General features: G+C 36.6%; 2 protein-coding genes across 7 annotated transcripts; one reads left to right on the top strand and one right to left on the bottom strand.

Annotated features, from left to right (window-relative positions):
* Positions 1 to 25,902: 25,902 nt before the first annotated feature.
* EFHC2_1 (EF-hand domain-containing member C2) lies at positions 25,903 to 48,803 on the top strand (the record flags this gene model as incomplete). 3 transcript variants are annotated; one of them, XM_012940467.3, is made up of 12 exons in its annotated part: positions 25,903 to 25,972; positions 26,089 to 26,225; positions 26,257 to 26,445; positions 28,461 to 28,611; positions 29,420 to 29,643; positions 30,534 to 30,693; positions 31,371 to 31,567; positions 33,995 to 34,133; positions 36,259 to 36,570; positions 40,025 to 40,442; positions 42,640 to 42,852; positions 48,511 to 48,772. In XM_012940467.3, the coding sequence occupies exons 2-12, from the start codon at positions 26,184 to 26,186 to the stop codon at positions 48,770 to 48,772; spliced, it is 2,307 nt and encodes a 768-aa protein (XP_012795921.2). In that variant the 5' UTR covers positions 25,903 to 25,972; positions 26,089 to 26,183. The 3 variants fall into 3 exon arrangements, with proteins under 3 accessions (XP_012795921.2, XP_051072994.1, XP_051072993.1); XM_051217415.1 differs by lacking the exon at positions 48,511 to 48,772 and adding an exon at positions 42,898 to 48,387; XM_051217416.1 differs by having other exon boundaries at positions 26,089 to 26,445; positions 48,511 to 48,803.
* Positions 48,804 to 52,949: 4,146 nt separating this feature from the next.
* MS3_00010026 (uncharacterized protein) lies at positions 52,950 to 70,400 on the bottom strand. 4 transcript variants are annotated; one of them, XM_051218358.1, is made up of 8 exons: positions 70,333 to 70,400; positions 69,026 to 69,223; positions 66,515 to 66,594; positions 64,772 to 64,821; positions 62,164 to 62,200; positions 56,648 to 56,691; positions 55,353 to 55,389; positions 52,950 to 53,687 (listed from the first exon to the last, which is right to left on the bottom strand). In XM_051218358.1, exons 2-8 carry the CDS (start codon positions 69,127 to 69,129, stop codon positions 53,521 to 53,523), a joined length of 519 nt encoding a protein of 172 aa, XP_051072989.1. In that variant the 5' UTR covers positions 69,130 to 69,223; positions 70,333 to 70,400; the 3' UTR covers positions 52,950 to 53,520. The 4 variants fall into 4 exon arrangements, with proteins under 4 accessions (XP_051072989.1, XP_051072990.1, XP_051072992.1 ...); XM_051218357.1 differs by having other exon boundaries at positions 52,950 to 53,342; XM_051218359.1 differs by having other exon boundaries at positions 69,026 to 69,130; positions 70,333 to 70,390.
* Between the last annotated feature and the right edge of the window lie 1,689 nt (positions 70,401 to 72,089).

Here is a 72,089-nt window from a genome sequence, read left to right as displayed (position 1 = left end):
CAGTATTGTGATATACAATTGGCTATCTTCCTTTTATTATCGAAGCCATTAGAGCCCCTTTCGTTTTTTTGTATTATTTTTTTTCAGGTATTATAGGGTCTTGAGTAGGCTTCGTATATTAGCGAATTGTCTAGTTTGCTTGTAAGAAGGATTTCTGGGTAGGAAGTGAAACCAATTCAACGTTCGTAACACGATTTAAAGAGGTATTTTGCATGATAAATCAGCATTAATATCTTAAGTTCGTGACATCCCACTAAACCATAAGGAGCCGTAATTAAACAAGATGTTCTGCCCTACAGACATGAGTGGATTGAAGTTATCTCTCCACCATCATGTTTGCTGGTCAGTAACGCCACCCTCCCTCTTTTTGTGATGTTAGGCTCTCTTACGTTTGTGGTAAGTATGAATACTGCTTTAATCAAAGCCCATAGTTGGAATACACTGTCTCTACTAGGTCCATGTTACAAGCAAATCAGATAGTTTAAAAGTCTATTTTATGGGTTAGATGTCCACATAGTATATCACACTGCTATGAAAACAACTAATGGTTTAAAGAAGTATGGACTAATAGCAAATCAAAAGATATGAGAGGGTATAAAATTGTAGAAAAAAAAGATTTCAGGGTAAGACAAATAAAACATTGAGAAACTCACAAGACTTTGTGGCCAAATTTTGGGCTTTGTATGATCGGCCTTAGTAGATCAGCATCCATCAGATTGAGCTATCTGTCTACTTGCAGTAGAAAAAAAGGCATGACTTCTAGGAAGAATAATATACATTTAACCTGTAGAGATTTGGGAACTGAAAGCTAGGGTTAGGAGCATAAGGTCATGATTAATAAACAATGAATAATAGGAAAGGATAGGCCATATATTCTGTGATTTTGTTATATTCATATTAGTAACAGTCGAACTGGTTATAATCTTGTTCTTTCTAGATACTTGGTGGTCCGTAATAAAGTGCCCCATCGGTGGGCGGGAGTTCAAGGAAATGTTTAAGCTCTTCGGAGTCTAGAAATAGGGTTATTAGCTTTTTGAATCCGGTAAACGTATCACAGTTACGGATAGGCATTGACAGCCTGTTCCACAACAAACTATACCGTACTGTAAAAAACTTACAACGCACTTGTTTTTGGTGTTTTACGGTAAGTAGTGTATATGCGTTGTTTCTAAGTCTATAGGCTGGGTCGTGGGTCATAGTCGAACAGGAGGTTAGAAAGAGGAGCCCATATATCGCATTGTAGAGAAATACTAAACTGTTCTTTAGCCTACGGTGCCATAAAGGTTCGAAAGATAGATGCTTACATCTATCTGTGTAATCGAGATTCGAGTTACATCCTAGTAGTTGACGTGTGAAACGTCTTTGAACATCTTCTACTCTTATCTTCTCTGTGATATTCATATTAGAGAAGACAAAAGAGCAGTATTCAAGGGAGGGCCGTACACATTTTGTACGGAGTAAGCTGAGCCTCTGTTGTGCGAAATTTCTCATTATCAAACCAATAAGCCGTCTAGATTTATAAATAATGGAGGAGGCATGTTCTTCAAAGTTCGGGCTTCCTGTGTAGTTAATTCCTAAATCGTGCACTGATTCGAGTGTTTGGACTCTACATTCATTTAAGTGAAGTCGCGGTTTATAGGGATGCTTTCCAAAGTGCATGATCCCGCACTTGTTGAGGTTAAATGGTAATTGCTATTTTTCACTCCATATAGTTAAGTTATTGAGGTCATTTTGGATTTGGGGACACTCTCGCTGTATACTGTTTTGAGATCATCAGCATATAAGTATGGTTTCCCAAATTCTATGGTGTTACATATATCGTTTATATACATAAGAAACAAAAGTGGACTTAATACGCTTCCCTGGATGACTCCACTGGTGATTGGTCTAGGGGACGAGAGACAGTCATTGTACTTTACCATTTGTTTACGTTCTGTTAAGAACGAAGAAAACCACGAGTACAGTGGTTTGTGTATTCCGAAGGACTTTAGTTTGACGAGCAACCTTTTGTGTGGGACCTTATCAAAGGCTTTCTTAAGGTCTAGGAATAGGACTCATACAAGGAGTCCGCTGTCTCGTTTCAGAGTAATATCATTCAGGTAGCCTACTAGGCATGTATCGCATGATCTGGACCTAAGAAATCAATGATGGGAGGTCGAGATGAGATTATTAGTAAGTAGATGTTGGACTACAGCCGCCTTAACTACTTTTTCCATCACTCTGGATACTGCTGAAGTTATGTTTATGGGCCGGTAATTTCCAACGTTTGCTTCAGGTCCTGTTTTAATTTTCTGGGTGATATGTGTAGTTTTCCAGGCAGTAGGGTAACACGCTGAAGAGAGTGATATCGCGAATATTTTGAGAAGCAAAACACACACATCATCATCTCCACGTTTTAGCATGCTAGATGGAATACCATCTGGTCCATCAGTGTAGGAGTGTTTCAATGTACTGATTGCTTTGGAGATATTTTGTACGCTGAATTCTACATTAGTAATTTCACAGGGAGTTACTGGGATTGGTTCTGAATCATTAAATGGTTTTTCGTTAGTTAGTGAGAAACAAAAATGTTCACTAAATAATTCTGTGACAAGTTTGGGATCTTCGTACACTTGTTTGCCTTTAATGAGTATACTCCCTCTCGATTTGGAGCGTTTAAGTTTATTTTGGAGTAGTATGGTGAGTGCAGAGGAGTTATTATTAAGTTCAACTGCACGTTTTTCCTGTGTGATGGCTTTTTGTTTACTTATTGTCCCTATTTGGACAAGTATTTCTGTCATCGTTATTAAAGAGGAAAAGTCATTAAAGTTGTGGAATCGAGTACAATGTCTTTGAAGACGTCTTCTTGTACTGACCGGTATATAGAGATCTTTGAGGAACGTAGGTCTACAGTATTCTCAAGGTGTGATGTCGTTGATGATACTTTTGATATTGTGATAAAATATATTGGTTAATGTGTCGGAATTGTTTGAGGTAAAGAACGTTCTCCAATCAGTGCTTCTTAGGTAATTGTGGAAGTTATTCCAATCAACCTTGCGATAGTTTCTACGAAGTGTTACGGTTTTACTTCTATCGGTTGTGGTTTTTACATTAAGGCTGCATATGACAATGTTATGATCACTACCTGGGAACTTTTTTCCAATATACAAAGTATTGGGGATGAGGCCACTGGTAAAGACTAAGTCTAAGATGTTTTGATGTCTGGTAGGGCTATCGACATACTGAGTCCATTGTCCAAGCTCTAGACATTCAATAAATGATTCATAACGTCTCGGCGCTTTGACTGGCAGCCAAGAAATTTCGGGCATATTGAAGTCATCACAAATGAGCTTGCCTGTGAATGAGAGGGATGATGCTAGTGTGAATACCTCCGATAATACTGCTATTTCATCTATTGATGCGTTAGGTTGGCGATAAACACAGCCGAGCAGTAAGGTAACGGAATTCGACGGCTTTAATACAATCCACACCGAATGCTTCGGTTTGTTTAGTTCAGGCATGTCACATAATAGTGAGTTTAGGCTAGAGTGGGCGTAAATAAGGCATCCTCCGCCTCGTCCATTCAATCTATCGCTCCTATATAGGAAATAGTTATCAAGAGATATACTTCGGTCGGAAATATTACTGTTAGTCCATGCTTCAGATATCATAATAAGTGATGGTTGATATATGGATACAAACAGGGCTAAATCCGTCTTTTTGTTGCAGATCGATCGAGCGTTGATAAGACATATATTAAGCAAATGGCCTAATAATTTAAAATGGGTGAGGTTATCTCGGATAAAGTCGTCGTTACCCTCGCTGGTGTGAGATGAGTTTGAAGTGAGGGATTGAATGTTCTTCATTAGCTCGGTATTTTGATAGCTAGACTTAGTGGGAGATGTATCAAATGAGCTAGTGAAGTTGATTGGAGAGTTTATCCAGGAGGAAAGGGTGAGAGTACTCTCTGATGGAAACTGTACGGAGGAAACAAATTTATGGTTTGCATGTGGTTTGAAATAACCTGGGTTATATGTTTCAACAGAGGTGTCACTAGGGATCTTACCCCAAAAAAATCTTGTACAGGCCTACTGTGAAGTGTATGGTTATTAACAAAATAGTCTTGATGGCTAGACTCGTAGCCCCTGTTATGGCTATTTACGTTAGCGTGAGAGGGGTCTGCTACGCGTAACTGCGAGGAGTTGCGACTGTTGTTATGCATGGGAGCCGTTGTTATGTGATGGGTCGATACTAAAGGGTGAGAAAGTTTTCTTTCTGAATGTTCCTCCCTTCGCTTTTTTGTCGCAGCATATTCATTACCTGCTTTCGAGTACAACAACCTGTAATATATATTTGTATATACTTATCAGTGGGGAGTTTAGCTTTCATAGCTTACCAGCTCTCTCCTTAATACTTTCTATAACTTCATCTGCCGACTGACAGTGAAATATTACTGGCTTCAAGTTTTCTTTTTCTTCGGATCACGATCTACTCCAGGGATCACAAACCACCCATGAACTACTACAAGGATGGTTGTGAGACGTAAGATTTTATGATGTATTGTTGACCGTCCAATCTTATACGAAACCTAGGTTGGCAGTTTAAAAACTTAGACCTTAAACGTCACACATCAGTTAAAGTCCTCACGGTTTTTTATTCACTGTCAGACCTTGTGATTTACGTTTAAGACCAAACGTGCAATGAAACACCACAAACAAGTATTTATATCTCATATCCCTCAACAATTTACTTTCTGCGTGAACATATTGCGTATGGGTAATCTAAGGCGACATAGATTTATTCTTCCATACTTTACGGAAATCCTTTAGCGTACTATCAGTTTCAATCCAGCTTCCGAATTGCTTGCTCGATATAATACGTTGAAACGCCTCGCTTAAGTCCACTTAAATTTCACTTAAGCATGAAGCACTACAGACAACACTCATTAATTATTAAAAAAAGTTATTCCTTAAAAAAATAACTGGAAGAAGTATAACAAATATTTAAGACTTACCGTTGAGTTGATATTTCGTCTTAACTTCTTTGTTTAACATCGACTCACAAAACTTCTGCGTACCTATAACTTTTTACGTTATCCTTCTTACGTTGTTTTCTGAACTGATCAACAAATTATATAAAGGTGTTGACCTTTACTACAGCAGTTGGGACCAAAGATCAAGTTACGAAGCAACAACAGAGCTAACGCGTACATTATAAAACAGGGAATGCTAAATGAATGCTCTTAGCAGTCATTTTATGCTTTTCATGAAGAAACAGATTACTTAAATATGGAAAAACTCAATACTCATACGACCCAACACACCCACGGCAAATGAAATGCGGAGTGACTGCCTCTAGTCAGGCCGTTCAGGGTCGTTGAAACGAAACGGCGGACAGATTTGAAAGGGATTACCGTTTTCACCTTGCCCAACTTCATGTCCTGGATTCAGCAGAGACGTCATAAATCACACTACTTAAATATGGACTCCGAGAGATCAGGTGTACAAGCCTTGTGACACGGCGTTTGCTGATGTATATTCAAGTGATACGTCGATGACAGTAGACGACATGACGGATGTCGTAGAGAAGTCAACGTACCTTCTCCGTAATTATCTGTTGTTCAGATACCATTGTAATCCAACATCAGCCAGAATGACATCTCCGCTAATCTTTACCTCATCATGGAGCAATAAACTCGAAAAGCTAGTAGGACTATGAATCGCGTTCGATTAACCTGGCACGTTTGCAGGAGTTTCCCTAAATGGCATAATTTATAAATGGCTAGACACCATTGCTGAATTAGTATGCATATGACCGTTTCGTTGTGGAGGCTACAAAAATAATTTCCGTGTAGATGACTGTTTTATACTTTTTTCACGAAAGAATTTGCCACGCTAACAAACGGATTATTATCTCTAGGCTATAAATTCAAGAAATTATAGCACCTCTCCTACACTTAAGTTTGCGTACGGATAATTTTATCAAGTCCTTCAATTAACTTGTTTAACAGAGAGTGTTTGCTCATGAATTATGGGTATTTAACCAAAATACACTATCCCTATTTCACAACCAACCTTCCGCTTTTAGACATCCGTGACAAAATTTCCAAAAGGCTAAACTAAAACAGTGTGAAATCGGATTCAAAGTTTGAGTAAAATAAATATATCCGAATCCAGTGAAATTATTGATATGGTTGTTAAATATTTTATTCGTCGGGAAGACTACCTAACAAGATAATTCATTTTAATGAATAACTTACTGAAGTTTTTCATGTCATCTATTCTACCTTTAATTTTCACTTTTACGTGTCGCGAAATGTAACACGGTCTCCCACCGCCTTAAAGCTTGTGTTGTGCTTGATTGACCTAACAAGCAGTTACGAACAATGGTTTCGCCCAAAAAACACCATAACCAGTAGATAAACTTTTATGCGTCTTACTGAACGAACATCGCCTATTGACTGTTAATAATATATGTGATTCATGAAAACCCGTGTTTGGAATTGAAATATGATTTCAAAACAAGTTTGCCAGATAATCAATCTTTCTATGGTTTTCATATACAACTTTTTGAAGCAGCCAGCGTGTAAATATGCTAGGTGTCAATGCACTAGGATTTCAGTTGACCTCCAATTTCGGTAAACCCTACATAATATTTGGGAGTGAAGAAGAATTTCCTGTCAAGAAGAATGGAATTAAAGAGAATACCACGAATAATAATTGGCTAGGATTAGCCTAGATTGAAGTATGCCCTCATTACATTTACTTCCACTGTTTTGTTCATTCCTGTTGACCTTTTGGTAATGATCATGGTTACTCACAACCATTTGCGGCAGGAATATCCCGAGATACTTTCATTTTATATACTCTGTCTCTGCATCCAGTTTTCTAAATAGGTTACTGTGACATTGAAGTTCACTTCTCTTGTTTTTAAAAATCAAATAGCAGTATGTTGATTGTCAGTTGGCAGTGCACTCTTTTGAAGTATTTCGCCACGGTAGGATGTCTGCTAGTCAGCGAATGAAAGTACAAAATGGGAAGGCTCACGGTAATATAGTCAACCGTGGCAATGTCCCTAAGTCACTGGTAATTTGCCTGGCTCGTTACAACTTGTATAGAAATCCTCAGACTCGCAGTCCAATATGAATACATGTATTTTGGGTTTAATTGTTTTCGTTGTTTGTGGTTCAGGTAATTCCTCTTCGAAACTGACTATTGGTTTCAGCTATATTCGAAATCATTCAACATATAAGGATGGCATTCTGAATAACCGAATGATTTCAAAAAAATAACTATCTGTTTACTATGTGATATTTGTTGGTCTCGGCCTGATTGCGTTTCCCATTTCTTTCAAGACAAGCGTATGATCCAATATTTTTTTTGTTCCTTTCGAGTGGCTTGTTGTCATATGTCTACCTATAAATGTATTTTGACTGACTGCGTAAATAGTCCCAAGTAGTTCTTTTTTACACTTAATTTTTGTAGTTTGGTCAATTAATGTGTAGCTGTCTCTTGAAATTCGTGAAGTCCAAATCTTCCATCATTGTGATTCCTTATTAGTGTATTTCTGAACTAATACAAACCAACGCCTAAATGCCCTGGTACGGCCGAGAGTAGGGAGAGTCAGCTGTCCCTCTCGAAATGCTCTCACGTGCATACAACCACTGCCAGGGAAGTCCTCCTAACTGTCTCATCACGGCATTACTGTTGTTTACAAAATTAAGAGGACGAAAAGCGAATGTTTGGCGCTATAACCAGGTTGGTGGGTATGGAGAGTACAGCTAGTGGAGTTGGAAAACCCTGATTCCAAACCAATGGTGCACATAGGCTCCAGTATCCTGAAAAAACAAATGGCATATAAACCAATCGTTGGTCACTGGCTACCATGGGACTGCATCTCCTCACGATGCCCCACTGTCTTGTGGATCAGACCTTTAGGTTGAAGGCTCTGGGTGTAGTCCCCTAAGAAAACCACCTGCTTCGGTTTGGACACCCGGGCAGTATCACAGCCCTTGCACATCAAATGAGATTCGTGTGGCGCATATGTATTTGGTACCTTCTTGTACCAATATTCATGTGTTCAAATAATAATAAAGTACTTAAGACATTAGTAACCTTGACACTGATCATATGTCACTTTGCCCAAGGTTTTTTGCATTAATTACAATTTTCATAAAATCATACTATGTGCGATTCATCGTGTGTATGTTCGTGGATTTTACTGAGTAGCTGATTTTGTATGAATACTGATAATAATAGTTGTCCTACCTGAAAAGTAGTAGGTATAGGAGAGTGCAAGCCTGTAAATTAATAGTCTCGGCCCGAATAGTCCAACTATCAATCCACGACTGCGTAGATCATTAAATTTTGCAGTTGGGAGCTACTGTTATCATTGATAATTCGACCACGAGACTATTTGCCAACATCCTGTATTTATAAAAAATCGGGAATGACTTCGCTTCACCTTTCGTATGTAACTACTACAAAAGCATTAGATACCATCGTAGTTGTATTACAGATATTGCGCGAATGGCTACCGACATTTTGGGTTTATGATGACCTAAACTAGTTTCAAAACCAACTACCCAGTATTAATTCTTCCTATGGATGCCTAGTTTCTAGGTTTACTCAAAGTTTCATCTGTCCCGTGATACTGCTTAGGGAATTTCATATTTCGACATAATTTATGTTACGTAGTTGTTCCAGATACTTATTCTGGTTTTGTTTGGGGCTCCGGAATAGTTGGTCCTCGAGGAATTTCTTATGAGTAAATCAACCGAATTATCCTTACTGCTATATGTACTTTAAGTCAATAATTATAGATATGATTTCTGTATACTTACCATCCTGTAGGCGTGTCCCTATCAACGTAGAATTTATTACGTGTATGCACCAGTATACCTCACATCAGTTAGGAATGACGTCCAATTCAGGATTTAGAGGAATATAAAGAATAAATGCAGCTAAACCTCTTTAACGAGTCTGCTTCTGTGTCACCCAACTCCTACAATCAGTACATCTACATGCCTCAGACCAATAGTTAGTGACTTCATGGATTGTTACTATTTCTTGATTTGGCCTCTAATGTTTTCCAACTTACTAGTATGTTGGTCAGCACTACAAGTTAAAGTAGGTGGCAGGTAGTCATGTGAAATGCATGTCCAAGTCAATTACGACCCACAATTTATCGGACATAATTGGTTTTTATATTATATTTAGTCTCATCATCCTACTAAACGTGGTCAGTAATTCGGAGATATCCGAACCTAAATACTTGCAGTTCTGTCATAGACCATAGTTTACGGCCATAGAGCAATACAATAAAATTTCACTAATAAACCATCCAGTTTAGCTTAATAACCTGAAACAGACTGATTTTTCAAGGTTGGGCCGAATGCTGACTTTTGTCACTGATAATGCTGTTCGCTATAATTGAGAAATACTGTTACTTACCACTTATCGCAACGTAATAAGACTGCCTTGCTGATCCAAGGAAGACTGTATAATTTGGCTGACTTATTCTCCAACCATTAGTCAAACGATATCCAGAATAATATCAGATTATATATTATTCCCAATACTTTTTATCAGTCAATACATCCGAAAAAATCAAACCAGTAGTTAGCTGATAATCTAGTGTGCATATAACTTTCAAAACCAATAAGCTAACTGACTTGGCTGAAAAACAGTTCGCCACTAAAACTAGATATTTGTTTTCTTAATATATTTGTTGATGTAGTGGGCTAATCAGATTTCGACCGTATGTCAAGCTCAAGCAACAAGCCAAGATTTAGCTTCGTTTCTTAGAAAACAAGACACATTGTCGGTTAAGCATGTCTGGGACAAATATATGTATGACTGTACAGGTGTCGATTCAATTTATTAAATAAAGCCTCGTCATTCAAGAAGCTGCTTCGGTTTGCGCGTGAGAACTCGTATATCGGCATTGTCCACCGTTTAATACTTCAAATTACCAAACATGATGAAACTGTCGCCAACATATCTGAAATATATTGGCGCTTGTTTTGTCACCCTTTAGTTTAGGGGTCTGTAGTTATGCAAAAAAGTATAAGCTAATGTAGGGCCTAGTGGACTGCCCATAGCAGTCATTCAGTAACAACGTAGAACTTCGTACGTACGTACATCAGTTCGAGCTGACACACCGCATTAGCACAGAGATGCAGTGGATGATTCAAATCCCGTAGTGCTAGATTATAATTATAAGCTGTAATCAGAAAATTTAGGGTTTGAAGATGTTATTCAAGGAGTATAATCCAGTGAAATAAATTTGGAAAGAGAAATAAGAAAGGGGCATGAAGAATTCAGAAGATTAGAATTTGGGAGAACACAAGGAGTTGATGCACCTGCGCCATTGCAAACGATTTCGAGCCATGTCATTCAAGGTCTTTAACCACCTGTATGTCCTAAATACTTCCCATTGAAATGGAACTTCACAATTTTGTGTGGATAGGAATAGCAGTCTTTCTATTCTGTTATTTTGAAAATCTTCCTTTCAGTGTAACTGCATATGAGATCTACAGACTTGTCTAGTAAGATATTGGTGAATAAAGACTCGGCATCTTAGGAAACTTGGTAATTTCCATCGAGGGCGATCCTGTCAGTTCTGTAACAAAGGCAATTATTGGAGGTAGACAACAGAGGACCTTAGATCCACGTTTCGTGCTATTTGGTACTTGAGTCAATATGCAAAAATATATAACTATCTCTACGGATTGCTTTCTCGGAAGTGTAAAAATTTCACGTAGATTGCCAATTACAATGAAATTATTTCGAGGTAGACCGTTAATCACAATGAGATAGGTAAATGCGATTCCCAGCTAGATGTGTATTTTTGTACCAGCGACCACATCTTACACCACCTGACAAATCAGTCTGATTTTTGTATGACTTAAAAGATTTGGTACGATATCACAGAGAAAGATAGTGAGACATTTCACATATCAGTACGCTAAAATAACTAACCTATCAAGAATTATAGGGTTCAGAAACTTGTAAAGCACGAACTGATTTTTATGAATGACACCTTCACCTCAGCATGTATAACAGTCATCTTTTTCTTCTTAGCCCCCTCTGGTTTTTTCATCTTTATACTGCATGTAATCTTTCCCTACTTAGTTCATATTACTTTAGAAAATATCCTATTGGAACTGGTTAATCTCGTTCTGTTACTTTTATCATTATGTTTCTGTTCTACCTTACAACTATTTTCTTTCATCAGCTTACAAATATCACGTTGGTCTTTGATTTTGTCAATCTCAGTGTGCTTAATATGTTAGAGCTTAGAAATTTTGTTTAGAATAAATAGGTTTATTCAAGTTTGAAAATACGTTAGTTGATATCACTGTCTAGTCGAATATAACATATTCTACAGTTTAATTAAGATATAAATAACAGTAAGACCACAATATCAGTCAATATTTTGCAAATGTCAAAACACTGGAAAGTTTCTGGGAAAACCCAACTATCCTAGCAACCTGTTGTAATTTATCTGTCAGTCACAAATCTGTGTGGCTCATATATATTTGGTGCCCTCTTGTACTATATTTATGTGTTCAATATAAAGTCACAATTCAGTATTTCGTTATAAAATAATTAAAATTAATGGAATAACAGTGAATAAATCATTTCGATGTCATTAGTGAGTCCGTACATATTGAACTACTTATTACACTAAACGATAAAAGGTTAGGCTCAGGTATTATACGATGAGACAGGATTATGAGCTACGATTAAGATATGTGATTAGAGTGGCACAATACATTTTATTGGTACAAATCCATCTGGTTAAGCATCGAGTCACATGGAGCACACATGCATTTCTCATCAGGAATAGGTGTTTCTTGTAATTTAGCTTACAAAGCATGCCACATTCACTCTGGTTACACATAAGGTATTTCTTATAAACTTTAGGGACTAGATGCAGACGATTTCCACTCAGTTGTTACTAATATGCGTACCATCCTTCACCACACCTTAGATTACTCTCAAAATTACAATTGGTGCTGTTTCAATTTTGTTTAGATGGTCAGTATCCCCTCGTTTCACGATGTCCTGAAATTTATATCACCTTGTAAATAATAAACCTGCTAATTCGCACATAAGCTGTCCGATAGTAAAAGTGAGGCATCAGGATTAGGTAGTTAGAGTTTGGACCAAAAACGTAATCATTATGCGGTCATGAAAGTCGGTGTAAGATGATTCTGAGTATGACACTTCATACTCAAGGATATCAGAATAATAAGCTTAGTAATTGGTAGAGAACCCTTTTTATTCGAGGCTTACACGGATGGTGAATAGAATCATTTGCTCATTTTCCTTAGTAGAATCTTTCGTCAATTTGAATGTAATCAATCGAGTATCTAAACAATATTCTGCTAACTTTATCCAGTCGGATATTTTGTTTCGCATAAAGTCGACTTAGAGTATATTAAAACACATCCAAGAGACGTTAATCCAATCATTCTTATCGGAAAAAACTGGACTACTTGGAATACTCTTAGATCAGATGTTTCGTGGAAAACCACTCATATCGACCGTTAACTAGTCCTCTTTTTTACTAACAGATCTAACTCGGTAAGTCTTGTTGGTAAACAAGTAAGATAGTTTGTTAAGGTGGTGATCATAATTGTGACGGGCTGGTGTCCAAAAGCTGATACTGATGCATGACGTGCTACGCGCCAAACCCACAACTGACTACTCGAGTGAGAACACAAGAGTAGATGAGAAAGTATGTTGGGCTACCGAATAAAATCCACAAGTACTCGTTCATATGTATACCACTTTAATCTTTTAGAAATTGATCCATTTCTTAGCCTATGAAATGCACTTCTGACTGGCTACCTCACCTCCATATCAGTAATTTCAAAAGTACCCAATATATAAAAGGGGTTTTCAACCTTTGACTTAATTTGAAAGATTAAGATGTTATCTGCATGAATCCAACTGTGCAACATAAACTAAAATTGCATCATAATATCCACTAGACTGGAGTTAATGAACAAACGTCATAGTATGAATCTGACTGTCATTCCTGTTATCTTAAGGGGGAGTTAATAGATTATAAATCAATATACCAGTCTATTGTTCAGTACTCAAACGTATTTTGAATAGTCGTACCAAAAATTAGTTGCGTCACTGAGTCAAGCAGCATCAACCGTTTTCTGTTTTGATTAGAAATGCATGGGACGAACAATATTTTTCCTAGGCCCTATTTATATATATTCGTGCACCCCACTGAGAGGCAAGGCACTAAGTGGGGCGATTGTATTCTCTGATTCGCGCCTTTTTATCCTAGTTTGTTCTTTATTGTTGTAATGATTTAATCAGCCAAATCCAGTTGTCTTCTAAGCAGTGGGTAACGGTCGTTGTTCATGTGATTATTTGAGCCGAGTAATATAAATATACAATGTCCAATGAGAAAAAAAATATACTGACGTACTAAGATATTTTGAAGTATGAATAGTAGATAACGTAATATGTGAGCTGGTTACTCCCAGAGTTAAGCATAGCATACTTTAATACTTACGACTAAGCCTAAATTGAGGACAGAGAACACAGATTCACAATTGATTGGTCACCGAGTAGTGATCAATGTCATGTGCCTCAAGTCCTTATTAGTGCAGATCGAATGCTATTGACCAAGTTGTAGTCTGGCCACTAGTCTAGGTAACTCGACATTGTGTGCACTATGTTGAGATTAGATGGCAGTTGCGGGTAGTCAACAGGGAATCCTGGACCCGGGTTTTGTGCTACTTGGCACTCAGCAAGGTGTGCCTGTAATCCTGAGGGGACTAGCGCTCACCGACGGATTCGATCCCGTGTCACCCAGCTTCACAGTCAGAGACGTTACCACTGAGCTATCTGGGCCGCGACCGACCTCATGTAGGACTGAGATGTGATCACAATTGATTGATCACTGGGTGGTGATCTGCACTAAGAAGGACTTTACACATGAAATTAATCACCACCGAGATAGATATACATAATCTAGTTACTGAATATTTATGCCATAAGAATATATAGATAATATTAGTCCATTGATAGGTCTCAAACGTTATTCGTAATGTAATCATTATGATATAACAGATTGGATCTGAAAATTCCCGGGACGGAATGATTATAAATTCGCCAACTTCCTGAAGTATGTTGTATTAAGTTTATGAATAAAACACATTAATGTACGAATCAGTTATCATTTCATACAGACAACATGCTGACATAAATGGATGATAGGATTATGATAGTTCCTACCTTGTATTTTATATCTAAAGAACTTCGAGTATTAGAAAGAAACATCTAGTTTGCAATCATAAGTAGTAACTATATTACAGAAAGATAACACTACTTGATATTTTTATTATCATAAGATAAAATGATGAACTTTCATCAGTTTCTTAATTCATGAGTTCTTATAATTCAGACTGTTTAACATGTATTAGTGAAATGACGGATTACTAGTTGGGTCACTATAATGTTCGAATTATTTGAATTGTAGTATGTACTAGGGATCCCAGAATTAACGCAATTGAATCAAGAACTACGACACAAGCACAAACGAATGTATTGTATTTAGAGTTCGAAATCGAGCATTCAACAAGTACAATAGAATAATTAGTTAATTCAAACATCACAGTCTACTTCAGCTTAGACAGCCATTTTCTAACGCAACCTGCTTGAATACGTGGGCTACCGGTTCCTGTCATTTAGATATTTCAACAAGTTATCTGTTTCCTTTTTTGCTTTAACAGATCGCTATGCCAATTAGTTGCATAATCTATTTACGTGCGTTCGTGTAAAGTTTACAACCTTTCTCTGTACGTGTTACAATAACGTACGATTGGAGACATCATGATGGCTGAGAATATGCACCGAAATGAGCATTATTCAGATATCGACTTCTGAAATGCTAATATCTAACTAGCGATCACTCAATATGTTCTCGTTATAATATCGATCAAGAAATAATAAACGGAAACTCGTTGTAATAGTTTGTGCTGAGAATCCTATATTGTGCCAAAAATATAAAATTGAAGAAAGCCATTAATAATAAATAAATAAGTTGCTGACTAGATCATTTTACATCTTAACAAGATCTTAAACTTCTTGATATCTATTTCCATTCTTTAAATTGCATATTGAATAGAATTGATTTCCAAAACAACAATATATTAATTCAAGTAATTATGAACTAGTTATTGTAATCAGTACATTAAGGAATGAAGAATATAAAATAGATTAAATTTCTAATAATCAAAATAGTAATCAATTTTAAAAAAATTGAAAATAGTAAAATAATAACAACATTCGATGAACAACTTGAAACTAATTGACCAAGTGATTCATGACATATTAATTAACTTTTAAATAATTACCTAATGATTTCAATCTATTCAAATTGTCGCAAACGAGTTGACTCGATAATGTTGACAATTGAATTTATGAGTCATTCTATGCTAGACTATAATGGAGAACGTGAAAACTCTGGGAATCGTTTCGTTCTAGTATGGGACTTCTCAGCAGTGCGCATGCATAATCCAGCACGTCGGACTTTAACCCAAAGCCTTGGGTCTGGTGCACGAACACTTAACCCATATATCACTGAGCAGCCATCCAACGATGTTAATGTCCAAATTCAATTGATCCATGATCTTCCACAACCATCCATCCATCGCCTGAGGTGAATAACCGCCTCCACCCAACGCGGGTTGGACTCCACTAGTCACAGTTACAATCTCCACAAATCCTGATTCTAATAATAACTCCGTAATTATCTGTCATCTATGAAATGCCTTTTTTCAGATTGAATTACAGGCGGTTTAGTAGAAAATTACATCCCAGAGGCAGTATTTCACAAATACCTTACTAAGCACGAGATGTGAATATCCCAAGATTGATCGTTTACAGAACCAGCTGTCTGTACAAAAAATAAAGAAACCGGAACCTAATCATGATTTTTTCTGATTTGACTGAAAGAATTTCCCTAACCTTTTCAAATTCCACATACTAATGTTAATTTTAGAGCATTAATAGCTGATTATACACTTCATTCACCGTCTATACTGCTTAATATGATAATGCTTTGAAAAAACCCAATGGTGGTGGACCAACACATGAAGTTAATGTGCGAAATTACTAGGTATTGAACTGTATAGAATTCATGTTTGAATTTCGAACGGTAGTGATTAATGATGGTTGAGAACCTCTACGTGAAATACCTCAAAATCAACCAAACTAATCACTAGTAATGTTTAGAAATGATAATAAAGAAAAGACCACCATTAATTTAATGTTTACTTGAGTTATTCAGGTTTTAGCTGTTTCACAAAACCAAAGTATATATATATATATATATATATATATATATATATAATATCAGAACTATTTTCTCAGTACAGTTTAGGAAGTAATTAATTTCCATAACACCAGTCAATTCGTGATCTCAATCAAAATATCATAAATTAAACCTCAATGAACTATTTGTAGCTCTTATAGTCACCTATAGTAAAATAAGTACTCAATATAGACACCCATTCAATATTTACGTATTGTGACATCTGCTATCATAAAATGCTACGGCTATTATTACCATGGAAAATTACTTCTGTCTAATAGTTTTAGTGACATCACAATGAATACAGCAATTAAACAACACTACCTATGTGTTCATCTATTTACCTTCCACTTTACTCGAAACCATAGGAAACTTAGTTGCGACATTAAATATACATATTTAGGTTGAATTGGAGTACAGAAACATTCACAGAGGAAAGTGTTATGACGGGAGGTGTCCAAAATATGATACTGATACACGACGTGCTACGCGCTAAACCCACAACTGACTACTTCTGTGACTTACCATATTAAAAGCAGTTATGCACATTACGAAAAGAAAATACGTCATAAATGAATTTAAGAAAGCAAGGATGCAATCAGTCATAAATAAAATGATGGAAATACGCATCTCTTAAGCACAGTAACAGTTACAATTAACAAGAAAACAAAGCATTCGAAGCAATATTAGTAAAAATCACCGTGAAAAGAATAATTAATCCAAATAAGATGTATAAACTTGAGAAATGAGAAGGAAAAGAAAAATGTTAAGACTGGATTTGGAAGGAACTAAAAGATGATTTCGTTGACAGACTTAACCATAACGTGATGGTATTTGAAGCGAACGTTATCGGGTTCGAGTTCTGAAGTGCACATCAAATCTGAGATGCAATTACGTTTAGCTGATGAGTCCCAATTAGGAAGGAGAGCGCGTCCTGGATTTCGCTGCTAGCCACTATCCATCTTTGCTTATAATTATATTATTGTACTTGGTAATAGCACTTCTTTCTTTCTAAATGCTCGAGAAACATAACTGAACATTACAAACAATAATCCATAAATAAAATAAACAATAATGAGACGATGTTTGTATTATTAAACAGACGTTAGCTTTTCAATTATCCACTTTAAATAAAACAGATGCATAATCCAGAAGTAAACAATATTTCTCAGTCAAGTAAGTTAATCTTTCGATTTTGCAAAATGATATGATAGTAATTAGATGTAATTGGATTTTGTATGCTAGCTAGTAATACTAAGAACTGTTCTAGTAGTCAAGTACGAACTGGCATTCAAGTCATAAAAACCCTGTGAGTACAGTTAAAGGTAATGTATGTGGAATTAAAATTAGTTGTGTAATAATCTACAGATGAATCGTCAGTCGGTACAAATACTACAACTGACAAAAAAATACTTAGTGTATGCTAAGAGATGAACCAGAAAGTTCAGCATGAATTCTTGGACAGTCATCAGGCAGTCCTGACCATGGATCCTTTTAATATGGATTGAAAAATGATGTTTTGACTTATGACTTCTTTCACAATTATTTGCCGTGCGACATATATCTGCACTCATCTACAGCCATAAACACTTTAGTGTTCCAAAGGATTACATCTTCTCAACACCCAAATGTCCACTACTGAGATCTTCAGAAACAGATTTACATAGTGAATGAGGAATAACAAAACGATCATTTAAATACGAAGTACCGCTAAAAGCAGTGAATGATTTACTCGCTTCGAAAAATAGACTGGAGATCAACATTTCAGATTAACGTTCCAACCTTTCTTATGGCACTGAGTATACACCTAAAGTACTGATGAGTTTTTCCAATGAGGTCTGGACGGCCGACTGATGTTAGTTGCGCTAATAAACAGTCTACAGTATCAACAGGTTTGTCTAAAAATGACATAGAGATATGTAGTCCATGTTTCAGATTTGTTCGGTACTACTGAGTCAAAGAGTAGTCATAATTACTCAGAGCGATGATCCATCGTCGAAACATAACCGGAGAGGAAAGTGTTAAGGATTTCTCAGGATTATAAATAAACTTTAGACCTTCATGATCTATAACAACCGTGAATGCTTTTCAAGATAAGAAGTCACCTAACAGCCCGAAACATACCGAATGCGCTTCGCTAGGTTCGTGAAAACCTTGTTCAGCAACAGAGAGTTTACATGTGACACAAGTTACTGGTTCAATTTCCTGCTTCAAAACTGCACCAATACCTACAGGTGATGCAGAACGTACTTTGGGAAAATAAATACTAAGGATGGTATCACCTTAAAGCAACCTTGATAAACTGCATAAACATGACTTTTGTACCTCACCCTATTTAGATGAGATGGATGTCCAGATCTGAAAGAGGCGGTTAAAAAGACAAAACTGGGAATGAAATGGAGCATCATCGGAAGCAGATGTAATTATGTAGAACTTTACAGAGACGGTGCATTCGTGCACGGAGATATTCATTGCATATATGGTATTAAACCGTTACCACTAACTAGATATCCAAAACACTTAAAACTAGGTACAAAAAATGAACAGTTATTGAGACTTGTATCGACATTCCAGTTAAGTCAATAAACTTTCGGTCATGAGCTGCTTTATCAAGACCATGATTATTAGACATCATCTTGATAAACCTTGACACCTTTAAGATCAGTAACTACGTTATTCACCACTTCTTGAAATATGGCTGGAGAACAATTTAAATCAAATAGAAGGCAGCACTACTTGAGTATTATTCGTTGTGAAAATAGATAGACTTGCTGATAAGCATCTTTAGATCAAGGGTCGAGAACACCTTAAAACCATGAAGTCGATTAAGAATATCTTTGGCTTCCACTGTGGTGCATGTGTGCTTCAACAAATGAGAGTTGTTCAACTACCACATCTTCTCCACGATTTGCCAGCAAACTTCAAAACAGTAACAACAGAATTAACTTATGCTGAAGATAAAATAATACAATTAATTTTATCAGGAGGGGTTTTGTTGAGATTTTAGAAATTTCACGAGTTGGAATCACAAGTCAATTGAAGCTAGACCACTAGTGCTTCCAGGTTTTCCATGGCGGTCTAGCTTCAACTGACTCATGATTTCAACCAGTGAAATTAACTTTATGAACAAAAAGCATTCACTGTTTCTTCGTACTGCTTCTCGAAGACCATAAGAAATAATTCACCTTTTAAGAAAGACTGAGGTATCCTGTAGCTGAAGATATGACCTGAGTTATCATTCTTCCACTGCACTTAACACACTCAGCGATTAAACGTTTAGGTAAAGCGTCAGCATCTTGTAGTGTGGCGTACGCCACGTTGAGTCGCGGTTGACTATGATCAAGACTACAAGAAGACTACGTGCCAGTTAACCGATAAGATCCCCTGTAGACCAAGTATCAAAAGGCAGTTGATGGCTGTGGTCGAGATATATTTGTTGGCGATCTCGTGGTATCGAAAGAATACCGAGATCGCGTCAGGTTACAAGTGGGGTTACTGAGCGTAACCGAATCCGTGCAAGGTCACAAGCAACGGAAGAATGTGTGTTTTGGTACAGTTAAACAAACAGGCACGGTAAAACAATCCTTGGTACGATTGGTTATGATAATAATCGCTTCCATTACACCAATCGCATTCTCCTGATGAAAGTAGGTCACTCCAGGAGCTCTTCGCCAGAAAGCGTATACATTTTAATACTTAACTTGTCAAGTATAGAAGAGCTCAATAAAATGCTGAAGTATCCCTTTCGAGATTCTTGGACTGGGTGTATTATTTATGGATTAGTGCATAAAAGCATCTTATAGGATGTTCAATGAGATCAAACTTTTTCTGGGAGGATCCTGTTAGGTTCGTTAAGCTTGAATGCTACTAGTGATTCGACTTAATTGGAACACAACGAAGGATCAGGATTCAGAGACTCAATAGTCTATTCTGGTCCATTGTCCCCGACTCAGCTAACTCGATCAAGAAGTCTTGGTATTCTACAGGCAAACAGCCGATAACAAGTCAGGCCAAACACACAAATCAAGCGTATTTTTACAAATATTTACAATCGATATTGTCATGTTAAATTTTTAAACAATAATCAATAAGTTAGTCAACTGACCGCTATTTAAGATTTATTCAATAAGTTCACCAATTGAGTCCCATACAAATATTCAAACGTTTAATCGATAAGATAAAATTAAAAAATATGAGTTTTGGGGATCTATTGTCCACAACACTCTTCCCCTTTTTAATAGCGGGCTTTCCTGGGATCGACCTGCATCCTAACTGTTGCTCGCCGTTGTGAGAGAGGCCACCGTCTGGAACGTGTTTCAGTTTGCTGTTGAGGTTTTTCTTGTGGTGAGGTTGCCGGTAAGTCAAATGTGTCTAGCAGGAGGTCAAGAGGAATATTTGTTTCGGTTGAAAGGCGGTTGGGGATAACCGTTTGCGTAACTAATTCCGATGTCTTTGCCACCTGTTTCTGCCTACCTCAACTTCGTACATGACTCGGCTAACTCTTCTGACCACCCGCGCTTTCGTCCATGGACCATGGGTTGGTCTGTAATCACGGGCAAACACAGGACATCCCACTTCGTACGTGGACTGCTTTTCAACCCTTATCCGTACTGGTGTCAGTGCATTACTTGGATGCATCGGGCTATGGATCGTCTACAGTCTTCTTCCCATGAGGATCTCTGCTGAGGACTTTCGCTCTCGCCATGTCTCATTTGGTGTTGTTCAGTACACGTATAATAAAGTTCGCAACGCGTCCGCTGGCGTCCCATCCCCTTTCGTCTTAGCCAAGGCTCTTTTATACGTATCCACAAACCTTTCTGCCTGCCCATTCGACTGCGGGTGGTATGGTGGCGGGCGTAAGTGCTCTATTGCTAGCCGTTGACAGGGTGACTGGAATTCGCAGGAGATGAACTGTGAACCGTTTTCAGATAAAATGATATCTGGTAAACCATTTTGAGAGCAAATTTCTGTGAGGATCTGTATTGTCTTTGTCGTCTTTGGCGGTATAATATGGTTGATTTCTGACCACTTCAAAAAGGCGTCTACTACAACTAGATACATGGTTCGTTAATCGGGCCTGCAAAGTCGACGTGTATCCTGGACCAAGGATGATCAGGTTGCTGCCATGAAACTGGTGGAACTTTGGCGTTCACTTTTGCTGCTTACTGACAACGCATACATTTTCCAACCAATTATATTATATGTTGATCCATGAGCGGCCAATATGCATGACACCTGGCTATTGATTTCATTCGTCTAACCCCTGGATGACCAAGATGAAATTGTTTCAGCAATTTTGCACGAAGGGATTCTGGCACAACCACTCACTCTCCCGCCGTTGATACAGCTGTTTTATGTCACCATCAAACTTCTTAGACGGCCAACCGTTGATGACATAGCTCATAGTCATATTGATGATGGGGTCGCTCTTAGAAGCATTTTGTATGTCCTTTGCAGATACCGGCAATGTTCGTATTGCGGTCGTCAGATAACATTCGGCGTGGTCTTCCGCTAGCAGAGATGCGATTACCGTGTTTTCCCCAGCCGTCAGCTGGTCGCTAATGAATCGTGATAAGTCACCCTCCTGACCGAATTGCTGAGTGCGTCGGTACCGGGTGTCGAAATCATACCCCAAGAGTGCTAAGGCCCATCTCTGAAGACGATTTGCAGAATGAGCTGTAATGCCAGATTTTGACCCGAATATTGCGAGTAAAGGCTTGTGATCTGTGAGAAGCACGAATATTCGACCGTACAGGAACTTTTGGAAACGGCGCACAGCAAACACAAGCGTAACAGCTTCTTTTTCTGACTGGCTGTATTTTTTTCCTGCCGGGATTTGTGTGCGGGCTGCATGCATAACGGCTTTTTCCGACGCATCAGGAAACTGATGGGAGATAACAGTGCCTAGGCCATGGTCTAAAGCGTCTGCAGCTACGACGTTCGGCACGGCTGGATCGTAGTGTATCAACAGTAATTCCGGGCTAATAATCGACTTCAGTTTGCGAAATGCAGCGTCACACTGTTTAGTCCAGTTCCAAGAGCTGTTCTTCTGCAGTAAGCTATTGAGTGGAGCGCGAATATCATGCATCGATAGAACGAACGCTGAGTAGTAGCTGACAAGTCTCAGGAAAGAACGTAGTGCCGAGACATTAGTGGGAGTGGGCATCAGTTTGGTAGCTCGGCTATTCACAGGATCCGGCCTGCGGCCGTTGGCATCGAAAATGAGCCCCAAGTACTTTACCGACTGCAAGTAAAACTGACATTTCTCTGGGAGTAACCGGAACCTGTTGTCACTGATGCGTTGCAGTACCAATGTCGTGCGTCCTCGTGGCTGTTCTCATGTCGTCGCTACAATCAAAATGTCATCCAGATAAGTCGCGACCCCCGAGATACCTGATAGGATGGTATCCATTAGTTGCTGGAAAATAGGTGGTGCGGTTTTGACCCCGAAAGGTAGATGGTTATACTGGAACAAACGAAAATGGGTATTGATAGTTAGCAGCTCTCTTGATGCTTCATCTACTTCCACTTGCTAATAAGCATCAGCTAGATCCAGCTTAGCGAAAAACCTTCCCCCATTCGGCATGGTAAATGGGTGTGCGGGAACAGGTAGGGGATAATGATGTTGTTCCAGAGCTGCATTGAGACCTGTTGAAAAGTCAGCACATATACGTCTCGTGCCGTTGGCCTTCTTAATAACCACAATAGGTGCTGCTCATGCAGAATAGGAAACGGGAGTAATAACTCCTTGTTGTTGAAGGCGGTTCAATTCTACATCTACTGTTTGTAATGTTGCATAAGGCACAGGTCTTTTTGGGAGAAAGGCAGGCTCAGCCCCAGTCTTCAATCGAAGTGTTGCTTTCATGGCGAAGCAATGACCCAATCCAGGTTGGAAAATAATTGAAAACTGCGTCGTTAGGTTCCTCGTATATGCTTCCAAGTCATGTGGTTGTTGTCGTAGTTGGAGTTCTGATAACAGGTCTCATATGGTATTCAACGGGACATCAGCTAAATTTAAGTGATCGAACCAGTATAAACCGAGCAAATTTAGATCGGCTGGCGTTATGTAACATACCCCAACAAATGCCGAATCACGGAAGGTAACTGTACATTCCATTTTTCTTAACAGGTGAAGGTAATTACCACACGCAGTACGAGGCTTTTGCGTCGTACGCTGCAAGCTTGGGCTGCCCACTTTGGTCCAAGTCTTATGAGAGAGGATAGTGACATCTGATGCAGTATCTATTTGCATTCTAGATAAATGCCCATTAATATTAACAGTAATAAAGTTTCTCTCATCTGGTGATGAGCTTTGACACGAAGATACTGAGGTCAATGAATAGGTGGGGGATCAAGGAAGGGTCTTTTTGGTATTTCTCGATTGACTTGGATTCTTCTTCCTCAGACAAAACCCATCTTTATGACCAATAACCTTACACTTTTTGCATCGATGTTGCTTAAATGGGCAGTTCCGAATGTAGTGCCAGCAAGGAACAGGAGGAGTTGCTTTAGTCTGTCGTCTCAAGCTGGAGTGGGATGGACTGGAAGAAGCGGGGACATATTTGCTTTTGTAAGGTGTCTGTTGCACCGCTCGTACTTCAGATCGGCTAGACCCACCACTGTGGACCAGATTATTGAGACGTTGAGATTCATCAGCTATATCACTCAGGGTGAGTTTCGGTTCTTGATCCAACCGACTAATAGCCTTGTTCGTAAGTCACTGAACTTTTGGTGCCGCAGGCTGCAAATAAGGATCAGGGCTTTAAGCTGATCTTCAGTCAAGGACTTTAACGGGAAGCGTTCGCGTTCACGGTTGGCGACGCCCACTTGCGTAAGAAAATCATTATCTTCGTTCATAGTTAGCTTCAAGCGAGTATTAAACAGTGATGATTTATCGCCAGAATGTTGGCTTAATGTTTGAACTGTGTCTGCAAATGATCAGTCACGTGGGTTCAAAGGTAGGTCCAGATTGCAATACTCGTCCAGCCCAGTTGCACCCAATTTACGAAGTAGCGGCCGCACCTTCCAAGCATCATCTTGATTGGCGAAATCAAATTTAAATAGATCTTCATAACGCTTGAACCACATCTCAAAAGTAACATCAGCATCAGGATCATAATGGAATTCAGCTATACTATTTGCGGTGCCATCTACCGATAGTTTCGTGGTTGAACTAGACGCGCTTGGCTGTAAGGGAGGCGCAACCTTGGTCTCCGTCAACATTTGCATCAATTTCAGCTGCTGCTCAAGTAACAGTTCAAGTTTGGAAGGGTCCATCAATGAAAAACCACCGTCGCCAAATTGTTGGGTTCATTAAGCTTGAACGCTACTACTCATTTGACTTATTCGGAACAGCAGATGCCAAGTCAGGTCAAGCACACAAATCAAGCGTATTTATACAAATATTTACAATCGATATTGTCATGGTAAATTTTTAAACATTATTCAATAAGTTAGTCAATTGACTGCTATTTAACATTTGATCGATAGTTCATCAATTGACCTGTTTGCACATTTAATCGATAAGTTCATCAATTGAGTCCCATACAAATATTTGAACATTTATTCGATAAAATTAAAAAATATGAGTTTTGGGGATCTATCGTCCCCAACAATCCTCACAGAGTCAAGTTTGTTTCGCTTTAAGTGAGTATTTGTTATCAAGAATGTAAGTGCACCAAAGTCTTTTCTTATTCGTTTTTCCTCTCAGGCATTCATTTCCTCGCAGTCGAGACATCCACTTCGAGAATAATTTAAATGGAAACAGATTTGTTTGATTCTGCAGGGAAAACTTAATAATTGTTATAGCTAGTGTCCAGTGGTATTTCATGTTTGATTTGTTTAAAAGAGATTTCGGTTTTTGATGTTTCGCATTCCAGCGTCCAGCTTTTGCTGCAACATCACTTGTCACAGTATTATGTTCTTCGCTTTCAGTTCTCAGGATAGTAGACAAACGATCACCAACTTTCTTGCTAGGCAACACCTAAAAACTACGTGTCTCTTGAATCCGTGACGCATTGCTCGAACAGCACAACATGTAAAGTCAATGGGAGTTAGACTTCGAGCAACCTTTGTATACAGTAGGGTTTTAAAAACTTCACATCATACAGAGCCACTTTCGCATACATCAGTCTGCACTTCTTCCTGCACATGGAAAGAAGAATAGGACTGCTCACATTTGTGAATAAAGCCAAACATTTAAAAAGGATATAAAGGTGTAAACTACTGAAAAATACACAAAATGAACACTAGTGTGATAACCTAATGGACATAGAGTACCACTAAACGGATCTCAAGAAAATTCTAAACCTTAACTAAAATAGATAATTTTTAAGTTTAAAAAATTCTTTTGACGCAACAAATACTTATAAGCAAAGTTTATTCTTTACAGTAACGAAATCCCTGTCCTTTTTTAAAACGCGCTCAATAAGTACTTCGTTCCTCGCCCATCAATACTACGTGCCCTATATACAACATACTATTTTCATAAATTTATCATCCTTTTTCATATAATTCGCGAATATATTATATTTTATCATGTTTTTTGTTTTAAACGGTGAGCACCATAGAGTTGAATACGCGTTTTTTTAAAATACATTATAACACGTTTGAAGTCTTACACTATAAACTTCTTACTTTGATCGTAAGGATATCTCAGTTTGAAGATTATAATATTTTTGATTGACTCATATTTTTTATATGTAACTGAGTTTTATTATTCTTTGGTCTACGTTTCCTCTATTTCGTTATTCCTTTTAGATTACTGGGCTTATTGTTCCTAACGCTTCCCAAGCACACAAGACACCCTAAGGCTAGGAGCAAACATAGAAAGGGCCGAACTTTATTCCTTATCGATGGCACTACCATTTCTCCCTGGATATAGTTTTAATAGAAATGTAAACTTATATTTCTTATGTATTTCTTAAGATTGGGAAAGAAAAGTTCCACAAATCACATTACCTAAAACTGGAAGGCGATAAAGCTTATATGCATGGCGATGACAAGCCAGGGATTGGTGGAGAAAAGCTACCAGGACAAAGAATCGATGCACCAACCAGCGTCTATCCATCTGGAATGGGTAGTCAGTTCCCCGCATGGCTGGCGTTTGATAAACAGGTACGAAAAAGGCGGAAATGCCATGTTAAATTCATCAAATACATAGTAAAATACATAGGTACGTGGTGGTAAGTCAAAGGTATTTCGCAATACTTATAATAAAAGGTGGACGATCAACAATAAATAAATGTTGCAAAACTAGCAATTCTGAACACTCCTTTCTTAATTTAAAGATGTTTTGGTCATGGTGAACTATAGATCCTTCCCGAACAAAAAGTTTATTACCAATGAGTTTTATTTAATTTCCAAAGTTCTTATATGAGGTTCACAATCTGCTTTAAAGTACACCACATAAATCCTATTTTGGTTGTTAGTTAGCTAATTATTTACAGATCCAGAACTTTATTTCTAACACTAAAAGTTTGCAACAAAGAAAACGGTCAGTTTGTACCGGCTTGTTTAAGATATATTGGGATTTCAGAATCAATAATATTTTATTTTATTCTCCTATGTGATCTTCTGGTTTGTTTTCGTATTTTACAGTCTCATCAACTTAGAAAGTGGAGGAGAAAATAAGCTACTCCAATTTTTTTTACTATAATGATCATAAAACTGCGACTAACACATTCAACTTCTATATCAACTGTATGTTTGCATGTTTTATGAGCTATGTAGATTGATCTTTTTTTCCTTGTTCGCCCATCTCTTTCGTGTTTGGCTCAAATGTTGTGGGTTTTCTTCATTGGTTATCTACGTAGACTTTTTGAGTCAGTGCTCATGATTTATATGAGTCTGTTTCAATTATTCAATATATATTTTTAAGTATAGTGTTGTGGAGATTGTGATTTTACTTTTGGTAAGAACGGCATGAAAAATCCCACTAAGTTTTGAACTGTTTAATATTTATATGCTCAATTTTCAGTTTTCGAAATCCGTTATTCCTTTTATGATTGAAAAATAAACTCTATGCTTGAAAAATTTCCCTTGTTTGAAGGATCAAGACTGAGGCTCAGTTTTGTTTGTGATATAAAAGAAATTAGTCCCATTTCCAAGTAATTATTCAAATGTTAAGGAAAGTATTCCGCAAACAGTAGGTTTGTTAGTTACATAGAATTTTAGAAAAGCTTTCTTTTATAACGATGTTATGGTTCTTTTGCAACTTTTCAAGTGAATATTTGTGCCAGTAATTGGGTTTTCTATTCATCAATGAATGCAAAAACGTTTTATTCGGCATTGACACTATAATTGTTTGTGCTTATAGTCTGTTGAGACTGGAATACGTGCAATTATATACATTATAAGGTACAAGAGTTGGTGTGTTTTGACATAGAGTCAGTAGGATCTTACCTATTACATCTATTGTAACTCCCATTTGTAGTATGTTTGGACTCGTTTTGAACATACTTGTTTCGGACATGTGAAAAGATTGGAGTAAGAAAGTGTGTGTTGTAAGTACCTACTTAACACAAAAACTAAAATATCTAGTTAGGAATAAAACTCTTCATAATTTGTATCAGCGTAAACTTAAGCGAGCAATGTTCAGGAACATGTGAACCTTAGCAGATATCCTAATAATACGAAATTCATCTCCTACATTTTTACAAGGAGTTAAGTAGAAAGTGATAACATTTAAATGTGTTTTAGACTGACCAGGTCATGGTGACTGTTGACTCAATGTAAGTGAATAATTAAATAGATGTAATGGTCACTTTTACCTTCCTACCTATCATGTGTGAATACACATTATGCAGAATTAAATGTATCGATCTGATAAAAGTTAGGGACCATTTGAAACATTTATATTTATTATTTGATGTTTGATATCACGTATGTGTCATATTTCTTAAAATATCTGGAGGATCGAACAAAGCTTATGGATTTACTTACAAATAACCGGGACCGTCATGGAAACTTACTGTTACAGTAAATGATGTAGAATTATTTTACTGTTCATCACACTCTAGATAAAATTCTGACTTATATCGATCGTTTTTGTTTGCGGCAATTTTTATCAACCTACTTTTTCCACGTTTTCAACTAACAAACAACTTTATTTTCTGATCTTTTACGACTAGGCCTTATCCTTTGATGCTTATTTCCAAGAGTCCGTTAATGAAAGACGCGAAGAACAATATCGTATTAGAAAATGTAAAATCTTATTTTACCCAGAGGATGACACTATACAAGTCGTTGAGCCACGTATAGCAAACACTGGAATGGCTCAGGGTAATTTATGCTATGATTTGATTCTGCTTTTTAATTCCATTTTAAAATGCTTCCTGTCTTAATCTGCCACTTTTCTTCGTTCTTAACTGTATCGTGCAGTCTGTTTGGTTTTTTCTCTGTCTTTGATTTTATTTCACATCATGTACTCTCCATTGAATTTTGAGATATTTGTGCTAAATGTTAATTTATAGCTAGAGTTATAATACCACATAAAGCTTTCTATAAAGTATGTTTTCTTTTAAACAAAGCACAAATCACAGTGAGTAAAGTTAATTTTGAGTTTTTAAAACTAGTTCAACTAGTTTTGAACTTTTCGGTTCACATAACTTACCAGTGCCTATTTTCTGAGGTGATACTGGGTGGGATAATAAAATATTCAACATAAATTGGGGTGTTGATAAATTTTTCAGAATGCTGACGTGAAAAACTCAATGAAATACCATATAAAACAGTGCTTAGCAATTCCTTTCTTTTTATATATTACCGTCCTATTCTAAATGCCCTTTGCAATCCTAGAATTGCGTATATATCAATAGGGTCCGTAAACTCAAATAACTGATTTATTATACTAAAAAAACGTAAGGTTTCGGAAAAAAAGAATTCAGCTATTGAGTAGTTATATTTATATCAGTTCCAAAAACTATCTTATATAGCAGAAAATGAAAAATATTTTGAGTGTTATCCTGAAAAAGCTGATCAGTAGATAGATTAACACCCCCTTCATTGTCACTGCAATAACAATTTTTCAAGATTATTATACATTAAAATGATCCAACAATAATTATTCTGATGTTACTTATTTATCAAGGAACAATTATTAAACGGCACCGTATTTCCAAACCTGTACCAAATGAACATCTCTATTATACTGTGCATGATTTCAATGTGGGAACAGAGTTTGTAGCTTATGGTAAAACATTTCGAATTGTTTCTTGTGATCAATTTACATCGAATTTTTTACGCAAACTTGGTATAAAATTAGGTAAACCAGAATCAATACCAGATGATCCTTACAGTATTCATCGTAAAGCTGTAAGTAGGTTAGGTGTTTATTTCGTTTTAATTAGTTTATCTTGTAAAAACGGTAAGTTATATTATTTTTATTATATCACTATATGTTATATTAAAACACTTTTAAGTACATGTAATTGAATTCTGTTAAGGCTTTTATAAACAGTAGCATGTTTCTTGTAAAACTGTTATCTTGAGAAATAGGAAAAGTACTATCCATAATGGAAAACCAAAAAAATATAAATTTATTGTTCACTGTTGGAGAAATAAATGTCACATCACACCATAAAGTGATAAATCGCAATAATACATAAATAAGCCGAAAGTGGCTTTGAATGGGTAGGACAGTAACTGATCAACCGTGGACAAACTAGCAATAATAAATCCTATGAGAGAAGTTTATAGGTTTATCTAAATCTTATTGAGAATGGAACGCATACACATAGCGTAGTGAACAAGAGCACGATTGGGGACAATCAGATGTAACTGACACGAAATTACGGAACATCTCACTTAAATCTGAGAAACATATAGTGAATACATAATTTGAAAAACATCATTTCATTGTCTCAAACTTGACTGTTACTTTTGCGCATATCAGTCCGTTGTCTCAGATTTCATTGTTCATGCATTTTTATACCAGTTGCGTTCCGTTCTGTTCCCGTTCTTTCCTTCCCGATCTTCTACTGAAATACATTTTATGCCTGACCACCGTTATATACTCCTTATGTGGATATAAGTAGCTCACACCAAAATAGTAATCTGGGTTATTCAATAATTATACAAAAAATTATAATTAATAATGATTTGGAAGAAGTTCCAGATTTTACAATATTCATTTCATTATTATATACACTGTAAAAAGTAAAAATTTAATCTACCAAGTATTTATTATCTTCATTTTATATTAGTTTACTGAGAGTATGCAACCACTTAGACCATATGAAAGAATGGATAAACTTCGTCAATTTCTTGATCATGATCGTCATGTGTTGAGATTTTTCTGTTTTTGGGATGACACAGAATCACTTTATGGTGATCCTAGAGAAATGATATTAAATTATTTTCTAGGTAAGCTAATAAGTAATTATGATGAATAGGCTTTTTTAAGTACATGTTTGTTTGTTTGATGTATTGATCTAATAGAGAGAAATGAAAGATCATCCTATCAGTTTTCAGAACCTTGACTTTCATTTATAATTAATCATTGATTCTATACCTTACAGGTTCAAATTTCTGTATATGAATCATAGTTTTACTTCCTTATTTATTCAATTGACCAGGGGTCTTATTTATCTAGATCTATTTAATAGATATCTTAAGACCGATCGGTAATTTATCATTTACAGCTCCAATTGATCAAATTTATTTCTATATAATAATCAAGAAGTCTGTCAATCAAAAAACAATGTTCTACATCACTAACTGTCTATGAAGTAGATGGTGGTTGTATACTTAATAGTATGAATAATAAGTCTTCCAGCTTGTTGAAATTACCAGCAGCCAAATCTAATAATTTCGGGAAACAGACGAAAAGTCTCAAAGTTCATCATCTACATCTTTTTTACACTTTCTGTGCTGAAAGGGGTATTTAAATAAAACTATTCTCAACAAACCATTTAACAAAAACAATTTACTTTTCAATTGAATGATTTTATTTTTGTAAAAAAAGTTTAAACTTTAGTTTACTTAAACATAAAACTCTTTATTTTGTCATTTGACACTAAAACGTGGTTTGTCTTTTGTAGCCGATGATACAATTGAAATACGTGAAATTATACCAGCTAATTCAGGTCGTGATGCTGTACCATGCTTTTTACGTCGTCAAAAACTACCACGTACAATTGCATCAATACCATTGCCGGGTGTAGTAACTGACAGAACATTATTAAATGTATTCGGTCATCCGCAAAGAGGTGGACATTATATACTTGATAGTCTAAAGGTAATAGTAAAGGAAAAAAACGAAACTTTCCATTTTTCTTTAAAATATTGTTTATAAATGTAAATACATTCGTGGAAATTCTATGTTGTATGATTGAAATTGTCATATTAGTCATTACCGAGTGTTTAATCAAATTGATTATCTGAAATAGTCATGGGTTCGAATCTCGCGGCCGTTATATCCTAGTATGGGACTCCTCTATAGTGAGCATCTACGATCCCGCCCCGCGAGACTGATAGGTCCTGAGTTCGGATCTTGCGGGGTGGGATCGTGGATGCGCACTGTTAAGGAGTGCCACAATAGGACGAAACGGCCGTCCAGTGCTTCCAGGTTTTCTATGGTGGTCTAGCTTCAACTGACTCATGATCTTAACCATTGACATAGTTTTGTTTGGTAAATCACTTTGAATACTTCTTTAATAGTAATAATAACTTATGCAAAGAAATCTAGTATATTACAGGAATTAAAACCTTGATTTTTACTTGAGTAACCGGATTATATGATAAATGTTCTGCAAATTTTCAACACCTAATCAGTTTACAGATAATATTACTAAAAGTCAGTAGACTGTTCTTTACAATAAGTAGATCTGAATAGGTTTAAACAAATGAGTCTAAAACTTGATGCCATAAGTGAAATTTATGTTTGGTTATCATTCAGTTGTTAAAGATTATCTGTGTCTTAGACTAACAAATCAAGGTCATAGGTTCTTCTTACTGAAAATATACAACTATCTATACTCAATCATTTCTTACAAATATAATTGGCATTTTTCATAAACTTTAGTTTCTAATCAAAAGTATTAAAATGTAATAAATATTTACAGCATTACTAAATATCTAATTACTATGATATTACTAGAGTAAAATACAAATGTGTCAAGTTATTTAAGTAGTTTGAAAGTAATAAGGTTTACATCAGTAAAATAAAAGTCAATAAATGGTTTTATTACAACCTATTCTTATATTCCTTGATGGAATGAGCTTATGATAAATTGTTAATTATTACTATTTCTATAGATTTATTAGGAAATGACCTTATCCAACATTAACATTTTAGGGTGTTAACCAATATAATAGAAATTTACTAAGTATATATTTTGGCTCCGGTCCACCAGGGTGCTTAGTACCTGTGTGGTTGCGCCGCAGGATTGAAATGTATCATTCAGATTGTAGCGTTAAAGCTTATATGGTGTCTGGTTCTCCTGTGAGGCTGTATTGAGCTGTACTGCTCGGTTTATAAAGTTTAAGCCTGGATGGTGTCTGGTCCTCCTGGAAACGGGATTAAGCCGTACTATTTCGGCTACAAATTTTAGGCCTGGGAGAGGGTGTCTGGCTGTCTTTTTAGACGGAATTGACCTGTGCTGTTTAGGTTGTCACATGAAAGTCTGGATAGTGTCTGGTTCTCCTGAAAACCAATGTAAAATTACCTTGGCTCACAGGGGTATATAAAAAAAAGGAAGAAGAAAAAGTTTTTGCTCAGGTTTCTATATGATCTGGATAGGCCTATTTCAGAATTCCTTCCGTTTTTATACTAATCAGTTCAAATAGTTCAATTCAAGGACCTATAAAATATCCATATAAGCGCTGTATTCTTGTTAATCATTGGGTGGTTATCAATGTCATGTGTGTCATGTCCTTATTAGTGCAGATCGAATGCTATCGACCAAGTTGTAATGTGGCCACCAGTCTAGGTGACTCGACACTGCATGCACTATTGTGAGATTAGATGGTGATCAGGATGTCGGTCGTGGGCCCGATAGCATAGTGGTAACGTCTCTGACTGTGAAGCTGGGTGACACGGGATCGAATCAGTCAAAGAGCATCAGTCCCCTCAGGATTACAGGTATACCTTGCTGACGAGTGCCAAGTGGCACGAAACCCGGGTGCAGGATTTCTTGTCAACTACCTCCAACCACCATCTTATGCCATTTGTTTCCTTAGGATACTGGAGCCCATGTGCACCATTGGTTTGGAATCAGTGTTTCTCAACTCCTCTATGTGAACCCTTTATGTTCACCAACCTGGTTACAGCCCCAGATATTCGCTTTTCGTGCTCTCATTTTCGTAAACAACACCTTCGCCCCGAGAAGGCAATGAGTAGGACTTTCGTGGCAGTGGTTGTATGCACGTAGCTATTTGAGAGCATTTCTAAAAGGAGAGCTGGCTCTCCTCATTCTCAGCCGTACCAGGACATTTGGGAGCGATATTGACTCTTGATAGAATCCAATAAATAACATTTATTTTTTGAGGACTTTTGCTTAACAGTTTAATCCAATTTTAAAAGAGATGAAAAATAAACTTAGGAAATGTACCTTTTCACAAAATGTTAACCATTGTCTTTGTTTATCGTTTATAATTTTTATTTTAATGGTATGCCATAATTAAAATAAATGATTCACTTATTTCTTCATCTCACTAAAACTAGCTTGGTGCACCTAAAGATAACTTTTACAAAGATCATGATTTAACAATCGGTGCAAATATTAATGTTTATGGTAGAAAGTTTTTAATATGCGACTGTGATGAATTTACCAAAGAGTATTACCGTATCAAGTACGGCATACGTAAGTCAGTAATTTTCTCTTTGCATTACGATTACTAATTATATTGATGCCAATACATGACAAATTTGTTATGGTCATGATTTATGTCTCCAACTCATTCCCATACCATATTAGGATAGATCATTTCAAATTACTTAACAGTATGAGAAATTTGTATAGATGGTTCTATTCGACGATAGTATCTATCACTGACCAAATTTAGTCAGACAATCAATAACAAGCAATATGCCGTTAACAACTTTTCGTCCTTTTCTAGAAATCATTAGCATTGGATAACTTCCAGTGGCTACAGACTTTGTTATATGTTATATCCCAATAAGAATGATGAATGGTAATTTTTGGGATCCATTTATGGACCAATACTATGGGTATATTTTTATCATGTAATTGTTATGTAACTAAACTGTTCATATCCATGTCCCGCTTATTATGAGTTTTATTTTGATTTATGAACTATTATTATACGATTTACCATTCTTGAGTTATGGCCTGTCTATGAATTAATAACTTCCTCATTCACAGCCGCATTTGGCTAATTCTTGTGCAGATGTTGTTTCATATTTCATGGTACGTTGTGATCTGTCTGGTTGGTATATAAACCCAGTATGTTTGAAATAAATGATTCATATTACAGAGGCTGAGATTGGTGTTCTGAACTTAACTGGCTGGGCTGACAGGAAGCGAGACCAATAAGGAATCTAGGCTGCTCGCACGTGTTTTATGTGTCACTGGTTCGATCGATAATTCGCTGCTCTCTGATTGGTAGTATCGTTACGTTATCCAGTAAACAGGGCACACAGGTTCACAATTTATAACGTTATATGAGACAGGCATCATGGATCCCAATGGCTGATGATCACTCAATATTACGAATAAAATCCAAAACCAACTTAGCAGTATAAGCGTAACTCTCACTTAGCGAAGCCTGAAGTTCTTAGACTTGAAATTTGATAAAGCTGCTGATACATGCTGTTGAGCAGTTCTATATTGAGACGAAATAGCTGTTCACACATTTCTAGTTATTGCTTATTGTCTAGCTTTAACTAGTTCATGATGTTAGCCACTTCCAAAGTAAGCTACTTACGAGTAGCTAAAACTATTTATATAATTATTTCAACAGTATCTCATGTTTTTTAGTCTACATGACTAGTTAAACTCATTGTATCAAGGCTGTATTGAGTCCATTTATTTAAGTAACTTAATAATGGCACAAATCCATGAAGTCACCGACAAGTGGACTGAGCCATGTTGGTAGGTTTAGATTACCTGGTTGGGATCTGCGAGACGATAGCAACCGGTTGTTAGAGACCCTGAATGACATGGCTCAAAATCGTTTGCAATGGCACAGGTGCATCCGCTCTTTGTGTTCTCCCAAATTCTAATCTTCTGAATTATTCATGTCCCTTTTTCTCCTCCCAAATTTATTTCACTGGATTATACTCCTTGAATAATATCTTCAAACCCTAAACTTTCCGATTACTGCTTATACTTGTACTAACTCTACCACTATGAAATTTGAATAGGCAATTTTATCTCTGTGCTAATGTGGCACGGCAGTCAGTCATTCACGGCAACTCCAACTGATGTATGTACTACGAAACCCTACATTGTTGCTGACTGACCGAATTATTCTAATGAAAAATAGAATAGAAGTGACACTCATAATTACAACTATTCCATGTTTATACATAATTTAGCTTTAGGGTCATTAGTTCAAATTACATGTGCAAAATAGAAACATGAAGAGGTTCACGCAGATATGTGATAGCTAAAGGGTTATACTTCTACTCGTAAAATACTACTGTCAGATAATTCTAGAATGCACCAAAAGTCCTAAGGTAACATTACTCAACGTCATTTTCAGTGGCACAGATTTATTCGTTCCTTATTATCTTCTAAATCGAAAGTTGTGGGGACCTGATCTAATTCACAGTGCTAACAGGTCCAATGTTGTTTCTGACTGACTGACCTACTGATTTAAGTTCTATAAGCTGAGGTAACTGATCAATTGCAGTTCTAAACATCATTGGGAAGATCCATGCAAACAATACAAAAATCGTACAAGTTCTCTTTGAAAATTAATATTTATGATTTATCACGATTAAATTTTGTTAATTCTTTGCAGAAGATTTCACCCCAGTTAAACCTAAGCTTCAAGATCATATCACCACTGTGAAACGTGAAATTCCACCATATAACGGTTGGGGTACTGATGAAGATTCACTAGCTAACTGTTATAGTTTGATACCAAAAGCACCAAATCATAATTTTAAAAAATTCATGGAATTAGACCGTCAAGGTTTAGAATCTCATGTTTTACGTTTTGCTGGACGTTTATTGTCTGACCGACCGACAGATCGTGATCGTCAGTTTGTGATTAGTTGCTACTTGTCAGATGATACAATTTCAATTTTTGAACCGCAACAAAAGAATTCAGGTTAGATATTTTATTTTCTAATCTTTTCCTCTTAATCATAATGATGATTATTTATTCTTTAGAATATCAATCTTTTCAATCCTTTATTCACTAATACTAGTAAAGGTTTACACTTCTAATGTATCCGACTGATGGATCCCAGATATAAATAAACACACTGCCAACCATTATTCAAACTGTATCCTTTGATCTGTTTCTTAAAATGGAACTTATTAAACCCTAAATATTTAATAAGTCTTCAATTCACTGTGGCTCATTAACTAATTTTTAACCAAAAAAGAGCTAGTCATTATTCTAAGGTTCGAGTCTGGCTATTTCATCTTCGAAGTTGATAGACTACTTGCTGAGATATTCGAATTGTGTTAAACTATTAAAGTTATCTATACGTATATGTTTTAAACAAACGAAGTTTTCATATCAAAGATCTTAAAGAGATCATTGTTATTACACTATACAAATTCTTCATATAAAACTTTATTACATAAGTGTAAAGCTTCTTAAAATATTTTCATTTCAGTAGTTGAGGTCATGAGTTAATTGAAGATGGACCTACATGGAAAACGTGGAAGTATTGAAAGGCCCCACAATACAAAGAAACGATCGTCCAGTGCTCCTAGGTTTCCCATGGTGGTCTAGCTTCAATTGATTCATGATCCCAACTATTGAGATTTTATTATTGTCAATCCCTAAATCAAATCTACTTTTAAATCAGAAAAATTTGAATCTCTGACATTTCTCGATATTTTAATATTAAGAACAATAGATGACAGGAATGGGACAAGCATATTTACATGAAATATCACATGTTGAAAAATATATTAACTTAAATTGTTTTCTTTCCCTTCAGTACAAAAAGGATTTCATCTACAGAATTTAGTAAGTCAGGGTAGACACAGGGAATACTGTTGAAGAGCTAATAACATTAGTACACATGACTCTGTACGAAGAATTTACCAAGGTTAATACAATCAAAGTAGCAACTGAAAATCACTCAGCATGAATAAGCAACAACATAAGCAACTATTATTTTTTTACGCTTCAATTCAAGGAGATTGCAATTATTGAAGTATTAACAAGAAAACTAAGAAAGATTATAGATGGAAAACTTACTTCACTCAAACTGTATATCGTTTATACACTTTGTTGTTTACTTTCTATACACGTCTATATGTACTTATAAATTCAGTTGTTCCTATAATAAGTATAAGTAAATAAGTAGTGTGGTGTGGGTTAAGGAGTATATAATGGTAGTCAGGCATAGAACGTATTTCAGTAGAAGATCGAGAAGGAAAGAACGGGAACGGAATGGAAATCAATTGGTATAAAAATGCATGAACAATGAAATCTGAGACAACGGACTGATATGCGCAAAAGTAACAGTCAAGTTTGAGACAATGAAATGATGTTTTTCAAATTATGTATTCACTATATGTTTCTCAGATTTAAGTGAGATGTTCCGTAATTTCGTGTCAAATACATCTGATTATCCCCAATCGTGTTCTTGTTCAGTACAGTAGAATGATGTAGTATGTTCATCGTCGATTTCTTGGACTCTATCCAGCATGGTTAGATAAAATTTTTAATACATAATATAAAATCAACGAAAGTTCAATAATCATTATTATATATATATATGGTGCTTCATGATGTTCATTTACTAACTATGATAGTGACAATAGAAATCAGAATTTTCGAACTAAATCTATATAAATCTGCATTATGTGTTTAGTAGTTCTTTCATCCTTTATAGTCTTTATCAACTATCGTTTCATAACAAAATTCATTCTTTATTTCAGTTAACGGAAAAGTGTAATTATTAATTTTATGTATATTTTAAGTATTACTACTGGTCGTATTGTTGTCAGTAACAGTTTTATGTTTGATTAAATAGTGAGTCATTCATTCTATGATATGTACAAGACTTTTCTTACAACTTGTACACGTAACAAGTTAGCTTAACTCTTTCGTTAGTTTAACGGAACTATTATTGATATTATCATCATTTAGTTAGATTACATTCATCGTAGCATATGTGCTTATATTGTTTCTCAAGTAATGCAATCCATGTTATCGTTTAGATCGCCAGATAGTATTCTATCCGACTGTCCAATTCAGTTACAATATACACTTCACACTGTATACTAAACCCAATATCCAAGTGAGTAGTTGCGAAACTGAACTATAATCAACATAAACCATGGGGATAAACTCATTCACTTTTTTTTACCCAGGAAAGGATATGTAGGTTAAGACCTCGAGTCATGCATCGGCTTCTTTCAATAGCGTGTCTCATGTATAATATTACCTACTATTCAATATTGAGGCCGCGTGTAAGCACCGACACGTAATATGTTTAAACTCTTACGGTTAAGCAGACAGTCACAGAAACTAAAACCGTTTCAGAGCTACCTAATTTAGGATTACAGCCATATTACCGTGACAGCTTTTGATATGACCACCCTGATATTTGTTACAACAAACTAAATATTTCTGTATAACCTGTCAAGTTTAAATAATCAGTAAGAGGATATCTACAAAAATACTAATGAATTAAATAAATAGTTTGTTAGAAACTTGATAATTCCTCGAAGGTGTCTTCAAAAGCCGGGAAAATACTGGGAACACTTTGGCGACTTATTACACATCCCTCCCCAGGTCGAACAATTACTATACTTTTCATCAATTTCAGTATGATTTTTAGTAGCTTCTAGAATCTGGAGTTCCTATAAATAAAAAGTCCTCAAAGTAAAGTTTCTTCTAAACTTCCCAACTTCTGTCTTTTATTTGGATTTCAAAAGTGGAGGAATCATGAAGACCAAAAACAAATGTCTAAGTGTTAAAACACAAAACTGATTATTACTACAAACTAGCATCAGCTGGAGAGCTACTAAAACGCTTAACAAAGACTGGATAGCTATTTTGTTTTAGATTCCGAATGAGGTCCGATGTAGAGTCTGTAGGTTTTACAAAGAACAATGTCATAAGATAATAATCAAGAATGCCATTTTAAAGGTAAACTACTGAATTTGAGTCAAATGGTCAAACTGTTCCGTACTAGTTGCGAGAACTATAGAACCAATTCGGCATCCAGTGTACTTTGAATTTTCAACCAATGTCTAAGGAATATCGGTTCATGATGATAACTACATTTAAAATATTGTTAATTTCACTATACTGATCGATTTTTATTTAAGGTATAGTTACTTCATTTATCCTTTTTACGTGAGTCTTTAACTCATAGTACAACATTTTGCTGAGCTAATCAGTTGAGTTTCTAATTTTTCCCCCAATAATATGACTCCATTTGCATCTTCTCTAATATCAAGAGATATGATCATCTTGATAAAAAAAAAATTGATGCTCGTTTCTTTTCCCAATTATCTAACTTATTTATTCACTCACCCTTGTCAATACAATTTCACTCATTCACCTACTAATTCTTCTTTATTTCAAGGTTTTCAAGGTGGTTTATTCTTAGAACGATCAAAAATAAAAAAACCCGACAGTAAATTATTTGATAATAAACCAATGGAATATTACAAACCAACCGATTTATATGTTGGTGCTAAACTGGATTTTAATACATTTCTATTTGAATTAACTGAAGCCGATGATTATACATTAGATTACATGGAGAAACATAAAACACAATTTGAACAAGCTGATTATCAATTAATATTGAATAAATTAATAACAATATTAAACAATGAACAATGTGATGAAATTATCAAGTATGCTGTAAATCAAGATCCAGATGATACAGGGACATTTGACTTTGATCAAATGATAAATTTAATTAATCAGTTGACTGGTAAAGAGAATGCGTTAACAACCCATGAACTGGGTACATTGGCAAGACATTATGGTGTTAGGTAAGTGAGTTTTTTTATTAAAACATACAATGATCGTTTTTTTTCGGCGAGACTATAATTTATGGGTAGATCAATCAGATATGAGATAACACGTAATGAATTTTGCGCGAAATTCATCCACACATTTGGTTAAATAGAGTTCTGGCATTATGGCTGATGTTGGCTGACCGTCAGCTGTAAATGAGAATTCTCAATTACGTAGAACTTCGTACGTACTTACTGACTGACTGACTCATCTTGCTAATCACGATTCCATCAAGTTGATTATAGGTTTACTTATGCATAGATCTTAGTTTCCAAGAATGTTATACAAATTATCATATTTACACAAAATAATTTCGAATCATCTCACTTTCCATTATTTGCACATGTTTCTAAACGATCTCACAGATTATCATTTGTCCACCTTTGTTTTAATGTATTCTGTATATAGTCTATTTATACCTGAATAGAATATGACAAAAGAAACTGATTAAAAGTCAAAGCAATCCTGTTGCTCTCTTAATTAGATATCTAATGAGAAAGCAGGTAGACTTTATGATTTCACAAATTATCCTTGACCTTTGAAAGACAATCATACATCTTGTCGGCGTTATATGCTTTGGAGTAAGATTTATTCTACTTCATACACTTTAAAATTTATATATGCACATAGATTTTCTAAAGCTGCAGTTTTATGAATGTGGTTCTACGAGAAACATGCATAAAGTGGTTCAGTTTAGTAATAGAAACTAATGATACACATGTTTCATAATCATACTGCTATGTTTGAAAAGATTACGAGTTTACCTAATCTGAGAACGAAACGAAGACACTGTGATACAATGACCAATAAGCTAGTTATTCCGACGCATCCAAGCCCCGCTAACTAGGGAAAGAAGATCGAGTTCGAAACGGGGAAATATATTCCACAAGCATCCAAAAGCTCGAACAATAACAACTAGCACAACTCAAGCGTATATATACAGCATAAGAATGTCCTTCAGAAATGGCACAAAATAGCATACTAAAAGAGATAACGAACCGATAGCATTTAAGTTCCTCCCAAGTGGGAAATACGATATGAAGGTGAAAAATGGGTGTTTTTGGCGCGGAAACAAAAAAATTTACATTTTTAAAATAGAATTATAAAAATAAGTCATTTACCAAGTGAGTTCTGGTGATCTAACATCACCAACACATACATACAATGAAAAAGAATAAATGAAACAATTTATAGCATAACCAACTGCAACGAACATGTATAAGCTTTTTTGTGTCATGTAAGCAGACAAAATGACAGTAATCACAAAGCAGCTTGAGAAATAAATGATGATAGTAAGACAATAACATGAATTATCAAGTGATGAGTGATTTAAAACACGGGTGAAGTAATATGCAAGAGTATACCAATTGAATGATCCAGAATATACTTGATTCAATGACCGACTGGCAAAGAAGGTAAAAGAAAAAGATCGAAGTACAATACTATAAACATGTTCCGGTCGACTGATAGATTACATGACAATGGGTCGACAATAAAAACTAACTTCTCGCCAGCCAATCACAATTTAGTTGGTATGAGTATATCACAGAGGTGGTAACTGAAAATTTAAAAAGGCATACAGACTATATTAGGTAGAACAATGTGATTTCGCATCCATTTGAGTTTGTTTCTGATATGATGGCAAGAATAGTCAATTTTCGATTGATTTACTCATTATGAGTTTTGTTCAAGATTACTTCCGTTTGATTCAATGTAATGGTTACTCAATGTAGTATTTCTTTTCTTTTCTCGTATGATGTTTTATTCTGTATAGTATACGATATTTTTGTATTCCGTTGACATGAACTATGCTCAGCCTGTGATTTCTTATAACTCTAAGTATGTTTCTCATGTGTGATTTCATCCCAATTATAAATCACAATGGGTGTACAATCAATATATAAATGAGTGTATTTTCTACTAGAGTTGTTGTCGTCGCCGTGTTTTGGGGGTTGATAAATCATCACTTATATCAGTCTTTGTGTTCTTACTTTCACGTCGTGGGAATTGCAGAGGTACCTCGTTCCGAGTGTAAGTGATAAGCGTTTCCGACATAACAATCAGCGATGACCAGATAAAAAAAGTAATATTAAAAGAGCCAAGACAAGAAGCATTCAAACGACAAATTATAACAGTTTCACTTACTAATTATAATCATTATTTTAACTTTAGACCATCCAAGGAAATAAATCTTGAAATTTTGCTTGGGATTGCACAACAAACACTTCGTAGAAAAGCATTTGAAGATTTCTCCAGTTTAATGATTGCCTGTCGCCAACAAGATGCCGATAAAACAGGTGAAATGGACCGTCACGCAATAAGACGCATATGTTTAGCGCATCACCTACCATTACCTGATGACATGTTGAATTCACTTATGAATTGGTAAGTCAATTTTGTAAAATATTCGTCATAAAATATTGACTTCAGCTAGAGAACTATTTAATACAATGAAGGACTGAACAGTTTAGGACTACTCAACAGAGTTCAATTACAACCACACTAGTAGTTGAAACATTCACTATTCAATAGTTCCAACTTTCAACTCCCAGATATTCTCAATACACTGTGACTAACTCATTTGTTTTGTTGTATTTTTTTACAATTGAGTTTTATAATTGTGCGATCTCATGTCTCTGAAACAGTGAGCAACTAGCTGACATTTAGTTAAAACCGGTGTTGTGTAAAAACGCTTATTTTCATGTGTCTATAAACCTTCTGTAAATAGTTCAGTGAAAATATAATTTTCACGTGACTATAAACATTAATATAACATTTTCTGACAAGACATTTCAGCTATGAATAACTTGGTATGAATGTTGCTTCAACTTAAATTACAATACTTTTATTGCTAAATCAAGATAATAAAGCTTTTCGTATCTTTTCGAGATCTGATAACTCTAGAATATTACACAATTTTCAAGATTATTTTCAACATGAGGATATGAAAAGACAAATGGCTCAAGATACAATCACTTGATGTCAGAAAAACAAATAAGCTTCTTTCACAATTCATTGATCATTGGGTGGTGATCAATGTCATGTGTGTCAAGTCCTTATTGGTGCAGATCGAATGCTATCGACCAAGTTGCAATGTGGCCACTAGTCTAGGTGACTCGACACTGCATGCACTATTGTGAGATTAGATAGTGGTTGGAGGTAGTCATCAGGAAATCCTGAACACGGGTTTCGTGCCACATGACACTCGTCAGCAACGTGTGCCTGTAATCTTGAGGGGATTGATGCTCACTGACGGATTCGATCCCGTGTCACCCAGCTTCACAGTCAGAGACGTTACTATTGTGCTATACGGGCCGTGACCGACATCCTGTGGGATTGAGATGTGATCACAATTGATTGATCACTTGGTGGTGATCTGCACTACGAAGGACTTTACACACATGACATTGGTCACCAGCCAGGTACACCTTGCTGACGACTGCCAAGTAGCACGAAACCCGGGTCCAGGGTTTCCTGGTGACTGCCTTCAACCACCATCTAAATAAGTCTTTTTATTTGTTGTTTATTTTCCAAACCTTAATATCGTGATTAAAAATCTGTAGTTTGAGGGAGAGTAAAATGATTTTAGTCCTGAACTTTATTTAACAACTTTAGCATCATTGGGGATTATCTGCAGAAAGCACCATAACTGTACTTATTAAATTTCATTTTTTCATTAATTTGATTCATTGATATCACACTTTAGCTTTACATTTTTTAATGCACTCGTAAATCGTTGTTCTAACTGTTTGTAAATGACTTGATAATAAATAATTTAATCCGTTGCCGGGTGGAGTGTGAGGAGCACTTGTCTCCTTCGTACTGTTTGATTAGTTTTACTTGCTAATTATCCATTTCATATTCTTCAAAACTTTAACTTGATATCACCGAACATATTCACTAACATTTTTTTTAATATTGAGAATCAGTTAAGTAGAATTAATTAAATAATAAAGCCTTAAATGATTATCTATCACAAGTGAAATTAACAATTACTTTATATTTGATATTTATATCGATATAAATAATAAAAATATTAACTATTCTCAGTACAGTTAATAATAATGCCGACTCAGTGGTCAAGAGGTTAGGCATTCGCTCATGAGACCGGAGGACCTGGGTTTGATTCCCACGTGGGGGCTAGTGGATGCACACTACTGAGGAGTCTCATACTAGGACGACACGGTCGCCCAGTACTTCCATGTTTTTCGTGGTGGTATAGCTTAGATCAATTCGTAAACTCAACTGTAATCATATATCTGATGATGTACATATTTGGATAATTAATTACTGAGTAATGGTGTTCTAACTTCGTCGTTTAAGTGAATTTCACAGAATGGATGTACCAGTTCATTGAAATTAAATCAATTTTTTGTTTTTTAAAATGGTATTATCTCAGTAACATACCGTAGTAGTAGACTAGATTCAAAACAAACAACTAATTGAAATGGGATTATAAGCTTTCTTTTCAAATCACTGATAATAAATAAGACAGAAGCAATACAACGTTGAAGATCATCACAAGGTTTACGTTAAGAGATATGTATAATCTTATTTTTCTCATCAAAATGTGTCAACAAAAATGAATAAATTTCCAGTCAGTTAAGAAAATATAGGATCTGACAAAAATGTATGTTGATCCAAGTTGCCATTTTTCATATCGTCTATACCAAAGAAAAAGACTACTAATACGAAAGTGAAGGAGGGCTAATTAATACAATTATTAATGATAGAAAAAAAAACTTGTTTCGGAAAGAAACGGATGGAATGGACAACATCGGAAATGAAGATATATGTTACGTGCATTCCACAAATCGATTATATGCGTGAAAACATTCCCCTCAAAATAGTCAATATCATACATTAATCATACGACGGACTACCCTGCAAAGTCATGTATGAAGGACAGCTGACAACCACATCCCAAGTGAGGACCGGTGTCAGATGAGGTTGCTCACTCTCTCCATTTTTCTTTCTCCTGATGGTCGACTGGATTATGAAGACCTCCACATCTGAGGGAAAGCACGGAATACAATGGACAGCTCGGAATAAATTAGATTTGAACTTCACAGATGACCTAGCCCTTCTATGCCATCAATCAGTCAGCCAGCCACAACGTAAGACTTGACACATAAATGCATCGGTCCAAGTTGCCATACCTCATTAGCACAACAAGATGAACACCGGATTCGTAAGAGTGGTTAAGTCAATGGTGGTAATATATAAAAGAAAGATTGTGTATAAGAATATAGTACAGGAAGAAAGAATTAGTTAGCAGAAAGAAAGATATGAAGGGATTTTAATCTCTTAGTTTAAGGGAAGATAGAGAGTGTATACACCGGCGCCATTGTGATCGATTCCGAGCCATGTCACCAAGAGTCTCCGACCATTGGTTACGATAGTCACTCGGATCCCAACCAAGTAGTCTGCATCTACCAACATGGCTCAGACTAGAAGTTAATGTCTTCAAGCACTGATGCCACGTTTTGGTTTGGCCGCTTCTAACTTTCTTCCAACCATCCCGAACACCGGTTTGCATTGCACATGGTAATCGGTGTTCAGGCATACATAAAACGTAGCCCAATCATCTCAGTCGATGAAGATTCACAGCCTCAACAACTGATTTTCCATCACTCCCTAATACCCTGTGTCTAACTACACTATTATATACCTAGTGATCCTAGCAGATGCGAGCAATATTTCTAAGGCATCTGTGGTCAAATACTAGAAGCTTACGAATATCTCTAAATTACCACGTTTTGCAGCCGTAAAGTAAAACAGAACGAACTGCTGCGCAGTATACTCGTCCCTTAATTGATAGACGGGTGTCTCACCTTCGCCATAGGTGACGTAAGTTGGCAAAAGCCAAACGGGCTTATTGAATCCGTGCTGAGATTTTGTCAGACCCTGATATCCTATACATATCAACAAGTGCAAGTCAAGGCAAACAATGTAACAGCAGCTTCAGAATCTCCAATACAAACATCAAAACAGTTCTACTGTATGGGGCTGAATCATCGACAACTACTACAACTATCATCAAAAATGTACAAGTACCTATAAACAATTGTCTACATAAGATACTCCGTTGACCGGATACCATCAGCAGCAACCTACTGTGGGAGAGAACAAACCAGCTTGCAGTTGAAGAAGAAATTAGGAAAAGACGCCGGAAGTAGATAGGACGCACATTACGAAAATCATTAGACTGCATCAAATGGGGAGCGCTAACTTGGAATCCTGAATGGAAACGGAAAAGTCAAAGGACACATTGCCTCGGGAATCGGCAGCAGACATGAAAAAGATGAACAGAAACTAGAAAGGACTGGAAAGTATTTCCCAGGACAGAGTTCGATGGAGAATCTTGGTAGGCGGCCTATTCTCCTCCACGAGGGGTGACAGGCGTAAGTAAAAAATGTTTGAAAAACCACTGAAAAATAAGGAAAGTCGAGTAGCTATTTCATCCTATTTATTGGACTTTTCAGTTGTACATATGTACAAACGCATGAGTACAAAGCTAGTGTTAACCTGTAAAATCCATATCAATATGAAACAGTGAAATCATGCTTCTACCATATTTACAAACTAATAATTCACAGCCCCCAAATGGGGAGAGTCAGCTCTCCCTCCTACTCACTGTCTTCTCACGGCATTATTGTTATTTACGAAATTGAGAGGACGAAAAGCGAATGTCCTGTGCTTTAACCGGGTTGGTGGACACGGACAGTCTACGTAGAGGAGTTGGAAAACCCTGATTCCAAACCAATGGTGCACATGTGCTAGAATAAAGCTAGGGAGATCGCAGTTTCTAACAATCCGCAATCGAATGATGTTGATATCCCTACTTCTAAGCTTCCCCAATTTATGTACCGTGCATTAAAGTTGCCTATTATAAGGGTTTTACCCCTATTACACCAGCATTTAATTTTGCTTAGAAGCAAGTCACCCACTACACATTCTGGACTGCGGTATACTACAACTGATTCAATATCTTGCCGCTTACATTTGACCATGCAGCGCACCAGTTCATATGTCTCTGAGTCGTGTACCACTGTCTCGATAGCTCGTATGGTTAAAGTGCTTTTCGTGTGTAGGATAACCCCACCACACCTACGGTTTAGTCTATTAGTCCTGCTAGGTAAGGAACCAAGCAACTGAATTTCACTATCATACACTTCTGACGTTAACCATGTTTCTGAAATGTCAATCACATCAAAGTCTTCTGTGTCCACCACTGGTTTGAGCTCCGCCATCTTATTAGGCAGGCTGCAAGCATTTGTATACACATTTATTTCTGTAAATAACCTTCCCTCACCACCCAGAGTGGTTTGAGGATCGTTTCGCTCCAAACTTCTACGGTGTGGAAACCCTTAAGTGTAAGTTTTTTTCACCGTTCTAGCGGTGCTCATTCATTTCTACCTCTGCCGCCCCCAAATACTCTGGTACGGGCGAAAGTGGGGAGAGTCAGCTCTCCATCTCGAAATGCTCTCACATGGTCACGTGCATAAAACCACTGCCATGGAAGTCCTACTCACTGTCTTCTCACGGCATTATTGTTATTTACGAAATTGAGAGGACAAAAAGCGAATGTCTAGCGCTTTAACCAAGTTGGTGGACATAGACATTCCACCTAGAGGAGTTGGGAAACCCTGATTTCAAACTAGTGGTGCACATAGACTTCATGATTCTGAAGGAAAAATGGCATATAACCAATTGTTGGTTACCGACTAGTATGAGACTGTATCTCCTAACGTTACTCCACCACCTTGTAGATCAGACTTTTTAGGTCAAAGGCTCATGGTGTAGCCACCTAAGAAAACCACCTGCTTCAGTTTGGTCACCGAGGCAGTATTTCAGCTCTCATACAAATCAAATGGTTTATATGGCATATATCTTTATTTGGTGCCTTGTTGTACCTATGTTTACGTGTTTAAATAAATAAATAATTTACAACTCAATTTACCCTTTTTTTAATTACACGGTTTTTGATTTTGTTAAAATCATAAATATTAATATTTTTTCTTTCTTACATTTAAATTACAGTTTAGTCAATCAGAATAATTTAATACAATATGAACAATTTATTAATCAATTGAATTGGAAAAATTATGAAATTAAAGAATTATCTATTCAACAATCATTGGATTATATTGAAAATATGAATATTGATTGGTTACCAATAAGTAAAGGTGATATGCCAAAATCAATTAATTTAAGTAAAAAATCAAAAATCGATAAAATCAATTATAAACAATTAATTAATGATTTATTTATGAAAAATTTATTTCATTCATCAATTGATTAATTAATCAGTTTAATAAAATAATTAATTATTATTTTATTTTTCTTTTATATACAAAATCTGTATACGAAATAAACTATATATATATATATATATATATATATATATATATATATATATATATATATATATATATATATATATATATATATTCATTTTAGATACAAAATTGCCTAGTTATTGTTAGTCAATTGAAGGAATGAAAAGATAAAAAATTATCTATCTGTTATGTCAATAAGAATGTTGAAGTAATATAAAAAACAACATATAGATAGATAAGTAATATGCTTTACAAAGGTTATTTTATTTATTTATTTCAATACATAGATATTGGTACAAAGAGGCACCAAATACATATGCGCCACACAAATCTCATTCGATATGTGTGAGGGCTGTGATACTGCCCAGGTGCCCAAACTGAAGCAGGTGGTTTTCTTAGAGGGCGACACCCCGAGCCTTCGACCACAAGGCAGTGGAGCATCGTAAGGAGATACAGTCCCATGGTAGCCGGTGACCAACAAACGGTTCATACGCCATTTGTTCCCTCAGCATACTGGAGTCCATGTGCACCATTGGTTTCGAATCCGGTTAAAGCGCCGAGCGTTCGCTTTTCGTCCTCTCATTTACATAAACAACACCCCTGCCACGAGAAGGCAATGAGTAGGACTTCCCTGACAAAGGCTATATACGCGTGGCCATGTGAGAGCATTTCGAGAGGGAGAGCGGACTCTCCCTACTCTCGGCCGTACCAGGGCATTTGGGGGCCTTTACAAAGGTGATCAATAATGGATATGTAAAATATCTAAATAAAATCATTAAACAAAGAAAGGGTAATAAAGTTTGGGGAATAAAATGAATTCATTCTATTTCATAGTTGCATACAACGTAAACTTGTTATTATTAATATCGTGAGTCACTTGAAGCTAGACCACCATGAAAAACCTGAAAGCACTGGACGACCATTTCATCCTACTGTGTTAGTTGAAGTTAGACGTGAACACCGTTGGATGACGGCTGACTCAGTCGTCTAGAGGTTAAGTGCTTTCGTGTGAAACCGATAGGTCCTGGGTTCCGATCTCGCGAAGCGAGATCGTGAGTGCGCACTGCTGAGTTCAACAAAAAGACGAAACGGCCATCCAGTGTTTACAGGTTTTCCATGGTGGTCTAGTTTCAATTGACTCGTGATCTCAACTATTAAAATAAATATAGTTATCACAAGTGATTGATCACTGGGTGGTGATCAATGTCATGTGTGTCAAGTCCTTATTAGTGCAGATCGAATGCTATCGACCAAGTTGCAATGTGGCCACTAGTCTAGGTGACTCGACATTGCGTGCACTATGTTGAGATTAGATGGTGGTTGGAGGCAGTCAACAGGAAACCTTAAACTAGTGGCCACATTGCAACTTGTTCGATAGCACTCGATCTGCATTAAGAGAACTTGACACATGACATCGATCACCACCCAGTGATTAATCAGTTGTGACTACATCTCAGTCCTACAGGATGTCGGTCACGGCCCCGATAGCATAGTGGCAACGTCTCTGACTGTGAAGCTGGGTGACACGGGATCGAATCCGTCAGTGAGCATCAATCCCCTCAAGATTACAGGCACACGTTGCTGACGAGTGCCAAGTAGCACGGAACTCGGGAGCAGGGTTTCTTGTCAACTACCTCCAAACACCATCTAATCTAAATATAAATATTAACAAATGTTTAGCAAACTTTAGTTTTCTAACATCAACTTCATCGTTCATTTAAGTAAGTTTGTGAAGTTTAGATAAATGTTCGAAATGCAATCAAGATCATAATATTCAGAAGAATAAATACACAAATTATATGAATAAACAGAGTGAAGATTGATTTGTGTTTTATTATTTTGGGAAGTAATAATTCAGAGATTATATGAAAGTAAAAAAATGAATGGAAAAATAAACAAATATGTAAACATAAATCATATTATATAAAAGATGAATATCAGAAGAATAAAAATAAAAGGTTTGGAACAGGGTTGAATAAGGACTAAAATTAACGAAGGTTATTTAGACAAATATCCAATCATCATAACAGGGAAAGATTAATCAAGCTTTCCTTTCGCATACATAGGTCACGTCGGGAAGGTTTGGTAGCGATCGCCTCTGCAAAACGCAGTAAAATTGGTGTTTTTTTGTCTGTTGGTTATTTTGAATATATCAGAAAAGCTTCTTTTCAGTTAAATCTAAGGATTATAGGACAGTCGTTTCGTGCATGTCTGAGAATCCTCAATAGTGTACACGACTAACTGGTGTTCTGACCCATATCTGAAGATTGTTCAAACTAAATTATAATTACCATACCACTACTCTCGGTATATGCTGTGAAAGTTGAATTAAGTGTTTATTTCAAACATAGAGGATAGAAATACATTAATGTTTAACGGAGGGAAACACTACTTTTGCCAATTTTCTCTTTTAAAATTATTCAACATCATTTACTGTAACCCATTTAACAAAGAAAAGTTAACATAGTGGGTTTTCAATGACATGGTTTGTGTGAAAGATAATGATACTATACGTTTACCCAGCGATTTCTTTGTAAAAAATCGAATGAATTAAACATTAGAACACTGCTCTGAAAACGTATAAACTTGTATTCATAAATACTGAAAATATAAGACACCTACCATCATAAACTGAAAAGGGATTAAACGGGAGTCCACTTTCATGTCGTAACCAAGGTTTAAACTGATAAATTCATAAAGAATATAAGCGTTGTTTAAATACTAATAATGATATATTTGTATTATCCCAATGATTAGAGAAAAAGATCCAATTTCTGACGTTTCACAACTTAGTGTAAGCCATTTATTCAGTAAATAAATTGACAAGTTCAAATGGACAAATTCAATATTAAGTACAAACAAAACCTACCTCATCCCAACGTTTGTCCATTCAAATTAAAGGGACTACTTGTGAGATATAATTATGTGTATGTGAAGGGCTATGAAAAATGTGAAATTTGTCATGTGAAAAAGTAGAGCAAATTTAAAGGCAGTTATAGTATAAGATTTGAACAGGTTAAGAGTTCCCTTCCATTTTGGAAGCGTCATAAAAGCCATACAGGAGCAGAACATTGAAGCAGTTTATTATTGAACATTTGAATCAAATTTTTTTAAAAGTATATAACTACAAAAAACGAAAACTTCAATTTTATTTTAACTTTTGTAAATTAAAACAGGGATACAATCACAAGTAATGTCTACCCGAAAATCCAAGTTATTTCTGACAGATGTGGTTTAACACGGATTCATTGTGTTGTTTAATCTAATAATGCATTCGGTTAACTTTAGTATACATCATGATATAGATCGATCAATTTCTATTTACAACAACCAGATTAACGCCATGATAATTCGATGGCATAGAAAATCAATGGCATTTATTTTGTAGTCTTGTAAATATTATAATAAACAAATCTGCCCATGTTCATTCGTACTGATAGTGAAGATAAGTAGTACAACCAGAAATTGGAAAAATCACCCACTACATGTTGATTATCAAATGATATTTTAACTGATACTAGTTAATATAGTAGATCATTCAACAATTATGCATTGATACAATGACTTCCTAATTTATCGGATAGTGAGTTGCAGTTTTGAGATTGGTTTAATTTATAGGTTATATTGATGGAACTCAGAGTACCACTGACGAATACAGCCTACAAAGTAAACCAACCTCTATAAAACCTGTTTAAGCAAGCTCATAAGTGACTACAAGATGTCCCTGAAGCTCTAGTAAGGACTCACAACTGGTAGAGTTCAGACATGGAGGAAGTGGAAATTGCTACCAGTGATATTGGATGATTGTCATGATATATTTCAAGTTGATTGAAGCTGCAATTGCACCACCGCACCCCAACTCATTGTTTCTAACGACTGAGTTCCATGCGAGATCTGGTGGGTTCAATCCCTGAATGGATCGTGAGTGAGCATCGCTGTAGTATGAAACAGCTGTCCAATGCGTCCTAGTTTTCAGTGATACTCATATTGAGATTAATTCATGACGAATACAAACTACAAATTACCCCAAAACTTTCGTTGAATAGAATAACCGGTAATTACATGACCAGGTAAACAGTGGTAATGAAAACAATTTGAAGATGATAAGTGAACATACACTGAAGATGAATAACAAGGATTTATCGTGTATTTTTTATATTGGCAACATTGAGTAATTCATATTTCCCATCGGAAATTACTGAGAACTGTAATAAAAGCAAATATAAGAAACAAAACTACATACGTGTACACACACATTTCAATGACAAAAAAAGACCAGTTAAGGCAAAATATAAACAAAAACAAGCAAAAATAAAACTGAGTAAAATTGCAAGGGTAAAATCGAGCAGTGGGGATAAGGAATTAAATGCTTAATGACTGAATGAGTTGATAAAACATGAAATAGGATCGCAAACACAATAAGTAAAATTACTTTTTTTGCAATGGATTAAATTGAGTATATGGATGAATGGGTGAATGTAGTGTTGTATACTTTTTGAACAAAAGTCAGTTCGAAGATAAACAGACAAATTTCTATAGAAAAAAACAACAGGAAAACAATAAATAAGGAAATATTAGGATATATATATATATATATATATATATATATATATATATATATATATATATTATATATATATATATATGAATAGTATAAACTAGTATAAACGAAGTTCCTTTGAATACTAATGATTATGTTCCTTGATACGAATTACAGGATTCCTGATCTTCTATGTACTCCACTTTTTCTCTCACGACAAAATTTCTTCCCAACTTTTAGTCCACTGTGTGAGGATGGAGATAAACTGCCGGAAGGTGGCGGAACACCACGTGTTTGATGTTTACGTCCTCTGTGACGACGTTCCTTACACATTTGACCTATGAAAAAAAGAAGCCAGGAACTGAAAATACAACCGAAATTTATAGAATATTCTAATACAAATAATCGAAAACTGATGTAGTCGTCTTCTCATAACTTATTTACTTACGCCTGTTACTCCCAATGGAGATTAGGCCGCCGACCAGCATTCTCCAACCCACTCTGTCCTGGGCCTTCTTTTCTAGTTCATAACTTATTTACCAAGTAGAAATTCGTGTACCCTCGGTTTTGAGCCATTCTTTCGATTTGAAGGCAAGTGATGCTACCAGTTTCAGAATTTAAAGTAGAAGGAAGTTAGATTCAATCCAGTGGTTGGACATCGAGTACCATTAACTACCAATTGTCATTCATTCATAATCTCTCGGTGTCAAGTGTATGTAACACTTAAAGTTTGAGATGGGGATGATACTTCAGTTATGATACTAAGATATGAATTATCAGCTTACTGAAGGAAACAAAACTTAGTAAATAGAACGAAGAAATTTCTTTTCAATTAGTTTTTCATCATGACTCTACAACTATATATAGGATTTACATCAACGAAATAATACTCATCAAGTGGTTACGTAGTGTAATGATTACACAATGTATCGATTACAAAATATATTGAGTAATTGGAAGAAAGAGGATTATAACAATCAAATTGTTCGAAAAATCAAACAATTGCTACATTGCGCGCGAGACAGGAGGCCCTGGGTTCGAGTCCCGTGTGCTTCCAGGTTTTTCATGGTGATCTAGCTTAAATGGATTTATGAATTCAACTATTAGATTACTACAACCTTCATAAACACTCATTCTGGTAATACAAAAAGAACTAAGAGATTACTCTGAAAGGTCAGCATTATAGTATTATAGCAAGAATATGTAAAAATACAAAAGTCGAAGAAATTAGAAAATCGTTTGAATAATTCTGAAAGAAGGGATTTAGTGAAAATTCAACTAAAAGCTCACTATCACACTCATTGCCGAGAGAGTGGTTGTACAAACTTCTTTTGGATGCACAAGTTAGGTTGGCGAACACGAATTCCGATAGCTTCCGCAATATGGAACAGACAAACTCGTTAACCATGTGGTGGATGCGATGGAATATGGTGGACAACCTTAAAAATCTTATTCAAGTCAATTTGATGTCCTGTATCCGCCAAGTGAGCGAGAACAGAACTCTTAATGACTCTTACATGTCCGGTTGCCAAATGAAAAGATTTAATCATCGGGTGAACAATGAATGTACATTTTTAATCTAACAACCAATTTTAAAGGCAGTTTAATGGTCTTATTATGTAATCACTACTAAGACCACTCCATGGAGATATATTCCTGATGAAATAAGAAAACGATCCAACTACAGAAACCAATCGACTAGCATTTATTCTCGCTACACAGAACACATTTGTTTAAACTAGTGGCTGATACTTCAGTTTGATCGAAACCGAAGACTAGATAAATATAATAAAAGTTAATAATCTATGAAAATATATCAGTCCTATAAGAAATCAGTCACAGCCAGAATACTTTAAGGGTAATGTCTTTGATTGTTAAATTGGGTGGTGAGTTGTGTCGAGGTAACAGGAGTATCATTTCGTTTAAAAATGACAATATGTCTTTTTAACAACCTGATCAACTAATTAATTTAAAGAATTAATATTTAAAAAGTAGAAACTTGCCCTCAGGACAATCACCATCACCACTGCATCGTGTACGCTAAAAGCAAACAGAAACAAAGCAAAGAATAAACATTAGTTTTGAACAATATTTAATTAAGGACACTGAATTTAAAATTTTCTGAATGGAGAACATCCGTAAAGAGAAACCATATTAGCATACTTTTAATTAATATCACTTATAATGGTGTTCAGAATAAATGAAGACAGTCGTATAATGGACGCTGAAATAAGTTATTACGTAATATGATTGAATAGATAGCTTTTCATTTTTAAGGAATAACATAAAAGTAAACAAAAGTGAATATTACATATTGTCAAGCTATTTTAAAAATACACGCATGAAATCCAGTCTGAATTTTATGGACACAGTTCACAATCCTATTCAGTCAATCAGCCAATACGTGACTTCGCACATTTTATTATTATTATTTTATTTGAACACATAGATATTGGTACAAGGAGGCACATATGCGCCACACAAATCTCATTTGATTTGTGTGAGGGCTTCGACACTGCCCGGGTGCCCAAACTGAAGCAGGTGGTTTTATTAGAGGGCCACACTCAGAGCCTTCGACCACAAGATCTAATCAACAAGGCAGTGGAGCATCGTAGGGGGATGGAGTCTAATGGTAGCCAGTGACCAACAATCGGTTCATACGCCATTTCTTCCTACAGGATAATGGAGCCCACGTGCACCATTGGTTTGGAATCAGGGTTCTCCAACTCCTCTAGATGGACTGTCCGTGTCCACCAACCTGATTAAATCGCCAGGCATTCACTTTTCGTCCTCTTAATTTCGTAAACAACAGTAATGCCGTGAGAAGACAATGAGTAAGACTTTTCTGGCAGAGGCTATATATGCGTGGTTATGTGAGAGCATTTCGAGAGGGAGAGCTGACTCTCCCCACTCTCGGCCGTACCAGGGCATTTAGGGGCAGGACTTGGCACAAAGGTGTATCGGCTAAAAATGTCAGTTGAGTTTGCATCATCACAACAAGAGAAGAATTAAGATGAGAAAAAAAACAAATAAAGAACAAACACCAATCACATTAGGAAATTAAACACTGAAACGACAGTTCGGAAAGAGCGAATAAAATCGAGAAATAGGATGTACAATACAACGATTAAGAACAGATCAAAAATCGATACGTCTGTGCCACTATGAATAATTTCAAAGACGAAGGTGTTCAACGATAGATTATCGGGTGTACCCTAAACAACTTTTTATTTAATTTTCAACGATGATAAAGTACAGTTAACTGATGAAGTAATTTTTATCTACACATAAAGCTTACATGTTTTTTTCCACGTCTATGTGGCCGTCTCCAATTAGCACCACCTGAAATAGTGATGAACAATAAACAAAATGGAATACAAAACTATTATTATTACCATTAGTGGTGGGATTTTTTATAAAACTATCAAATCTCAAACTTTATGCAGAATGCAACAACTAGAATAAGATAATTGGAAATTACTATGAGAATTTTATCTCTAATAACTGTTGACACTTTTCTACATAATATACATTATCCAAATTCAATTGGTATTTCTCTGTAGAAAATCTTATTCATTTATTTTAACACCTAGATACTGGTACAAGGAGGCGCTAAATACATACGCGCCACACAAATCTCATTCGATATGTATGAGGGCTGTGATACTGTCCGGGTGCCCAAACCGAAGCGGGTGTAGAAAATCTATTTAATCATTGTTTATCCGGTTCCATTAACACATTGAAACAACTTTTTTTTCTACAAAAACGCCCAAAATATTTTCTTCTATGCTGTTATATTGTGATTATCTTTTGTGAAAGATTTTTGGAGGTGGAACTGTAAATGATATTCATCCCGTAAATTCATGTATTTACATTTTAATATCAACGAGGAAATCTGGATGAAAAGGAAACTATGACGATTAGGGGGGATTTTGTTCAATATGTCGGAAAATTCAAGAAAGCCCAAATGATGTTATTAAATAATTCATTAGATCTGCTATTTTCATGACCATACTGAATAAAATTAATCCTATATATTTTTCACATAAAATCAAGCTTATGCGGAACTACATAACTATGATTCCTTATAGTATTACTGGTCTGTGTGCACTTAGAAACAGTGCATAGAGGCAAACCAAGATTCTTAACATGATGCAAAATGAGTCCTTTGACGGGTTGCCAACGTTAAACTGTGGTTTTGCCCCGTCCATCGTAAGAACACTGATGCGCTTAACAACGTGGGTAAACCTACTGAAGTAAATTTATATTAACATTCTTGGTAGTCATAATCCATAAGCAGTGATTATCTTAATTGGCTGGTCCACCAATTTCCATTGAAGCTGTCTGTTTATTTTATTTCCAATTAGTGCCCCCAAATGCCCTGGTATGGCCGAGAGCGGGGTGCGTCCGCCCGCCCTCTCGAAATACTCTCACACGGCTACGCGTATATAGCCTCTGCCAGGGAAGTCCTACTCACCGTCTTCTCGTGGCGGGGGTGTTTTTTACGAAAATGAGAGGACGGAGAGCGAATGTTCGGCGCTTTAACCGGATCCCAAACCAATGGTGCACATGGGTTCCAGTGTCCTAAGGGAACAAATGGCGTATGAACCAATTTTCGGTCACCGGCTACCATGGGACTGCATCTCCTTACGATGCTCCACTGCCTTTTGGGTTAGACCTTTAGGTCGAAGGCTCTGAGTGTGGCACCCTAAGATAACCACCTGTTTCGGTTTGGGCACCCGGGCAGTATCACAGCCCACACGCAAACGATGAACTCTCTATATCTATGGAAACTACTTTTCTCGCTTCGAAAAACAACCAAATGATTCAAATTATTATCATTACTATTATTATTATTATTATTATTATTATTATTATTATTATTATTATTATTATTTACTGCGTCATTATTCACCCTCTTTTATTCCTACTCTGTCTATACTTATTTTTCGACTTATACAGCAGCTCGCCCTTGGTGGAAACTCTTTTCTACCTACACGATCTCGAGTCACTGTCCGGTTGAAAATTGTATGTTACCACCGAATATGAGTACTGAAGCAGTTTTTCTGAAACCACGTGCACCATTCAAACTGGCTGCCTTCAACGTTCGCACACTTATGCAGGTTGGACAACAGATAGGGCTGGCTATGTCTTTGGAAAGTCTTAATATCGATGTCTGCTGTCTGTCCGAGACCCGTATTCAAGACTATGGTGAAGTACTATAAATTCGCTCTCCATCTGTCGCTTCAAAAAGCTTGTTTTAGGTGCGCTTATCCGGGGACCCTGTGGCGTCGTCTGGTCTTGCTGACGTTGGTGTCGCACTAAGCGCTAGAGCTGAGGCAGCACTGATCGATTGGATCCCCATTAACAGTCGGTTATGTGCTGTTAGATTAGAGAGTTCCATCAAAGTGAGAAGAAATCGGTGTGAGAAACGATGTCTTTTCGTCATATCCGCCTATACTCCAATAGATTGCAGCCCGAATGCAATCAAGGATGACTTTTACCACCAGTTATCTGTTCTTCTCCAGAAAGTGCGTTCGACAGATATTGTAGTACTAGCCGGAGACTTGAATGCTCAGGTCGGGCGTCTAGGCACAGAAGAGAGTCGTTTGGGTGGCCGATGGGGACTCGTTGGTCGCAGGACAGATAACGGGGACCGTCTACTGCAATTATGCACAGACCACAACCTGTTTCTGGCTAGCATTAACTTTCGGCACAGTCATCGCCGATGTGCCACCTGGCGTCCTCCCTCTGCATCCCAAGCCTGGACTCAGATTGATCACATCGCGATCAGCTATCGCTGGCGTGGTTGTGTACAAGATTGCCGCTCCTTTTGGAGTACCTATCTGGACTCTGACCATGCCTTGGTCTGCGCCAATCTTACCTTATTTTTCAGTGGACAACGAAGTGACCGCCACCAACGGATTGATGTTAGCAAGCTGGTTGCAACTTCTGTTGCTAGTAAGTATCGAACCGAGTTAGCTTCTAGGCTAGCTACCATTCCACCGAAAAGTATAGATGAGCATTGGTTGCAATTGCATGACGCCATGAAAATGGCGGGTACAGTCAGTTGTGGGTTCGCGAAACGTCCCGCTTATAAGCACTGGGTTTCTTCTGGTTCCTTACAACTCATTGAAGCCCGTCGGTCTACTCCGGGTGACCGTGAGTTTGACCATAAACGAAGGATGTTACGTAAGGAAATTGGGCAAAGCTTGCGTAAGGACCGAGAAGCCTGGTGGTCGGAGCGCGCTAATGAGCTGGAGGCAGCAGCTGCATCTGATAATTACCGGGAGCTCTTTCAGCTCATCCAAGCCACTGGCAGCAAGAAGTCTGGTGCGAGCGAAACAATCTACGAGGATGATGGGATGCCAATCACTAACGTCCATCGACGTCTTGGACGATGGGCAGAATTTTTCAAAGGGCAGATCAACTGGCCTGCTACTCCGGCAACATCGGTCAGACTGTCCTGCCCTCCATGCCCGGTGGCGACTGATCCACCAAATGAGGCGGAAGTCCGCAAGGAACTCCAACTCTTGAAGCGCTACAAATCACCTGGCCCAGATGAGTTACCTCCGGCTCTTTTTAAAGATGGTGGTGACTTTCTGACTAAGGAATTGACGACGTTGTTTACAAAGGTTTGGGAACTAGAGAGTGTACCAACGTCATGGAATGAGTCGATAGTTGTCCCTATCTTTAAAAAGGGTTCACGTTGTTCTTGTAACAACTATCGGGGGATAAGTCTACCTCCGATTGCGTCCAAGCTATTGGCTTCCGTCATACTTCGTAAGTTGTTCAAAACCCGAGAAAGATTGACTCGCGAGGAGCAGGCTGGGTTTCGTTCTGGTAGGGGATGTATTGATCATATCTTCACCCTCCGCCAAATGTTAGAACACCGCCATACTTATCAAAGGCCAACAATCGTAGTGTTTCTTGACATCAGGGCTGCCTTCGATTCGTTGGACAGGACTGTTCTCTGGGATTGTCTATTGAAGAAGGGTGTGCCTGAGAAGTTTATTAACATCCTAAAAGCCCTATATACAAACACCTCAGGCAGAGTGAGGGCATACAACCACCTTTCTTGATTGTTCCATTCAAGCAGTCAGGTCAGACAGAATTGACCAATCTCATCATTCCTCTTCAACTTTGCCATCGATGACATTCTGGAAACAGATCTGATGAGTGTAAGTAGTGGTGATGTGGATCTGTTGCATGGAGAAAGACTTCTCGACCTTGAGTATGCGGATGATATTGTCTTACTGTGCGATAATGTCCAAGGCATGCAATCCGCACTTAATCAGTTGGCAATCAGTGTCCGTAGGTATGGTATACGCTTTGCACCTTAGAAGTGCAAAGTACTTCTACAAGACTGGCAGGATTCCAATCCTGTACTCACTCTGGATGGTGAGCAGATAGAAGCAGTCGAGAAGTTCGTGTATCTAGGTAGCTACATGAGTGCTGGTGGGGGTGTGAGTGATGAGATCAATGCACGTATAGTGAAAGCCAGAGCGGCTTATGCCAATCTGGGCCACCTTTGGCGCCTTTGTAATGTTAGTCTGGCTGTAAAAGGTCGGATCTACAACGCATCGGTGAGAGCAGTTTTGCTCTATGCTTGTGAAACTTGGCCTCTCCGAGTTGAGGATGTTGAACGACTTTCTGTGTTTGATCAACATTGTCTCGGAAGGATTGCTCACATCCAGTGGCAACACCATGTTAGTTTGCAGAGGTTCGGTATCGTGTGTTCGGGCACAGAGACGATAATGCAATTGATGTCACCATCTTGAAACACCGACTTCGGTGGTTTGGACATGTTCTACGAATGTCGTCCCAGAGAATTACACGTCGTGCATTATTTGCCGACTCTGGGACTGGTTGGAAAAAGCGGAGAGGTGGTCAGTATATGACATGGTGTCGTGGGATGGAACAAAGCTGCAAAGAACTGGCTTCTGTTGGTCCTTCACGACTCCCTGGCTGGGGTCCGAAAGATGGTGCGACACAGTGGCTAGAGACGTTATCAGATGTGGCTCAGAATAGAAGCTAGTAGCGATCCTGCTGTAACCTCCTTTTACTTTCTCCATAAAAAGTGGTTGTGTCTTCCTTAACTGAAAGATTTCTTCTGATTGTACCTTTCCGTTCCCCCATTTTTACCATTATTATTACACCACCTTACATCAATCTCTTCGTTATTACTCTCTTTTTTTTCCTTCCCCTTAAACTCTCATTGTTTTATGTGGCGCATATATATTTGGCGCATTCTTGTACCAATATTTATGTATTCAAATAAATAAATAAATAAATAAATAATAGTTTCCTACAGATATGCTCTTATGAATAACAACTTGACTTGACTTTTACGGAGTTGGTCCTTTTCTCGAAGATTCTTAAACGGCCTTAAAATAGTATCCAGACGGCATAGGTTTGTTTAGTCAAAAGTCGGGTAAAAGTCTTGGGCGTATTTTGAGTGACAAAGCGTTTCTTGGAAAAAGACTGAATTCATTCAGGAGTCATCTGTATGCATGACTTGTTTAATTATAGAATGACGTAATAAGAGTCTAATACCTGATGGATTAGTGAAATCTTAAGTATACAAAAAGGTATCATCTGTATAACGAAATATAACTTTATGATTTCAACATATCCTATGCCTTTTATACAGTAATTATTGAGAGAACTTCGAGAGGCCTTATATATATGGAATTACTTTGAATAGGTTGGTAAACTGATGATTATCCAACTGGAAAAAGTTTAATTTAAATAAATCTGCCCATAAAATAAACTTAGTTATAAGCATCTAAAAAATACTAGTCGGTAATTTACCTTCAGGACATTGGCCTGGTTGTTCACAATTTCGGTTCTGCGAGGAAACATAAAAATGTAGAAATAATATAATGTATAAACAATTTTAAATAGATAATTGATAAAACAGTACTTCCTAAGGTGGTTTTTGTATGGAGTTTGCACTATTTGAAAGGTATTTTTATTATGAACTAGGATCAATTGTAAAACCATTGAACACCAGCTAACTGATATTATGCTGAAACGGAAATCATTAACGACGAGGACGGTCTTGACAACATACATCAGATTGAGCCTAGGACAGATATTACAGGGAGCACGATACTACTCAAACAACTGAGTCAGAATTTAACTGCTCATATTTTTAACTTCAGTCAATATGTGCTGCAGTAGGATTTTCAACTAACATTACTGATGAGTTGTTGAATTACTTTTGATGTGGTTAACTACGTGTATTACGAAATCCAGCTAAAACTTTGAGAAATCCATTTTGAAGAAAACTGATAGCGAGCTGAAAAGAATCTTTTAACAAATACGATAGTCATCCCAGCAAAAGTTGAAGGCAGTATCATTAACGTGCCTTTGGTATATAATGTTGAATGTGGACAACTGTAATTCAGAATAACATATTGTAATAATTTAAATCTGGGCCATATTTAAAGAAAAGTAGTTTTTCGTAATAAAACGGAAAACAGTAACTTTTAGCAATCACAAATAAGGATAAGATAAACAACTACATTATTGTTGAGAAAATACTAGGAATATTAGTTGGTTAATGAAACTATGATCTGCTATTGTGTATCGGGGTTGTTGCAACTCACAATAGCACAGAGATTGAGACGGAAAAAAAATCAACAGGATAAAAAACATAAGAGATTCGAAACAGGAAATAGGGCCGTATGTCGCCAAGTAGAACCTGATATGTGTGTACAACGGTTGAAGTTTCCACATCCCATTAGCACAACGAGATGAAACTGTTAGGGTAAATTTCAGAGTAGCAGACATAGTAATAGTTTCAGAGGTAATAGAAAAAATTATCCACCGAGGAAACAATTTTAAAAAATATATAAATTAGGGAAATTTCAAAAAAATATACGAAATTCAGATGCTTAGAATTTGGAAGAAGACGAAGAATGGATGCAACTATGCCATTGCAAACGAATATATTTGGGAAAATGTGACGACGATCAAGTAATGAAACCTATGAAATAAACGCAATATTTGGCAAACGAATGAAAAGCAGAAACAGTAAAAGTATTACAACGGGAAAATCAATAACAGAGAGGGGGAAATAGTCACGATAACTAACGTTCAGAAATTTGTCTCAAAATGCTTTGAATATGGGATAGAAATACAAAAGATAAGAATCAAATAAAAAAATTTTGGTGAGTGTTTCTTTCAGTCGCCACTCGCATATACATTTTTGAAATACTGTAGGGAAAAACTAAGCCCATATTTTTAAAAATGTAATCCGTGTGATATGTTTATTATATTCCCCTACATGGAAGCTTCGGTTTGATCCAAAAACCGTTATTTCACTCGTCACTCCGAATCTCGAATGACGAGCCCCCGATGCCCTGGTACGGCCGAGAGTGGGAAGAGTCAGCTCTCCCTCTCGAAATGCTCTCACATAGCCACGTACATACAACCACTGCCAGGAAAGTCTTACTCATTGTCTTCTCACGGCATTACTGTTGTTTACGAAATCAAGAGGACGAAAAGTGAATGCCTGGCGATTTAATCAGGTTGGTGGACACGGACAGTCCATCTAGAGGAGTTGGAGAACCCTGATTCCAAACCAATGGTGCACGTGGGCTCCATTATCCTGTAGGAAGAAATGGCGTATGAACCGATTGTTGGTCACTGGCTACCATTAGACTCCATCCCCCTACGATGCTCCACTGCCTTGTTGATTAGATCTTGTGGTCGAAGGCTCTGAGTGTGGCCACCTAAGAAAACTACCTGGAAGGTATCTGCTTGCTATCTTTGTCTACTAGTCGGGAACAGCTCGCGAGACAACAAGCATTAAGATTCTACAGATATTAGATACAGTTGCTGAGTCACTGGTTAGGAGAAGGTAGTAGTTTTATTGGGTAGAGAGACCACCAGTCCTATAGAAAATATAGGCGAATAAGTCAATAATCGGACTAGATAAAATAAACCCTTCCATAATAAGTGGGCATTCACACAACATCTAATACAATTTAAGAATTTGCCCTTTTTGAAGATACAACAATCCCTCGCACAGTTAGAACGCCTTAATCTCCTAGGAATTTCGATAAGACAATACCGTCAATTTACCCATTTGTGAATCACCAATCACAACACAGAAATAACTCACTCACCAAGTACCTCTTTGTGCATTTAGTTTCGAGGTAATGCTTTTAGTGTAAGGACTAGAAATACTAGCTAGTTTTTTAAAGCTTAAGATATTTTTAACTAGTCAATGTTAATTACATAAAAGTAAGTAAATCAACAATCCCTGCATATATAAACTATACAATGAGTGAAAAGAATTAGTTGGAAACACCCATAATTGCGCCTCAACAGCTGAACAGAAAAGCGTTATTGGAGTATGATGAAATGAATGATACAGGAAAACGTTAAACAAATTCGACTTGAAACTCACATGCTTTCTGCGACGCCTACGTGACCGTCTTTCACCAGGTAATGAATCATCTATCGGTTAAACAACAGGATAAAATTTAACATTAGTTAGTGTTAAAATATAATAATATGGTGGAATTAACTAGCCAAGTAGATGGTTATGAATCCGGTTAGTGATATTATCGAAGCAGGTGAAGTAGGATTCAAACCAGCAGCTTATCATTTACAAGTGTTTTAACCAACAAGCCACATATTTATGGTCAATTAGTGTGTGTAGTGTGAAATCACAACATCAAAGACAAACAAACAGCAAAATTCACACAAAGCTTATACCGAAAAAAAGTGAGTATTATATCGAACAGCAATTTAAAAGGAATAAATAAATTGCAAAAAACGACAAAACAAAATGGGGAAAACAAATTAGCTCACACCAACTGCAAATAAAATTACCTATAAAATACGGATAATCCTCTAAAGCGTTTCGCCCTAACTACATAGAAAAAAAAAGTTTTAACCCCGTTTGTAGATGGAAACTTTGCGATTGGGAGTGTTAGACTCTTAATGACACAGCCTTTAACGCAATGATTAAGTCTTCGTTCGCATCTACAACTTGGCAGAGTTACTGCAAAGCCAGAAGCATGATAAATCGTTTTATAATCACAACTACATACCACCTACTAGACATCAGCATGACATTCAGTACCAACTCTAATGAATGAATAGTACATAGTTTATTTTTGCCAGAAGGTGCACAAAATTCACTGAGAAATCTATTGGTTTGACAGAAAATAACCAACTTACTTCATGAACGAAATAAATAAATAAATGCTAGACAGTAAGGAAAATAGTACGTGAATGTAAAAATAACTGGTCTATGGAAAAAAATTTCTAAGCTTCTTAATAATTTATAATGAAATATATTTATAAAATAATGAACCAGAACTGAGATTTAAATGATTAACTTGAGGATTAGGAGATTGATTTTCTAATGAATGCGATAAACTAACTGCTATCAAATTTCATCTGAGTACTGAACAGTAACTTTTGTAGGCAAAAAACAGGACATTGATTCCCACATTTCTCAAATACAAGCATTGAGAATTTGTTAATTAAAGTCTTGCTACAAGGCTACTTTTTACAGATACATTTTTTACTTCCTTTTTATTCGATGGTACTTACTATCAGACGGCACTAAAAGTCTTAAGTGCTAATCAATGGTCTATTTGAATAACTGAAATTCCACTTGGTATTGTTTTTTTTCAAATGATAATGCTTAGACTTAATATCAACCGAATTTTAGTTCTGTTTTGACTACGAAACATTGAACTACAGTGGCATGGAACCGAAAACGTATTTAACATGATAGTTTGACAGTGACCATAACTGGTGTTCAGCTCGTATGGGCAGCTTACCAAACGGTTTCAGCGAAATCAGTCCTAAGCATAACACTGACTGTATTCTGAAACCTAAATAATCAACGTGCCAAAATTAACCATGTCCCAACTAACTGTTCTACCGAAACAAAAAAAAAACTGTCCTCGTGGATTATCAACATATGTATGCACAGAAATAACCAGGTTTAATTTGGAAGCTCAAAACTCAAAACAGATTATTCTAACCATATAGTATTCCCCAGTATACGTTTGATTGGGCCTTTTTATAATTTAATGATTTCAATCCTATGTAACCCAGACCGCTTTGATGATGTGACATAGTTAACAAAAAGTAACTGAAAAACTAGGGCTGTTATATAAAAATAGCCTACTTTTATCAGATCCAAGCCTGTTACCAGACTGGCGTTCTCGAAAATGAGATCTGTTATCCTCTATCAGTTGACTGTCAAAGCTAAAGAGATTAAAGGATAATAAATTAAATGTCAAAAATAACCAAAACAAATTAACTTTGATTCCTATTTTTAAGACAATCTACTCGGTAGACCATCTCAATTATATTTAGAATTCTACGCACCGCCCCCTAAATGCCCTGGTACGGCCGAGGGTGGGGGACCACTCTCCCTCTTCAAATCATCGTATGGCCACCGGCATACAGTCACTGTCAGGGAAACCCCACTAGTTACCTAGCGGTGGGGGTGTCGTTCACGAAATTAAGAGAAAGAAAAATGAATGACCGGAGCTTAAACCGGGCTAGTGAGTATATAGGATTTACATTGGGAGGTTGGATAAACCTTATCCGAAACCAGTGGTCCATATGCGTCCCAGGATCCTGAGGGAACATATAGGATATGTACCTAATCTTGGTCACCAGTTACCATATGACCGCTTCTCCTAACGTTGCTGTCGTAATGTCGGTTGCTATGCACGCCCACATAGCTTATTCTAGCCTCTGGACAGATCAGTCTACTCATTCTTTTCTAGGCACATTTTACCGTCACTTATTCACTTACCAACCTTGACTGATTCTATGTGAGCGTATGTGTGTGCATTTCTTATATTAGTCATTACGTCGGGCTCACCATATTAATGGCCCATTATCTGACCTCAAGTATATCGTTTGCTGCTTGCTATCGAAATATACATATCGCCAATCCTCGTATATAATCATCGACTTAGATCGCGATGTAGTGAATGATGGAATTAAATAAATACGAGAATGGATTTTTGAATACGTCCAATCGTTGATCTGAAAGCGAAGCAAAACGAAGTGATGTAAAATGTGATCGATAAACGAACTCACCAATGATAAAGTAAAACGCCCATCACCACATTAACTTTTATCGACCTTGTATGACCATATCTTGTTTATTCACCAATCACAATTTTATGTTCATTATAAAACAATATTTGCTTTGTTGACTCGTTTTTCCTATTCTCTAGTTACTGTTCGGTATGTTGCTTATGCCTCTGTTTTTCTCTGTGTTAATAGACTGTACTATTTATTTTGTATACTAACGGTGTTAATTTATGTTTTAAAAACAGATAAAGTTTATCAAGCCAAATAGTTTACTTGTTCTGACTTTGGTTAAACCAAGACTCTGTGCTCGACAGTCTAGAGAATAGCTTAGAGTTACACCTGTAGGAAATCGCTTCTTGCAATGATGCACAATGGAGTTGGCTCACTCGGTGTACATAGCAACCGACAGTATACTCTACTGCCTTGTGGATTAGACCTACAGGTCAACGTCGCGGAGAATAACGGCCCTCTAAGAAGATCACCTCTGGTTCGGGGATCCGGGTATTATCCTACCCCACGCAAATTCAATGGTTTGAGTGTCCCATACATACGTTAGTGTCCTTTTGTACCAATATTTGTGCCTAAAAAATATATAAGTAATCCTGCACAACAGTGAATGACGTTGATCGGTATGTCATTCGTTTTACTGACACCAGGTATCTAGATCCCAGTAACCTAGACAAGCTGGAGAAGTTTAAAGCAAGAGATGATCGTGTATTTTGGTCATCAAGTTTTACCTCTCGAAAAGAACACGTCTCTGCTATCCTCAAGAAGTAACTAACATAAGTCGAAAAATCACAAGGAACACATGCAACCCTGGTTTCTATTAATAGGCGCTCCAAAGTCTTGAATCCCTTCTTATCACTTCAGAGTATGATTAAAATACCTCCAACGACTATCTACACTTCCCAGTGGACAAAGAGTCAACCTGGAACTTAAGTGTAACAACTACGACACTAGTTATGATCCATCTACTAACATTAGTGCGCTTAACGTAAAGATCTTGTTGACGAGAAATCTATTAGGCCAAAGAATGATCAAAACGTAGAGACATGCTTCACAATAAGCCGTTGTCTTGTAAAAACTAACGATGGGAAAATTCTAATAGAAAGTGACACGTAACTATAAAGTTTTAGTAGTACAAATAAGAACGTAATCCTTGGATGCGCCGGAACTGGTACTGGAATATAAGTTAGTCAAGGATAGACTTGATATGAATGTAAATTCATTCAAATTGTCATGGCTTAATTCAGCAGAGGAAATATCCTGGAATATGACGTATACAAATGTGATACATAATTCCCATTGTGTGAAACACTACAAGCTAATGAGATCTATTTGGCAGGATTGGTAGACACGTCCATAACCCGGGTAGACAGAACTCCAGTCAACAATACCATCTCTCCAGAATTTGTTTGTAGCCTTTTCAAACATATTGATCATCAGTAACAGTTCCTTAAAAGTCAACGTAAAATCAACTAGATACACTAATATGACTAACCATATAAAGTATGTCTTAATAATAAACGTAAAGTGGTTTTATTAACAGAAAAAACGGCATTCAAAAATCGTAAATTTAACTTACGAATCATTTTCTTCAAGCTCGTGTTTTTGTATTGATGTAGGCACCGATGAAACCAAAATCACTATGCATAACAAAACCAAAGGGGCCTGAAGCCAAAGACCCATTCTGAAATGAAATAACTTTCCGTTAGCCCATGAAAAGTAGTTAGTTGGGATATCGTCGAATGACTTGTTCAAGTAAATGAGTCGAAGATTGTGCCTTCAGGAATTCCAGACGGAAATAGGATAGCATTTTACTTTGCCAGGTTAGTGCGAAAAGTCACTAAACAAATTACTCAACTAACAGGCAACCCAACCAGACCGAAACCGTAAAGTAAATAAAATGCTAATAGGTTACACGGTCATGACGCACATATAGGACTAGTTATCATGAACATTGTACAACTTTCATTCAGATACACAGAAGTCAACTTTACATTCCTCAAAGAAATTTCGAGGTAACAACAAAAGATGATGACGAACACACAGTACTATTACCGATTTTAACTAAGTGCTTTAATGAAATCTCAAGTAGATTTCTACACACATCCTAAGTTTGAAAAAGTTCATAAGGGAGCTAGGGAGAGTTGGTCTACGAACATTACTAAATTGTACTAATCAGAAACATTTTATGGTTGACCCAAATTGAAGTGTATATTTCATTTTAGCGTATTCCATAAACTTGCAACAGACCAAGCACCATTCCATGAATTTAAGCTAATGGAAACGCCTACTTATTCAAGAGGTTTCTCAAACCAGTATTTTGAGAACCTTATTTGAAGTGGTATAACATGTTTCTAGCGAAAAAAATAGTCTGACGCCATTTGTGTTTAATTTGCTGACTAACAATCCGTAAAGGAAATTCAGCTTAGAACACTGACCAGTAGTTTGCAGAAGAATCGCAAGATTTAGATCATGATTTTTAATCGATGTAGACCTTGTTTCTGAAATCATATAACCGGCACTTTCAAATAAAAGATTTACTGTAATATTTAATGTACCTTGACTCAACATAAAAGTCCTGATCACATAAACAGATATTTAATCCATGTTAAGGTTTTTCTAATTTAAGAATTCTTTTTACACATAATGGTTGAGTTACAATTATGCCTAGGAAACACAATCAGTTCATAACGAATCCCCATCAATAACCAGCTACCGAACTACAGGACAATCAGTCACCTCCACACCGCAGCTCCAACCCTCAAAAACCGTCACACTCAATGATGAATAAAGTCCATGGAGTACATAATTTTTACTTTACGACTCCAGACTTGATTTTACTAACAACATACATATTCGAAAATAAAAACAAATGGTAATTACTACCTTAATAAATGCGGCGACTAATAAATAGGAGAATAGAAATCCACACTTGATGACATTCAAAGAATTTTAAGTTCGTTCAGCCTGTTAAAACATACGGTATGTGTCACTATGATTCAGGATCGGTGTCAGTATAATTCTGATTGGTCTTTCAAACAATCGATTGTCTAACTTGTACAATGGCCAATCAACAGTCAGTGAGCGATAAACTGACACATAATCCCACTTCTTGAATGTTGTTTGCTATTTCTATAGGAACAAGTCCAAGTGGTTTAGCCCATTAAGAACGTGAATATGTATGCAAAAAGATGTTCTGAGGTCTGACTTTTAATGACGTGAACATGTGATAGGCTAACAGCTTCGCAAAATCCATGTTAGTGCTGCTGCCGAAGCCATTGGTAGTGTACCTAAAAGAGCTCTCAAACACTATGTAGGTGATTGAGCATCCGAGAAATTTTGGTTAGACTTCTGGTATGACTATGCCTTGGGGAGAAAACATATGAGCGAACAACATTGTTTCTAATGCGATCATCAAGCTCTAATATGACATGAATATTTATAGGAAAATACTAGACCAATCATATGTGTGATGACGATCTAATTGGGAACAATATTGTTCGCTTATTTTCATTATGGGAATCTCTAATACTTTAACGTTTCTGTCAATTTCCCCAAATATTCATGTCTCACTGGTAGTACTTTTCCCTTCGTCTGCAGCAAAAAAAAACTGTCAAAATTCAACCAGGTCTCCTAATTCAACAATATGATGAGTAGTATATCAGCAGCTTATGCGCGTTTAAAAATGTAGCGAAGACATCTCAAATTGATAAATCTGTCTAAATCAGTCTATAGATTCGGTACTCATGATTTATCCATCTTTCAACCTCATTATTTCCTTGGAAAAACACAGATCAGATGACCAGGTGGACAGTTGAAATTATTTAAATATTTCTCTGAGATTATCCCGAATTTAGTTTTTGTATTTAATTAGTGCTCCTACTTCGGATTAGTATTCCTTCAACTGTTTATTCGGTTTCACGCAAATGCATTGATTCCTTTGACATTTTAGTCAATTCCTATGAATTGTTGCATAATCATATAACCTTGTTGGAAATTCGAAATTTACTTTGTCCATCACAATAGTATTGATTCCCTTAGTCAAATATATAATTTAGCGTTAGGAATTCAGTGTGTTATCACTGATATGCATCTATTAAAATATTTCTCAACTATGGGATCTTCGCTCACCTTGTGTTGTCTCCCTATATTCAGATTTGAACATTCAACATAACTCCTGATATATTTATATTATTATTTCTTCTGTTCCTTTCAGTTTTTTTATTTGAAATCTTGCGCGGTACAATGTCATTTTTTCTATCTGTTTGTCTCCTTACTTAGCAGTCTGACGAACGGCAGTGTGCGAGTGCTCAAGTTTTTGGAAAATATTCTAGGTTAGTCCGTCTTTGGAGTCAGATCTAGTGAACAGAATCCTTAATAACCTTGAAGAATTGCAACACAGACACCAGAGAATCCTATTTAGCTGGTACAAACGTACGGTCGTGCTTTAAATGGTATGCCAAACTCTCACTAGTGTCGGGTAGAAACAGGTGTCTACCTCAGTACAATGGAAGATGGTCGCGCGGTTTCGTGGATTGGTTGAGGTTAGACATTAACACTATTGGATACCGGCTCAGTGGTCCAGTAGGTTAAGCGTTCGCGCGCGAGACTGGAGGCCCTCGGTTCGAATCCCGCGAGCAGGA

This window comes from Schistosoma haematobium, chromosome 1 (genome assembly GCF_000699445.3).
Source record: "Schistosoma haematobium chromosome 1, whole genome shotgun sequence".
In the NCBI taxonomy this organism is placed as follows: domain Eukaryota; kingdom Metazoa; phylum Platyhelminthes; class Trematoda; order Strigeidida; family Schistosomatidae; genus Schistosoma; species Schistosoma haematobium.
This window is presented reverse-complemented; position numbering and strand designations above follow the sequence as displayed.

Bases quoted from the DNA above. Each gene is read 5' to 3' on its own strand.
- MS3_00010026 (XM_051218358.1), bottom strand. From the start codon at position 69,129: ATGGGTCTTTGGCTTCAGGCCCCTTTGGTTTTGTTATGCATAGTGATT. The intron at 56,692-62,163 runs GTAAATTACCGA...TCACTATTTCAG, and splicing joins ACCAGGCCAATGTCCTGAAG to GTGGTGCTAATTGGAGACGG. The intron at 55,390-56,647 runs GTAAGCTTTATG...GTTTGCTTTTAG, and splicing joins ATAGACGTGGAAAAAAACAT to CGTACACGATGCAGTGGTGA.